Source organism: Camellia sinensis, chromosome 3 (genome assembly GCF_055761805.1).
Source record: "Camellia sinensis isolate YWXY chromosome 3, ASM5576180v1, whole genome shotgun sequence".
Classification (NCBI taxonomy): Eukaryota; Viridiplantae; Streptophyta; class Magnoliopsida; order Ericales; family Theaceae; genus Camellia; species Camellia sinensis.
The window spans coordinates 20,626,501-20,698,589 of NC_138963.1; the positions used below are offsets into that span (position 1 = coordinate 20,626,501).

The 72,089-nt window shown below is 41.0% G+C and overlaps 1 protein-coding gene and 1 long non-coding RNA gene across 2 annotated transcripts; both read right to left on the minus strand.

The window, feature by feature from the left end:
* Positions 1-36,198: 36,198 nt before the first annotated feature.
* Positions 36,199-40,401, minus strand: LOC114287433 (uncharacterized). Its single transcript, XR_003637885.2, has 3 exons — positions 40,268-40,401; positions 36,495-36,579; positions 36,199-36,278 (listed from the first exon to the last, which is right to left on the minus strand). It is a non-coding gene; the product is annotated as an uncharacterized LOC114287433 (long non-coding RNA).
* A 3,021-nt stretch (positions 40,402-43,422) lies between these two features.
* On the minus strand, positions 43,423-43,809 carry LOC114287387 (uncharacterized). The gene has a single exon (XM_028230716.1). The coding sequence runs from the start codon at positions 43,807-43,809 to the stop codon at positions 43,423-43,425; it is 387 nt and encodes a 128-aa protein (XP_028086517.1).
* Between the last annotated feature and the right edge of the window lie 28,280 nt (positions 43,810-72,089).

A 72,089-nucleotide genomic window follows, 5' to 3' on the forward strand; every position in this document is an offset into this window, starting at 1 on the left:
ATACCAGTTTGTAAATAAAACAACATCATTCATATGTAAGTCAACATTACAATTCTATTAATATGATCATTTCCAATGTTGTTTGTCATCTACTTTTAATACCAACCGCATTGGCCTCATCCTTGGATTTTTGCATCTGTGGTCTTTACTCAAATAAGCCTTCTTCTTATTGTTTTTTACAAAAATGTCTGTTTTTGTTAGTATTTGAAGAACTATGTGGAAAAGGTGATGTTTTGTTGTTGGCTCGAGCTATTTTGAACTTAGAAGTCACACCATTGTTTAAAGAGTCGTTGTAAGCTGTGGCAGCCGTCTCAAGGGTGAAGTGTAAAATTCTATCAATTGTAAGTCCATGTGATTGATAGGATTTGTTGAAAACATTTTGTTGGAGTCTTAAGGTAATTGAAAATATATGTAGCCTTTTGCTATATGGTAATTTCGCGAATGCACTTTATTTAGTACCGGCCATAACTCCTATTTCTCTAGCTGGTGCATCTCTGTGAAGCCGAAAGCATATCTTTTGTATATGAGGTTGCCAAGAAAAGTCTGTAACATTTGAGGTTTACGCATGATATGTCATTTTTTGCTTCCAAGTATGCATATTTTCGCATTTCAATGGACAATTTCTTGCATAAATCTCTAATTGTGCATCCTGTCGACACGCCACTTGCTCTCACAAGTTTTTTTAATCTAGTCCTTGGTGACCATGATAATCTCGAGGCTGTTTCCAATTTTGTCCCCCAAACGGCCCGTTTTCGCCTATTTCCTCACAATTTTTTGTTTAAATCTATAATCGTGCATCCTATTGATGCGCTGCTTGCTCTCAGAAGTTTCTTTAGTCTACGCTAAGGTGACCATTATGATCTCGGGGGTGTTTTGATGCTATTTCCAATTTTTGCCCCCAAACAGCCTGTTTTCGCCTTTTTCCGTAACATTTTGTTGTCTACATATCTAACTGTGCATTCAATCGGCACGCCGCTTGCTCTCACTAGTTTATTTAATGTACTCCTACGTGACCGTGATGATCTCGGGGTTGTTTCCAATTTTTTCCCTCAAAAGGCCCGTTTTCGCCTCTTTTCCTCATAATTTTTTTGTCTGAATCTCTAATCGTGCATCCTATTCGGGCCGCTTGCTCTCACAAGTTTCTTTAATCTAGGCCGAAGTGACAATTATGATCTCAGGGGTGTTTTGATGCTATTTTCAATTGTTGCCCCCAAACGGCCCGTTTTTGCCTTTTTCCATAACATTTTGTTGTTTACATATGAAGAGACCCACCTTTCATATCCCTTATCTTTGTATCTATATGCATCTCATGAAAGTTCCACATATACAGTTTGACCTATAACAAAAGATATATAATATGCAGAAAGACTCATAAAGTTGTACACTCATAACTCCTTCATGCGTGTATGAAGAGACCCACCTTTGTTTCTAAGAAAGTGTTTAGAGTCTTTACACATTTTGGGTTTACAAATTAAGGGTTAAACTAACTGTATAGCATGCATAACCTTTTCATACAAGACAAATTCATTAAAGATTTCCACCTTTAAAACACACTTATCTCTTTCTTGTACGCTTCCTCCTCCACAATTTGCTAAAGAATTTTATCCCTAGAATCATTAGTTGATTTAAAATTTATATTAAATTACAAGTGTTTAGTAATTTGTGAATGATAATGCAGCCTGTTACGAGGCAAAAACACAATAGGCTGTGTTGATGTTCTGTAATTAGCATTCTCAGTTTCAAGAGAGATTGATACAGGATTGATATTGGCTCTATTATCTCTAGGCTTGCTTGAACTTGTACTCTATTATTCCTCATTTGGCTTGAGAGGAATCATAGAGTCTTCAGCAAAGAGAACATTCCTGCAGCAGTTCTTGCTTTGAAAATCTTTAATATAATTTAGAGTGTTGTCACTTAAACATTTGAAGAGGAATCCAAATGCTGCATGGTTTTTACCTACTTGGAGGCAGCCATCATCTATCCTCAGTAAGGATCCTAATTGAAGTTTTAGTAGGTATATCTAACAGTTTTGCAGGTGGTCCTGCCCTCATTCTGGTTGTTGGTATACCTCATTATCGTGAATGAACCAGATGATTGGGGCAGTGAGTTGAGTGTGGTGTGTTACCTATAATCAAGGTTGACAGTATGTGAGCTACTATAACATCTTTTCTAACAGTTTGCTATGCAGGTTTTCATTCTGGCCTTTCTTAGGGATGGTTGGTTGAGTCTGTTGTGAGCATTTAGTCAGGTGTTGGGCAGTAGTGAGCTTGTGGGTTGAGTGATGTGAAATTTTGTAAGAGTGTTTCTAACTATTTTCTTGCTGGTTCAGATCTGTACTGCCACATTAGTAGGGAATTCTTTGGTGAGAGCCTAGTGATGAGAGGATACATGTTTGGTTTGATTTATATATAGTTTCTATAACCTGTTCATTTGATGAGTTATTATGCTATTGACTGTTGAGTTTGTCAGTACATATATCAGTGAGGTGTGGTTGCCCAGTTAACTTGTAACGCCCTTAAAATAAACCCATAAATCATACAATCTTGACATGCTTAGACATAAGAGAATAAAGCATAATTTCATTATCAGAGTATTCATTACAAAAGTATTACATGTTGACATCAAAAGTAAATGCCCTACGGGCTTACAACTTTCCAAGTCGACACTTGGTTACAAAAAAGAGAGTACTAACTCAAAAGAAAAAATAAGCCCTTGGCTTGATTTACATGTAATATACAAAAATAAACAAGAGCCTTCAACTCCCACAGCCATCCAAGCTAAGACCTGGGAGGCGGCATAATACCTGAACCTAAAAAATGATGTCCCATATAGGGTGAGCCAACGCCCAGTAGAGATATGCTAAACATAATATGAGCAATAACTAAAACATTAGCATTCGATAAATTTTTAACTCATATATACCAACTTATAACACATTTCAATTCCATGACAAATATGTCCATGTTTCATTCCATTTTCCATTACTTATCTAGTTCTCCATTTATGAATAAGGCTCAGAACCTAACTAATAATTTAATGAGACTATAACTCATATCAAAACACTTCTATAATTCACAATAGATACACATACTTGCTGTATCAATACCACATCAAAACACTTCCATACTTCATAAATGATACACAGATTCGCTGTATCAATAGCACATTAAAAACTTCCATACTTCATAAATGATACACAGATTTGCTGTATCAATGGAGTTCATCCCCTATCTCCTCTCAAATAAAATCTGATTTAGGAGTACATCCCCTATCTTTCCCTAAACCGTGGAGTGCATCCCCTATCTCCTTCCACACAACATAATGTATATAAACACATATCATAGACATGAGCAGTCAATACATAAATTTGATGTATTATTTCAACCGTCATATTTGATGACATAATCAATTGATTAGTTTTAATTCACCTAATCATCATGCATTGTCTACAACAATCAAGACTATCCTTCACCGATAGCCCAAAGCAATTTATTTCTAAACAGATAATTTGACAACAATTTCATAAGTGAGCGATTAATAAATTCAACTCCACCATTCCCTCTTATAATGAGCCAATTTCATTATTTCTGACTCAATTCCATATTTCCATAACATTCCCAAATTAATTATATAAATTAATTCATATAACAATTTAGGGCTTTCTCTTCATTTTTCTCTACAATGACCCAAAGGTCCCATATATCATCAACAACATCAATACTATCATTTTAAGACCCAAGATACACATTTATGAGTCAAAATAACCAAACCCTTCTTTGTTCATTTTGAAACCCTAACACCCAAAATTACCCAAATACAACATTACATCAAAATGACCAATAGTTTATGTCAAAGACCATAAAAATGAGTAGTTATCCCAATCTCAAATTCGGAGCTCAAAGGAGAAGATAAAGAAATTTGAAAGTGCTCCAAACCCCAATATTTTCAGATCAAAATGTAGCCCTCAACAAGCTCCACACTTTTTACAAAGGCCCAAGGATAGAAGACCACTCCTACTAGATCAAACCCTAGAGAGAAGTTGGAGTTTTAGAGTGAGGTGCTCTCCAATGGAGGTTTTAAAAAAGTAAGAGAGAGAAAGAAAGTCAAAAAGTGATCCAAAATGTCATTTTTCGGACTGATATAAAAGTCACCCCGCTCGAGCGTCAGACACAGACTCACGCTCGAGCGTGAAAGCGCCACTCGAGTGTCGATTGCACACTTCCAGAAGTTTTGCAAACCATGGTCCCCACTCGAGCGTTAGACTCCCCGCTCGAGTGGAGGAACAAAAACGAAAGGGCCCGCTCGAGCGTCAAAACTCCCGCTCGAACGTGCGATGACCTGTAGAGAAAAATACTGAGAGATGATAAATCACGCTCGAGCGTCAAAACTCTCGCTCGAGCGGAGAAACAAAAACAAAGGGCCCGCTCGAGCGTGAAGGCCAAAATCTGGGCAACATCCTTGGGTTTCTAAACACAACCAACCTGTTTCAAACTTGCTTAACACAACCTAAGACTCAAATACAAAGAGTAAATGATGAAAATGAGAATAAGACAACGTAACCACGGAACCAAGTTTGGAATACAATAAACAAAGGAAGGGAAAATCGAGATTGTTATATAACTAGGTTCCCTGATTCTTCTTTTACGCTCCATATTCAACTAGGTTTAATTCTAACGATTTTTTTTTTGTCTGTGTATTTTTCAATTTCAGAGTTGGATGACATGTCTGGGCTTGGCACCAAAGAAAACAGCATCCCCTATGTAAGAAAAGCAAGGGAAGCAACCTAGTCCTATACAGAATGGCACCAGTGATGGGGAAGTTTGCAGGTCAAGATATTGAAGTAAAGAAGTTTGTTGATGCTGATTCAAAGGAGGCATCTGAAAAAGCCAAAGCTACTGTAGGACCCCCTTCTACTATCGATGCCATTCTTGAACAAATAAGGAAAAAGCAAAAGCTCAGTGTGCTTGACAAAACAAAAAAGGATTGGGAGAACACAAGGAAGAAAGCAAGGGCCTGGAAAATGAGTTGGATGCTTACAAGAAAAGCTCAAATCAATACTTAGATAAAGTGTCTTCTTGCAGAGAACAGATTTTTGGGAATTCACACCAGCAATTGTTGTTGCCATGGTTAATAATTGTCTGCAGTTGAAAGTAATGGTGCTATTGTTGTGATGTTAGGAGAGTATGATGATATGAGAAGTAATATAATTGAGGGCCGTCATGCTTTGTGAACACACACTTCTTATCAAGTGACTGCCAACCATAAGCTTCCACATATACACTGTCTTAGAGATATTGCAGTCATGGCTGCAGCCTAAGCTGGAGTGTTAATGGCATTTGAGAAACTATGAGGCTCAATCAGAGCAGGATCAGGAGCAGTAGAACTAACAGTCACTAACTCAGTGATGATAGACTGATGTGTTAGGTCTGGTGACATGAGTAGTACCAGCAGAATCAACATACCAATTTATAGGAGGAGAAACAGACTGAGAAGCCGTATAAGCAGTCTAGGATGGAGAGGATGGTTGTGTAGAAGAATTATAAGAAGCATCGATACAAAACCAACAATCAAGAGCTGTATGGTTAGGCTTGCCACAGATCTGACAAAATAGAAATGAACCATAGGAAGAATATGAAGATTGAGATTGTCGGCTTGAGTTAGAGAATCAGATTTCCTCGAAATAGACCTCCTATTGAGGTATTATCTCCTCTACGAAACTGATTATGATTCCCTCGAGAGTTAGCAGATGATTGATTTTGAAACCAAGACTGAGTGTGAAATCTTGCAATGGAGAAAGCAATACTTAGATCAGAATTAGAAGACTTAGTATCTGAAGCAACATGCAAAGCCTCAGAACAGAGTAAAATTCTGCAGGAACTGTGGTCTTAAGTGACTGCAATTCTGCATGAAGTCCATTTAAGATGATGACAACCAAATATGCTTCATCAATTGGATATCCAGATAGAGATAATTGATCAGAATTTTTTTTTGATCTGGAGCAAATATGCATCCACTGGTGATATGGATTAGCCATAGTTTTTCTAGAAGAATCAAGAATGGTTGTATATGGAGGAATAACAGATCCATCAACATAGCTCAGAAGATTCGTGGCTCTGAGTATATTCTGGATCGGAACATCCACACAATGTAATTCCTAATTGGTTGGAGAGACATTTTGATGAAGAGAATATTAAATTGACAATTTATGAGTTTGAAACGAATAAGTTTCCAAAGTTTGATGACATGTTTTTTATGGTCATTGGTTGGATAGAACATTCAGTTAAGATTCACAAAGTTTAGATTGAAGACTCTAATACTAGAAATTGGGATATAGACATAGACTGGTTAGTGATTTAAATACCATATATGCTGACCTCATCCCGAAATCTTCTCCAATGCCAGCATATAGAACTCAGACGCAATTTTCGGTAGACAAGTTTACATTTTGAAGATTCAAGTGCTACATTAAGCTTTATGATGCTAAAAAGCACACAACAAACCAAGGGAGTATTATTGTATGATGATAATTGCATCGTCACAAATGAAAAATTAAACTATAACCAGAATTATTATACTAACAAGTACCACAAGCAACAAGTCATCAGCAACTATATTTACCAGATCAAAATTTCCATACATTTTATTTACAGAATCATGGAGATAATATAACAGTATCCTTTTCAAGCGTTCAAACCCAGAAATTTTTGCTGCAAATCATTACAGTAAAATCAAACCCATTTACGACATCAAACCCATAAAGCTCTAGAAATCAAGCCACTTAAACCAAACCCATTTAAGAAATCAACACGAAATTGAACTGAATAAATCATATAAAACCCTATAGCAAGAGTTGACAGTTGGGGAAATAGAGGAAAGGAGAGAGAGAGAGAGAGAGAGAGAGAGAGAGAGAGAGAGAGAGAGAGAGAGAGAGAGAAGTAGAGCCTCCTTCATCAATATTCAAGCTTGCTTTTTACTGTTGTGGGTTGTTGTTGTTTTCCTCATCCATTGCTACAGATTTGTTATACTCTTCCAATTCCATCTTGGCTCCTTGGCTCCTGTAGCTTTTTCATTCCAGGTTTGCTTGTCTTCTTCACTCAATTCCTACAAGTACAAAACCAAAATTTTCAGTACTTTTTTTTACATTTTCAAAAAAAGAATTACCCAAACAGACAGTTAAATTTCACACCTTCCATTTCATTGAAATGAGGGCATTAAGGGTAGAGTCATTAATTCCCGGCCTCTCTTCCAACAAGTTCTTCCTTGCCTCTTTGTTGTATTATCAACAAAAATAACATAGCATAAGAAAATATAAAGCAAATTTCATTACATTTTGTTACTGTTAATGTCTGCTAATTCTTTGATTCACCTCCATATGGCTAATTCGTGACTACTAGCAATTCCAGCATCATTGTGAATAAAAAAAAATGACCAAAATTTTAGGTATTTACTTTTAATCTTGTTAGGTATATATATAGGTGCTTATAACATATTTTAAAATGACTGACCTGAATAGAAGGAACGAGGATGTGGGCTTCTTCGGTTTGTTAGGATCAACAATCTTCTTCTTCTTCTGGCGATTCTCTTTCGTTTTCTGTAACAAGAGCAAACATAATTTAGCGGTCACAAAAGCCAAGCTTCACAAGAAGATATCGACATTTCATTGTTACAAGGCCAAACCTTGATTATGTTATCGGTTTTGTCCTTCTTCTTGTCTTACTTGTGAATTTTCATCATCTCATCCTCTTCTTTTTTGGGATTGGCTAACTCTTCCTCATTCCTCTGCTTGTAAGCTTCCATTTCTTCAAAATATTTTTCCATGTTTTGCTTTGCAATCTGCAAGTTCCCAAAATATGAAATTGTTGTTGCAGAAACAGAGAGAGAGATTGAGAGAGAGAAAGAGTTAATTGAACCTTTTCATAAGGTTCTTTTGTTTCTCTGTCATGCTATTCCATTCTTCAATTACCTCCCAACCACACTGGCTCTCTGCTCTTCGCTCATTTCTGAACATGAAAAACTCAGACATCGGTTGCTTCGGTTTCAACGGGTCCTTCTTTTTCCTGTAGAAATTCAATGAGACAAAGATTAGAGAGAGAATAAGAAGAAGGGGGGAGAGACAAATATAGAGAAAATTACTGAATTTACTTATCCAACTGAAGAAACTGCTCTTCCTCTAACAGCCTCATGGCTTCAGTAGTGAACGCCAAAGACGCAGACATTGGTTGATGAGGACTCAAACTTTGAAGATCAAAATGATGAAGATAAAAAATCTGAACTCCACTTTTTTCCTCCTTCTTGTTAATGTATATGTAGTATTCCTAAATATATTAGGTATTGATTTCCTAGATATATTTAGGAATAGCCATAGTTAGGTTTCTAGTATGATACTTTTTCTCATAATTAGGTTTCTAGTAGGGTACTCATTCTCAGCCTATATATATAGGCTTTCTATTGTATAGAATACATTTAACTCTACAATCATTCAATACAATACATATTATTTTCTCTCTCTACTATTCTAACATGGTATCAAAGCTAGGTTAAGAACCTAGTATTTTTGCTTCACCGGCGGGCGGCAGCCTCGCTTTGGCTGCCCGCTAGACCTCAACCTATTCCGCTGTCATATTTTCTTGTCAATATTGCTTCGTGGTGATCTCTTCTTTTATCCGTTGGTTTATTCCTACCCTAAATATCTCTATCATATTTTTTTTTTTGTGATTCTGCTCCACTCTGTCTTTCCCTTTGCTTCAACCTCAAATAGGTATCTGCTTTCACATCTATTTGAGTTTGAGGGGGGGTATTATACCTATATCATGGTGAGCATGGTGATATACCATGTGAACCACCTAAGCCCCAAACCACCACTAAGCTGTCTCATTGGCGCACTAGCTAAGCCGCTTCCTTGGTGCACTCTCTAAGCCACCTTTTTTGGCGCACTCTCTAAGCCGCCCCATTGGCGCATTGCCTAAGCCGTCTTCTTTTGCCGCACTCTTTAAACCGTCTTCTTGGCACACCACCAAAATCGCCCCCTGGCGCACTATCCAAGCCATCCCTTAGCGCACTCAGTTATCTATTGTCATCATCGTTCAACACCACGTCATTAGTTATGTGTGTGCCACGCTTGCTGGTTTAACATCCAGTTCTCTACATTGGTCCGCACGACCCTTTTAAACTGTCTCTACATCGGTCTGGCATGACCCCTTTAAACTGTTCCGACATTGATTCTAGTTAGCTACTACATCGGTCCGGCATGACCCCTTCAAACTGTCCCGACATTGATTCCGATTAGCTCCTACATCGGTCCGGCATGACCCCGTTAAACTGTCCTGGCATTAGTTTCAGCCAGTTTTTACAATGGTCCGACATGACCATAAATTGTTTCCCGGCTTTAGTTTTGACCTCTGATCTATTTCAAGCGCCCTTACACTCCCGTTAGGATTTTGCAATCTGTTTGCCTTTTAATTTATTTAGTTTTATTTCATATTTTAGTTTCTCTCTCCAAACTCAAGATGTTTATCCTCATTGAGTTTGAGGGGGGATGTTAATATATATGTGGTATTTCTAAATATATTAGGTATTGATTTCCTAGATATATTTAGGAATAGCCATAGTTAGGTTTCTAGTATGATATTTTTCTCATAATTAGGTTTCTAGTAGGGTACTCTTTTTCAGCCTATATATATATATGCTTTCTATTGTATAAAATACATTCAACTCTACAATTATTCAATACAATACATATTATTCTCTCTCTCTACTATTCTAACACTTCTGATCTTCCTTTCTGCTGTTGGTGCAGAAGAGACGGCCTATGATGGAGTACCAAAAGGCAGCTAAAACCTTATTCTGTGACTTGGCCATTTTGAGACACACACACACAGAGAGAGAGAGAGAGAGAGAGAGAGAGACTGTGTGGAATGGCTGAATTGAAAGTGATTAATATATATGGACAGATAGAGGGGACAGGGGATCCCTGAAGAAGGCAAGGGAAATTTTTTTTCAGACAGTGATGGCTGAGTGAGAGAGACACATTTGAACATGAATATACTCTCTCTCTCTCTCTCTCTCTCTCTCTCTCTCTCTCTCTCTCATCAGTAGTATATAGTATGTTTCTTACATTCCTTATTTTCTTCGAACACCCTTTCCCTCTCTTCTCTGGAAGTTTCATTCCTTTCTTCCTTCCTTCCTAATTTCCAAAAGGCAATATATGCTTATTCCATAATTTTCATAATTTGAATTATTTACAATATGAGTAATTTGAATAATATTTGAATAATTTGAATAATTTGAATTATTTACAATATGAATAATTTGAATAATGGGCACCCAGATCATGTGCTAGACAATTAGACAGCTATTAGAGTATCTCTAACGGTTACTCAAAAAAAAATTTAATATTAAATTTGAATAAAAAATTAATGAAAAGTTTCATATGATGCTATGTATTCCAATAGTAATTTTTTAATTTTTATCAAATAACTGGTTGACCAAGAGGTCATCCAACTGATGGTATTAAAAAAAAATTTCTCAAGGATTTCAAGAAAATATGATGGATATTTGGTGTTGATGTTGTGGGTCCATCTTAACTGAATCTTGACCATTAATAATAAATTCAAGAAAACCTCCAATTGGAAATGAATTTCTAACGTTCATTTTTTTTTTTGGGTTACACTGGAAATAAAATTTCTAACATTCACCTAATGCTTCTTATAGCAACATTAAAACCTCTACAACTAGCACATGATTCACAATGGTTATCAATATCTACAGAAAATTTTCGTACTAATTGTGGATAAACTGTAGTTTACCACGAGGTTAGGCCAAAAAGTAGTGTCCTCGGAAGTTTATTTTGTGACAATAAACCTCATATAATGATTACCAAAGTAAAGGAAAAATATAATTTCAGTATAATTTAGGAAAAATATTTACAAATTAATGAAAAAAAATTGTTCTATTAAAAGTCAAGCTTATAAAATTTTAATTTTGAAATGTAAAAAATGACCTTTTACATCTAAATTATTAGATGTAACGTACTAAAAACTAATTTTTGATTTAAAATAAAATTTTAAAAATTTTAAAAAGACATTTAAGCTCTTAGGTCTCGTTTGGAAACAAGTTTTTTTAGTAACTCTTTGACTTTTTGGTTAAAATATGATTTTAAAAAAATTAGTATGTTTGTGAAGACTTTTTGATTTTTTATGAAAAGATGTGTAAAAAATAGAGAGAAAAAGAGAATTTTTGACTTTTTTGTATAAGTTATTAGTTTTTAAATTTTTTTTAATAATTTTTTGACTTTTAAATTAAAAAATAATATTGTCAAACAAGGCCAACAACTGGATTAGGGAGGAGGAAGGGGTTGCAACAATAAAAGTAGTGAAGAGTGCTGTAACAAGAGGTGTTCAGTAATGATAGTAAATTCGAATACAAATATTATGATTGGAACACGAAATGTTTCATCCAGACAAGCCACTTCACTTTTTATTTTTTATAAATTTAGTTTGATGATTAAATGGTTTTCATTAATTTAATTAATACCCTTTTCATCATCCAATGATATCCTGTGTGGAAGAAATTAGAAATTGTTTAGCCAAAAGGCTGCAGTGATGCCACTGTTTTGCCTACCATTATGTCATTTCGTTAGCTCTAAGGTAATCTAATATTATATAAAAATGTCATGCCAATATAGAAGTTTAAAAATGTGTACTTTCTCTATGTAAAGTTTGAAGTGGTGGTGATTCCAAATGTAATCCAATTCAATTGGTGAATGAACTTAAAAGTTGAATTTTATGTCCCAATTGAAAAAGAAAGGAAGATTTTACGAAAACAATAAAAAAAATCTAGAGAGGTTTTGTGGAATCACTACTTCTATTGTAAATTCACAATCACCACGTGCTCATAGCACTCCGCTTTTAAAATTTCTCACATCAGAGCAATTTTAATGTTATTTAAGAAAATTTATTAGTTAAAGTATAAAAAAAAAACTTTATTTTGCTTAGTTATTTATTTTATTTTATTTTTGTCTATAATGTTGTAGGGATATTTTTTCTGCGTACCAACACGTAGTCAAGGTGACGCCGACGTGTCAGCCGAGGTGCCACGTGTCTTGATTGTTATGTCGAGGTCATCTCGAAGAGGCCGAGGTTACCTCCGAAGATATTGGAATCCGAGATAAACGGATGAGGGGCAAGAGTTCTAGAATGAGAGAAGATTTTAGTTTGTATTAAGATAAGACTCTTAGAGAGTTTATCCTAATCTTACTGAGAGTCCAAGATTAGCAGTAATCCTGAGTCTATAGAAGTTAGGCTTATATTGGGATTAGGCTTATGTTGGCTATAAAAGAGAGGCACCCCCATGGGTCTAAGGTATGCTTTTGATACTCAAGTTTGTGAGTTTAGCACTTGATTTATCTTTGAGAGATATACTGATTTGATCGTCGAAGTGCCCCCGGGTAGATGAACCACCGTCGGAATCTTCTCTTTCTGTTGCAGGTCAGCCAGGTGCCATCTATTCTGCCGATGCTCTCCAGCTGGTTACTAAGCGGGTAGTGTGGTCAAAAAATCACTTACACAATTTGGCGTCGTCTGTGGGAACGAAAAGAGAATAGATGGCCAACGACAGATCGAAAGAGAAGGATGGGAACGACACCCCTACTGAGAGTGGGAAACATATTGACCTTGGCGTCGAAGAAGACAACTACAACGAAGAAACTCGTGATAAGAATCACGGAGAAGAGGACGTCGGCCAGGAGGGTGACGTGCCGAAGAAATCAGACCGAAGCAAGTATTATAACGAGGACGACCTCCAGCCACTGTTCCCGTCACAAGATACGCTGATTCCAGCAGCCAAGAAAGATGCCCAAGCAGGGGGGCAGAAGACAACTCCTACGACTCCTCAGCATGATAGGACCAGGAACATTCTCACCGGCCGTCAAGAGAGGTCGGACGAAGAGAATCAAGAAGGGGAGATTCACAGAGGACACATCGCACCAAGGAAGCTGACTCTAAAGAACATCGACATGTTCAGGAGAAGGACCTCTGTTTCGACATGACCAATGGAGGGAGGTCCAAAAGGACTCGCAATGACACAGGAAGTAGTGCACCAAAGAGGCTGAAATCCGAAGATAGCCAAGCTCCTGGACGAACCAAGGAGGATCTGAGGGATTACCTCCAGAGAAAGCGACAAGATGCCGAGGTGACCTCACCTGTCAAGCCGAGATAACACTGGATATGAGAAGACAAGAGCTTAGCCCAAGTAAGTCGATCCCGGATTCCAGATCTCGGATCCGAGATCCCAGAAGACAAGATCTCGGCCTAAGATGATTAAGTTCGAGAAAAGAAGAGCTTGCTGAGATTATGTTTAACGCTTGTTGAAATTTGTGGACAATTTACAAGTTGAAGTTAAACCGAAATCACTGTTTAACACTTGTTGAAATTTGTGGATAATTTACAAGTTGAAGTTAAACCGAAATCATTGTTTAACACTTGTTGAAATTTGTAGACAATTTACAAGTTGAAGTTAAACCGAGATGACGTTTAACACTTGTTGAAATTTGTAGACAATTTACAAGTTGAAGTTAAACCGAAATCATTGTTTAACACTTGTTGAAATTTGTGGACAATTTACAAGTTGAAGTTAAACCGAAATCATTGTTTAAACACTTGTTGAAATTTGTGGACAATTTACAAGTTGAAGTTAAACCCAAATTATTGTTTAAACACTTGTTGAAATTTGTAGCAATTTACAAGTTGAGTTAAAACAATATGATAGTTTACAAGTTGAAGTTAAACCGAAGTCATTGTTTAACACTTGTTGAAATTATGTGTAAATTTACAAGTTGAAGTTAAACCGATGTGATATTTAACACTTGTTGAAATTCTGTATGAATTTACAAGTTGAAGTTAAACCGAGATGATGTTTAATACTTGTTGAAATTCTGTGTGAATTTACAAGTTGAAGTTAAACCGATGTGATATTTAACACTTGTTGAAATTCTGCGTGAATTTACAAGTTAAAGTTAAACCGAGATGATGCTTAACACTTGTTGAAATTCTGTGTGAATTTACAAGTTGAAGTTAAACCGAGATCGTACCGAAAGGAAGATGGTTTAACACTTTTTAAAATTTTGAGAAAAATTTACAAGGTGAAGTTAAGCCGAGGTTATGATAAAGGATGATGGTTAAAACACTTGTTGAAATTTTTGAGAAAAATTGCAAGTTAAAGTCAAGATCAAGCAATATCTGCGTACTTGCCGAGACTACTAGGTTGTCAAAACTTGAAATATGGAAAACTGAAGTCTTGATAGAAGACATTGAGAAAGTGACAAGTCCTAAGCAACACTTGTGAAAATATTTGTTACAATATTTTCAAGTATTAGGACAAGGCCGAGATGAGCAAGATTAGAAGTTGTGACAGAGGTATTTTATCCAAAGAGATTGCACAGTCAAGGTGTACTTTGAAGACATGCAAATTATTCTAAGTGTAGAATCATACAAGAGCAGAAAAAAGAAGACATTCATTAAAAGAAGAAATTAGAGAAATGCATTTAAAGAAGAAAGAAGGCACTTCGGCCTGAATATTGAAATATAAATTATTCAGACTACAAAAATGGCACGTCGATCGGATTAAAAGCATACAAAGAAGGACAAAGTACAAGGTATAAGGAGTAAAAGAAGGAAACAAAACTACTCGGCATCAATGGAAGGATATAGAAGACAGTTGGGAAGACTTCTCAGCAGCCTTCTCGGCCTCGAGCTCAGCATCAATCTACTGAAGAGTTTGATCAAAGCTCTTTTTGGCGATTGACACCTCGGAGTTTGAAGGCAATGATTGGAAGCAAGAATCTGGAAAAAGACACAGAAAACAGAAACAAGAATGTAATTCGTAATCAAGAATGGTGATAAAGCTATAATGAAATCAAGACAAAAACATTGCACAGGTGTGTCAAGCCAAGAACAGTGGCAGAAATCAACAGATGTGTGAACAGTGTGTATTCAAGAAGATGATTTGGAAACAACGGGTAAAACAACAATGGTGATTAACAATGAAGCAGAGCTTCTTGGAAAGCAACAAGAAATAAAACCAGGAGGAACAGTGGCTTACCAGAAAAAGGAAAACCGGAATGAGAATTGTCGAAGTCTGACGACGGATGCAAAAATGACAGAATGACGTAAGCTTCACTGGAGGAGAGGAACGAAAACAATTGCAGAGCTTGAAATCTTGGAATAATGACGGATTTAAGCAAAAGAGCTAGAAAGAGAAAAAGCCAGAGGATTGAATGAAAAAAGAGAAAAATCAGAGTCAAGAAGACGACAAAGTTCAAGAATAAAGCCAAGTGCACAGGCACTAAGTAAGTATGTGAAGAACAAGAAAGTAATGACCCAGACACGATGCTAGCAACAGAAAGCGGATATGGCAAGAACAGTGCCAGGCGTTCAAACAATTCAAAACTTGAAAACAAACAAAAATAGAAAACAACAGAGGGGAAGTAAACGGATTCAGAAGAGTTATGAAAGATTGAGCTTAATAAAAGAGTTTATGAACCTACCAAGAGAAATGAACGCCGATATGAAGATCGCCGGAGTCAAATAGATGACTGGAAGTCGGGAACCCACTGAAGAATATGAGTGGAGCAGTTGTAAAGCTCTTGGAGTTTACGAATTAATGGAACAAGAACCTCAGCTAGGAGGTGTGATCTCAAGCAGCTTGGAAAGCATGAAGCTTGATACTTGACAGAAGTGGACAGTAAAATCCAAGGAACTTTGAGGTCGGCGAGTTTGATCTCGGACAGAGTGGCACAAATGAACGAACAGTGTATGTTCCATCACCTCATAATACCGAGGTAATAGAACCTAAGGGGCAGTTGTGGGGATATATTTTCTGAGTACCAACACGTGGCCAAGGTGACGCCGACGTGTCAGCCGAGGTGCTACGTGTCCTGGTTATTATGCCGAGGTCATCTCGAATAGGCCGAGGTTACCTCCGAAGATATCGGAATCCGAGATAAACGGATGAGGGGAAAAAGTCCTAGAATGAAAGAAGACTTCAGTTTGTATTAAGATAAGACTCTTAGAGAGTTTATTCTAATCTTACTGAGAGTCCAAGATTAGCAGTAATCCTGAGTCCATAAAAGTTAGGCTTATATTGGGACTAGGTTTATATTGGCTATAAAAGAGAGGCACCCCCATGGGTCTAAGGTATGCTTTTGATACTCAAGCTTGTAAGTTTAACACTTGATTTATCTTTGAGAGATATACTGACTTGATCGTCGGAGTGCCCCCGGGTGGACGAACCACCGCCGAAATCTTCTCTTTCTGTTGCAGGTCAGCCAGGTGCCATCTATTCTGTCGGTGCTCTCCAGCTGGTTACTAAGCGGGCAGTGTGGTCAAAAAATCACTCACACAAATGTTAATCTTTATTTTACTTATCTATTTGCATAAACAGCTTAAAGAGCTCTAGAGTTTTCTAATGTAACTAACTTGAAAATTTTTTTGTTAAGAAAACTATTATAATAGTTAACTTGTTCAAGAAAGTAAACATGATGACATTAGTTATAATAATTGACAAACTTTTTAAAAGAGTCTATTAAAAATGCTATCGGATATTAGTATTGAGGTCAAGTGTGCTACATTATGGTGAACCAGTTATCCAATCATATACATTCTCTTTCTCTCTCTCTCTCTCTCTCTCCCTCTCTCCCTCTCTCTCATCAGTAGTATATAGTATGTTTCTTACCTTCCCTATTTTCTTTGAACACGCTTCCCCTCTCTTCTATGGAAGTTTCATTCCTTCTTTCCTAATTTCAAAAAGGCAATATATCCTAATATACTTATTTCCATAATTTCCTTATTCTGTGACTCGGTCTGTGTGTGTGTGTGTGTGTGAGAGAGAGAGAGAGAGAGAGAGAGAGAGAGAGAGAGAGAAGGAGAATGTATATGGCTGCAAAAACTGGTGTGTGTTTTAAAAGGTGGTAGTGGTAATATGCTTATTTCCATAATTTGAATTATTTACAATATGAATAATTTGAATAATATTTGAATAATTTCCATAATTTGAATTATTTACAATATGAATAATTTGAATAATTTGAATAATTATCCTAATAATTTGAATAATTTTCATAATTTGGATTGTTTACAATATGGAGGGAGGAGTGATCCGCGGAGTCTATCCTAATTTCCATAATTTGAATTATTTACAATATGAATAATTTGAATAATTTCCATAATTTGAATAATTATCCTAATAATTTTCATAATTTTCATAATGGGCACCCAGATCATGTGCTAGACAATTAGACAGATATTAGAGTATCTCTAATGCTTTCTCAAAAAAAAATTAATATTAAATTTGAATAAAAAATTAATGAAAGTTTCATATGATACTATGTGTTCCAATGCTAATTTTTTAATTTTTATCAAACAATTGGTTGACCAAGAGGTCGTCCGACTTATGTAAATTTTCATCAAACAATCAACTGATCGGGAGGACAATCGGCTGGTCATTCTGTGTACGGTGAAGTCTCTACAAAAGTAACGACTATCTATAAAAATGTGATGAACGATGAAGCCTCCCTCGATTTGATGAATTTTTTTATTTTCCTTTCATTTAATATGGGTTTGATGCCATGGTTGGGGCAACAGAAGTGTGCGTATTTTAACAAATTTGAATTTGATGGAAAATCTAAGTAAAAGTTTGAGACGCTCTTATCGGAGTAGAAAAAAATAAATATATGCATTTATACTTAGGGCTTGTTAAGGAAATAGTTTTTTAGTAATTTTGTTAAATTATGAGGTGAAAAAAATAAAGAGTTTGAGAATAATTTTTTGAATTTTAAAAAAAAGAAGTACAAAAAGAAATAAATGAATCTTTAACTTTTTTACATGATTTTTTAAAACTTTTTTAATGATTTTTTGATTTTTGATTTTTTATTTTTGATTTTATTTATTTTATCAGTTTCCCAAACAACCTCTTAAGCTTAATTTCATATCATTTGATAGGTAAACGAAACAAATATCACATGTTTCTTTTTTGTCTCTTTAAATTTTGTTAATTTATAAAATTATTCATGTCACAAAAATCATCATAAGAATCAAATAAGATTCAATAGGATAGAGAAAAGAAAAGAGGTAACAAGTAATGTAGATTCGTGTAAACTATCATGATGATTTACATTCATTTATATTGTCACGCCCTCAAAACTATACCCATTATATATATCATTGACATGCATTATTTAAGGAAACACTTTAATAATTCATTATAATATCCATCACAGTCTTATTAAACAAAAGCATTACATGTAACATCAAAGTAAATGCCCTACCGGCTTACATCTTTCCAAGCCAACACTTGAACACAAAGTATGAGTTCTAACTCAGATATAAATAAAGCCCTAGGCTTGAGTGTTTACATGTACTAACAATGAAAAACAAATAACTAAAAACAGTCTTCAAAATCCAAGTCCTTCCAAGCTAAGTCCTTGGAGGTAGCTTATCACCTGAACCTGAAAATGATGTTCCCTTAAAGGGTGAGCCACAGTCCAGTAGAAATATTCTAAACCACATATAAGCAATGAATAAAGCAATAGCATTCAACAGATGGTTAACCAAGATAATCAATTACTTCATTTTACAGTCTCATGACACTATTGTCTAACACACGTTTTACTTTCCAATTTTATCAACATGGCTCAGAACCTGGCCAAACTTACAACAGTGAATTACATATATCATATTCACGTCCTTCGAATATCAACAAACAAATGAGACTCAAGCTCAAATCAAACACTTCATACTTCCAGATTGATACACATTTTAGTGTTGTATCAATAAAACACTTCTATATATATAAGCACACATAAAAGTGATGCTAATGGAGTCCATCCCCTATCTCCTCCCAAACAAGATCCGGTTTAGAGGTCCATCCCCTATCTTCCCCTAAACCGTGGAGTACATCCCCTATTTCCTCCCACACAAAACAATGTATGCAAACACATAACATATACAACACACAATCAATACACATAATGTCTGTATTAATTCAGCAGTCAAAATTGATGACTTAATCAATGATTAGTTTCAGTTATCCCTAATCCACATGTAGTGTCTACAACAAGCACGACTATCCTCCACCGATAGCCCAAAACAATTATTTCTAGACTTGAAAATAAATATACCAACAATTCAATAGACGAGTGATTTAAATTAACCAACTACGCCATTTAATCAATGAATTCCCCAATTCCATGAGTTTAACCATATTTTCCCAATTCCATGAATTAATTATACAAATTAATTTATTAATACAACTAGGTTTTTCCCAAAATCACCAAAGTATCCCCAACATATCAAAATGCCAAAACTTAGAACAAAACCTATAAAATGGAGTAGGAAATCCCTATCTCGAAGAAATAGCCCCAAAAGAGAAGATGGAGATGAAGACCCAAACTCCAAAGTGCTCCGAACTACCAACAATTCAGATTAAATGAAAGCTCTCGACCCACTCTATCTTTTTAATAAAGGATCTAAGGTAGAAACTTACTCTAAGTAGATCAATCCTAAGAGAGAAGGTGTGTAGAGGGAGAGAGAACTCGTAACTAGGGTTTTGGAATATGAAAGTGCAAGAAAAACAGATCTGAAACACGCTGCTGCCTATTTAAACCTGACATGCTCGCTCGAGCGAAGACTTGGTCGCTCGAGCGACCAGACACAGAAAAACCACGCTCGAGCCAAGGAAGCCTTGCTCGAGCCAACAACCCAAAATCTCGCTCGAGCGAAAGAAATCTAGCTCGAGCGAGGGACTCAAACCCTCAGGTTTGTAACCAGACACACGCTCGAGCGAAGGAACTCTCGCTCGAGCAAAGAACGAACTAACTCGCTCGAGCGAAGAAAAGCTCGCTCGAGCCAAAAACCTCCGCTCTCAGATCTTACTACAAAACGCGATCCTCGCTCGATCGAAGAAACCCTGGCTCGAGCGACGGGCCAAAACAAAGAGCTCGCTCGAGCGAATAACTGCTCGCTCGAGCGAAGGGTCAAAATTCTGGGCAGCAACCCTTTGCTCCCAAGCTCAACCAACCTGCTACAAACCTGCCCATTGCATCCCCCAACTCAGAAATAGGAAAATAAAGGACGGTAACAATCATAATACCATGGCAGGAGCTACGAAACCTAAGTCCGGATACAATAATCAAATGGGAAAAGACCGGGGTCGCTATAACCTCCCCCCCTTCAAAGAATTTCGTCCCCGAAATTAAGCATAAGTTTTTTTTTTTTTTTGACAATTCACTAGTAAACATCTTGACCAATACTGGTCATTTCATCTCTTATCAAGAAGCATCTCATAATGTGTCTATAAAACAACATATATTTCAGCCTGCATCACTATTATGCATTATTCCTTTCAATGTTAGCAATTCCCATATCATATTCAAGTGCATGATATATATACAACTCATTCTACAATGTAATCAACATATGCAATGTTACACTAAACTTTTACAATGAAGCAAGTTTCAAGATACACCCATTTATCAAAACATACTCAATGTTTTACAACTTAAGACATATATAAGGCTCTTAAGTTCAGCAATATTACAAAATCTAAATACAAGATCATAAATCGATAAACATGTCCGGGTATTTTTCGCGAACTTCCAACTCACGTTCCCAAGTGGCTTCCTCCACTCCGTGATGTTTCCACAAAACTTTGACCAAAGGAATGGTTTTGCCTCGCAAGACTTGATCCCGCCTATCTAAGACCTGAACCGGTCTCTCCTCAAACGAGACATCCTCATCAACCACTAAATCGGTCCAATCCAACACATGTGATGGATCCGGCTCATACTTCCTAAGCATACTCACATGAAACACGTCATGTACTCCGGACAGCTGCGGCGGTAAAGCTAAACGATAAGCAGCCTCGCCAATCCTCTCAAGGATCTTAAACGGACCAATAAACCGAGGGGACAACTTCCCGCTCTTCCCAAATCTCATCAAACCCCGTCTAGGTGATATCTTTAGAAAGACATGATCGGCCACCTCAAACACCAAAGGTCTCCTCCTACGGTCGGCATAAGATTTCTGACGACTTTGTGCTGTAACAAGTCTCTTACGGATAAGCTCAACTTTCTCCGTCGTTTCCCTCACCAACTCCGGACCCAACAGAGGTGCATCACCCACCTCGGCCCAACAAACAGGAGATCTACACGGTCGGCCATACAAGGCCTCAAATGGTGCCATACCGATACTGGACTGGAAACTGTTGTTGTAGGCAAACTCCACCAGCAGCAAGTGCCTCTCCCATGACCCACTAAAGTCTAGAACACAACCCCGAAGCATATCCTCAAGGATCTGAATAGTACGCTCGGACTGCCCGTCAGTCTGAGGATGATAAGCCGTGCTAAAGGTCAACTTAGTGCCTAAGGCACTCTGCAAACTTTGCCACAACCTGGCAGTAAAACGAGGATCTCTATTTGAGACGATCGTCACTGGAACCCCGTGTAACCTCACTATGTCCCGAATATATAAATCGGCCAGATGATCGACTGAATCTCTAACACGCAAAGGAATAAAGTGCACCGACTTAGTCAACCGGTCCACAACTACCCAAATAGCATCACTACCCCTCTGAGTCCTCGGAAGACCCACAACGAAGTCCATAGTGACATGTTCCCACTTCCACTCGGCAATAGGCAAGGGTTGCAATAAACCCGCTGGCCTCTGATGTTCGGCCTTCACTTGCTGACAAGTAAGGCACTTAGACACAAAAGCTGCCACATCTCTCTTCATACCCCACCACCAAAACTGGTGACCCAAATCCCGATACATCTTAGTGCCTCCCGGATGCACCGCAAGGCGTGAATGATGAAACTCTCGGAGTACCTCCTCTCGGCAAGACTCTGGCACAAACAGACGATCTCGGTATCTCACACTCAGGTCGGGATACACCGTCAAACCCTTCTCAACCTTCCCACCGGAAATCTTCTCACGGAGGGTTTCTACCTCAAGGTCACCCCTCTGAGCCTCTAACACTCGAGTCACGAGTGTAGGCTGTACAACAACAGAAAACAAGGCCGCAGCCTCTACGGATTCGCCCAGAAGTAAGTCAAACTCCCCAAGTGTACCCAACATCTCCCATTCTCGGATGGCTATACTCGCTATGATACCAACAGGTTTTCTGCTACGGGCATCGGCCACCACGTTGGCCTTTCCCGGATGATAATGCAACTCAAAGTCATAATCCTCTATAAATTCCATCCACCTCCTCTGCCTCAAGTTCAAATCTTTCTGTGTAAACAAATATTTCAGACTCTTATGATCCGAGAACACCTCGAACCTCTCACCATAAAGATAATGCCTCCAAATCTTCAAGGCAAATATCACAGCTGCTAACTCTAGATCATGCGTAGGGTAATTCTGCTCGTGAATTTTCAACTGACGTGAGCCATAGGCAACTACTTTCCCTTCTTGCATTAACACACAACCCAGACCCTCTCGTGAGGCATCACAATAGACTGCATAACCCAACCCTCTCTCTGGAATAATCAATACTGGAGCGGTGGTTAGTCTAACTTTTAACTCCTGGAATGACTTTTCACAAGTCTCACTCCATACAAATTTGACTCCCTTCCGAGTCAACCTAGTTAAAGGCGAAGCTAATCTGGAGAAATCCCTCACAAACCGACGGTAATACCCAGCTAACCCCAGAAAACTGCGGATCTCAAACACACTCTTAGGCTGTGCCCAATCTTGTACTGCCTCAGTCTTGGATGTATCAACAGACACTCTTTCCCCAGAAACTACATGGCCTAAGAACTTGACCTCTTCTAGCCAGAACTCACACTTCCCAAACTTAGCATAAAGCTTATGGACTCTAAGTAACTCAAGCACCACTCTCAAGTGTTCCTTGTGCTTCTCTTCAGAAGGTGAATAGATAAGGATGTCGTCCACGAAAACGACTACAAAGCAATCTAAAAATTCCCGGGATATCCGGTTCATCAAATCCATAAAAACTGCTGGTGCATTGGTGAGCCCAAATGGCATTACCAGAAACTCATAGTGGCCATACCGCGCACGGAATGCCATTTTCGGAATATCCTCCTCCCTGACTCTTAACTGATGATAACCCGATCTCAAGTCTATCTTTGAGAAACAACGGGAACCCTTCAACTGATCGAACAGATCATCTATACGAGGCATAGGGTACTTATTCTTAACCGTAGCCCGATTCAATTTCCGGTAATCTATACAAAGTCTCAAAGCACCACTTTTCTTTTTAACAAAGAGGGCCAGTGCCCCCCACGGCGAAACACTAGGATGTATAAGACCCTTGTCTAATAACTCTTGGAGCTGAATCTTTAACTCAACTAACTCGGCTGGGGCAAAACGATAAGGTGCCATAGAAATCGGCGCCGTGCCAGGGACTAGGTCAATAGAGAATTCAATCTCTCCATGCGGTGGCAAACCAACAAGATCCTCGGGAAAGACGTCCGAGTACTCACAAACCACCCTTGGCAACACAATCTGAGTCTCATCATCCTCACTAATCGAAAGGTTAGCAAGTAGACCACTAAGCTCACTCCGTCCTCGCGGAACATACCCTGGTGGCAACACATTACCAACTCGGTCCCCCAGAAAATGAAAATACTCTCCGCTCACAGTACAACCCTCTGGCGGTAGCAATCAATAACTGCCCGGTATGACGATAACCAGTCCATACCCAAAATAACATCGAAACCCCTCATAGGCATAACTACAAATGAAAATGGGATTCTATGGTAATCAACCTCTATATCACAACCCCTAACACCTTGTTTCAAAATCAATTCACCCCCAAGAGGTGACACTACACAAATAGGAGATGCTAACTGTGCTAACTCCAACTCCAAAACAGATGCAAATGCAGCAGACACAAAGGAATGGGATGCACCCGTATCAATCAAAACATTAGCAACCGAGTTGCAAAACAAGAAGGTACCTCTCACAACTGATGGTGCTGGTACAAGATCCTGCGCGGTAACAGCGTACACGCGCCCAGACGACCTCTGATCAACCTGCTCACCCCTAGGAGCATAAGATTGCTGCACTGACTGGGACGATGAAGCCCCCTGATTGGCCCTCGAGGCCTGACCCGACTGAGCTGGCTGCTGACCCTGAATCTGCCTCAAACCAGATGCACCAGGTGTGCCACCAAACTGAGGGCAATACCTCTTCATATGCCCTGGCTGACCGCACTGATAACACGAGAGTAGCTGGCCTCTACCCTGACTCTGGCTCTGAGATCGAGCCGAAGATGATGCTGCTCTCTGCACTCCTCCCCTCTGAGGACAAACTGGAGACTTGTGGCCCAGCTGGCCACACTTGAAACAGGTAATGTCTCCCTGACTGCCTTTCCCCGAACTAGCACTCGGCACAGGAAACGTCGATCTAGAAAAGCTACCCTGAGACTGCTGGGGATTAAAACCCTTCTGTCTCCTACCATCACTCTGACCATCCTGACTCCTCTTGGAGCCCTTCTATCCTTCCTCCTCCTCCTGCATCATGATTTCCATGTGGGCTGCAGCATCAACCATACACCCATAATCCCGAATCATAGTTCCCCCAACTCTCAACTTGAGGCCACGCCTCAACTTCTTCTCAAACTCGATACAACGGCGTTCCTCAGACGCCACCAACTCAGGTGCAAACCTGGACAAACTAGTAAATGCAGCCTCAAACTCGGCCACTGAAGAACTCGACTGCTTAAGCTGATAAAACTGGTCTCGCAGCTTCTCCCTGACTGCTGGAGATAAGAACTTCTCCTGGAAAGCATTAACAAAAGCCTCCCATGTACCTCCTATACGACCCTTAGTAAACTTCCACCACTGACCCGCATCCCCCTTCAACTGGAAAGATGCCAAGGTCACTTTCAACCCTTCGTCTTCGATGCCAAGCATCTCAAACGTCTTCGTTGTCTGTTCGAGCCATTCATCTGCCTTAAGCGGCTTTTTAGGATCACCCACAAATTCCTCCGGATTAGACCGGAAGAACTCCCTCTTCAGAAAGGAAGATCCTACATCTGCAACAACATCCCGAGCTTGATTCTCAGCTCTGAGAATGCCTACTGACTCCCTGAATGCCCCTGCTATCTCTCGGGCTAAAGCGCCCATAGCCTGCTGGCCTACTGGCTCGGCCACATTGGCCTGGCCAACTCCCTCCTGAACTGCTGGAATCTCCTCTGGCACAGGCACCTCTTGCCTACTCGGCCTACCACGCCTACCGCGTCCTCGTCCTCGTCCTGACATCCTAATAAAGGAAATAAAGACGTTAGCACATTAATAAATGTGCCGAAGCTAAACACTCGAGTCCTAATGCATTGGACAACAATAATTCATTCGACGTAAGCACATAATCACATAAGCACCTACGAATTTCATTCCCGGATAATGATAGTCCCAATACGTTACTATAGTTCCGGTTGGAAGCAGCAGGGATCAAGTGCCTTTCCAACAAGACTACTAGAAACTCAAGGGTCCAATCAACATCCTAGAAACTACATTCCATACCCACATAATCACATAAACATATTATCACATAAGCATATAACTTTACACTAAGTCTCTATCAAACGAGATGAACCCATTGTGATACTAATCACTTCCCACGTACCCAAAGTATTCAAACCCGGTACGCTCTGATACCAAGTTGTCACGCCCTCAAAACTATACCCATTATATATATCATTGACATGCATTATTTAAGGAAACACTTTAATAATTCATTATAATATCCATCACAGTCTTATTAAACAAAAGCATTACATGTAACATCAAAGTAAATGCCCTACCGGCTTACATCTTTCCAAGCCAACACTTGAACACAAAGTATGAGTTCTAACTCAGATATAAATAAAGCCCTAGGCTTGAGTGTTTACATGTACTAACAATGAAAAACAAATAACTAAAAACAGTCTTCAAAATCCAAGTCCTTCCAAGCTAAGTCCTTGGAGGTAGCTTATCACCTGAACCTGAAAATGATGTTCCCTTAAAGGGTGAGCCACAGTCCAGTAGAAATATTCTAAACCACATATAAGCAATGAATAAAGCAATAGCATTCAACAGATGGTTAACCAAGATAATCAATTACTTCATTTTACAGTCTCATGACACTATTGTCTAACACACGTTTTACTTTCCAATTTTATCAACATGGCTCAGAACCTGGCCAAACTTACAACAGTGAATTACATATATCATATTCACGTCCTTCGAATATCAACAAACAAATGAGACTCAAGCTCAAATCAAACACTTCATACTTCCAGATTGATACACATTTTAGTGTTGTATCAATAAAACACTTCTATATATATAAGCACACATAAAAGTGATGCTAATGGAGTCCATCCCCTATCTCCTCCCAAACAAGATCCGGTTTAGAGGTCCATCCCCTATCTTCCCCTAAACCGTGGAGTACATCCCCTATTTCCTCCCACACAAAACAATGTATGCAAACACATAACATATACAACACACAATCAATACACATAATGTCTGTATTAATTCAGCAGTCAAAATTGATGACTTAATCAATGATTAGTTTCAGTTATCCCTAATCCACATGTAGTGTCTACAACAAGCACGACTATCCTCCACCGATAGCCCAAAACAATTATTTCTAGACTTGAAAATAAATATACCAACAATTCAATAGACGAGTGATTTAAATTAACCAACTACGCCATTTAATCAATGAATTCCCCAATTCCATGAGTTTAACCATATTTTCCCAATTCCATGAATTAATTATACAAATTAATTTATTAATACAACTAGGTTTTTCCCAAAATCACCAAAGTATCCCCAACATATCAAAATGCCAAAACTTAGAACAAAACCTATAAAATGGAGTAGGAAATCCCTATCTCGAAGAAATATCCCCAAAAGAGAAGATGGAGATGAAGACCCAAACTCCAAAGTGCTCCGAACTACCAACAATTCAGATTAAATGAAAGCTCTCGACCCACTCTATCTTTTTAATAAAGGATCTAAGGTAGAAACTTACTCTAAGTAGATCAATCCTAAGAGAGAAGGTGTGTAGAGGGAGAGAGAACTCGTAACTAGGGTTTTGGAATATGAAAGTGCAAGAAAAACAGATCTGAAACACGCTGCTGCCTATTTAAACCTGACATGCTCGCTCGAGCGAAGACTTGGTCGCTCGAGCGACCAGACACAGAAAAACCACGCTCGAGCCAAGGAAGCCTTGCTCGAGCCAACAACCCAAAATCTCGCTCGAGCGAAAGAAATCTAGCTCGAGCGAGGGACTCAAACCCTCAGGTCTGTAACTAGACACACGCTCGAGCGAAGGAACTCTCGCTCGAGCAAAGAACGAACTAACTCGCTCGAGCGAAGAAAAGCTCGCTCGAGCCAAAAACCTCCGCTCTCAGATCTTACTACAAAACGCGATCCTCGCTCGATCGAAGAAACCCTGGCTCGAGCGACGGGCCAAAACAAAGAGCTCGCTCGAGCGAATAACTGCTCGCTCGAGCGAAGGGTCAAAATTCTGGGCAGCAACCCTTTGCTCCCAAGCTCAACCAACCTGCTACAAACCTGCCCATTGCATCCCCCAACTCAGAAATAGGAAAATAAAGGACGGTAACAATCATAATACCATGGCAGGAGCTACGGAACCTAAGTCCGGATACAATAATCAAATGGGAAAAGACCGAGGTCGCTATATATATAATGCTACTTTTTCTTTTTATTTTTTAAAGAAGTGCTGAAATTTCAATCCTAACATATAGTTTGGTAGAAAAACCATGATCATAGGGTAATTATTTAGTAATTTTAAAACATTATGTAATATTATTTATGTGATATTCTAAATTAATCATGTAGTAAAATATTGTATGACTGAAATATGAAGATTTTATACCTTTATTAGATAATTAAAAGACAAATGATGACTGTGTGTTGTGATTTTTCTCGTTTGCCGAGATTAATTATCATATAGACAATGTCATATGACGATAAAAAAAAAATATAGACAATGTTATATGATAATCTGAAAATATTTAATAATTTTTATGATCATATTGTATACAAAAGACAAAAAACTGAAAATAAAAAATTAAGGGTGCTAGTTGTCAATTGGACGGGATAATAAAATTAGCATAGGTAGGGAGCGTGGATTTTGGGTGCCTTTGTAGTATCCCACCCCTACCTAGATTGTATCAAATCAGGGAGGGGCAAATTAGGACGGAACAACGGTAAGTTAATTTTATAGTTGTAAAAATGGGGATACTAATACAAAATCAGAGATAATATAATATATTATGAATAATGATTTATTATCAATAAGAGTTAAAGTATGTAAGATGAGAATTAAATGTATGAAAATGAATGTTAAGTCTCATTCTTTAATATTAGAAAAAAGTTTGGGAACTCCAAATTAAGAGTTTTAATAGCTTTAATTGGTGTGTGGGACCCATGTGATATGACGTTTTAGCTTTGATTTTTTTTTTCTTCTTTTTTTTCCACATCATTTGTACTCTTTTAGAGCTTTCAAATTAGAGAGATGTATAATTTTTGTTAATATTATTATATTAAAAAAATTAAATTATATACATAAATTTGTTTAATAAATATTATCGGGTGAGAGGAAACAAAATTTGTTTCTACCCCACTAACTTATTAGAGCAAAGGTGGGATGGAAAAAAATGACCATTTCTAGATACTGGGCATATTACAAGTGCATCACTGAAATTTGATCGGCCTGCCCATGATGTGTAAGAGAGGAACATGTAGCCCATTTAACAACATTAATTGACACAACCATTCAAAATTTTAACAACATTCACACAACCATTCAAAATTTCATCTCTGATGACACTTTTTTAATTAGGGAAAGTAATGGGGGAGGTTATTCTATAGATTTTGATATTGGAAATCAAATTTTTTATTCCATTTTGAGATAGTTGAAAAGGCACCATCTCATTGAAAGTGTCCAATGGCAGCAAGAATTTTTAGGAATGGAAGGTTAGAGTGGTACCTGACCCTGTTAGTCTTAACATTTGTTATTTGCATAGAGCATCAAATTCTTAGGCTGTGTTTAAATTATAAATTTAGACAAAAAAAAGAAAAAAAGAAAAAAAGAAAGGGAAATAGAGTGAAATATAAGCTCTTTTTTTGTGTGTGCCGTTTATCTTTTTATTTTCAAATTTCTATCTAAATTTATGATTCAAATACAATGTTAGAGTTCAAAATTCAAAACACAACAATATTTGATTAAAATAATCAACATTATCTAAAAGGCATATAAATATCACTCAAAAATTTTATATTTCACTATTTTTGACCAATTTGATATTGTGTTTTATTCACACATTTTCAAACTTCAAAAATGTTGTTTTGATTAGCAATATAGTTATGGAAAAAAGTATGTAAAAGAAAAAAATTCTTATATTTTTTTGTTGTTGTGTTTTTTATTTTAGCAATAAAGTTTCATACAATCCTCTTAAACTTTTAGATTTTGGTTTCCCACAAAATAAGGAGGGAACACTTGAAAGTGGAAAAAAATTGTCATTCCTTTGAGATTTGCTCATGATTCCGTTCACTTGTTTAAAATGAAAAAGATCATTAAGTAAAATATAAGAATTTTTTTACACCTTTCAAGCTTTTCAAATGATAAAGCTAAAATTTTCAATAATGTTCTTATAAGATTTTAATGCTAACCCTTCACTTTTTCATCATTTTCTTTTTAATCAAATAGATAACCAACACCTTAATATATGAATATCTTGTGTTTTCACGTCTTTCAAATTATTTTATTAACTTTTCCTTATATTCTATATATATATTTTTTAATTTTTATTAATTTATTATCAAATTTAACATTTAGACACAACCTTAATAGCTTATAATTTTTATGAGCATTTAATATTTCTATAATTTTTACATGAATAAATGAAGCTAATTTCAATCCTTCTTTCTTTCTATTGTTGTCTCGTATGGTCAATCCAAATTAGCTAACATATTGCATGCCAACTAGCTTTCTCGACGTTTACAGGTGATTTGGTTGCTTCTTCAGAAAGCTTGCTCCGTTCAGTTGTTAAAAATACTGTAAAAGAAAATATTTTTTCAAAAAAATTGAATTACAGAAAAGGAAAGGGGAAAAAAATTACAAATAATTTACTTTTCTTTTAGTCATCCACTTTACAAGAGAGTTCATATACAAAAATAATTTGAACGTATACCTAATTTTTCTCTTACAAATAACCCAATTCTGGACTCAGAGTTACTACTAAAATTAAAAGTGGATTTTTACCTTTTTGCCCCTCTGGCACAAATACTTTTTATCACCTCCATATTAGCTTCTCCCCCTTCTGCTGACTCATGATGATCTCTAGGGGCTTTTTGCAACTACTCTTGGCCAATGCAAATATTTTTTTATGATATTTCTAGTAATATTTGTGTATATGTTTCCAATTTTGATCATATATTCATTGATATGAGTTGCATATATGCAGAGTGTACTCGGTGCATCCGGGGTTGATAATGACATATCTCATGAGACATTGGCCCCGTTTGGTAGAACTGTGGAAGAGTGATTATAGATTATAACTTAACAGATTATAGCTTATAACTGTGAATATAAACGATTAACCTGTTTGGTGTAGTTGTGGAATTATAGTCTTAAGTAACAGAGTAGTATTTGGTTGATAAGCTGTAAAATAACTTTTTGCTATATAATTGTCCTTTTTACCCTTATATGATATAAAAATGATTATTTTGTAATTTTTTCAGTTTTAATTTTAAAAAAGTTATTTCATTAATAAAAGTTAATATAATTAGTATTACAAAAATTATTATTTTCATTAATAGTATCAATTAGTATAAAATTATTTCATTTTTTTAATTATAAATTAATTAGTGTCAATTAATGGCATAATTAGCATCAATGCTTCTTTTTTTTCTTTTTCTTTTTTCTTCTTTTTCTTCATTTCTTTTTTCTTTTTCTCCTTATTTTCTTTTCTCTTCTTTCTTTTTCTCCTTAGTATTAATGTTGTGATGTCATTACATTATTTTTCTTTATATTAATTTCAATTAGTTATTTAATAGAAGTTATAATATTCATTTTTTTTTTCATTTAATATAAGTTATTTCATTTTGTATTTCATTTTTGTTTCTTCAATCTTAATTTTTTTTAAAAATTGTGATTATGTTTTTATTAGTTTTTTTTTTAATTTAGTGATATAGCATTTTTTTCATTTTTTCTAGTGATATTTCATTTTTTCATTTTTAGTAATTCATTTATTCATTTGACAAATCCTTTCATTTTTTTTTCAATTTATATCATTTTTTTAGTGATATTTCATTTTTTCATTATAAATTAAATAGTGTCAATTAATGGCTTAAGTAGCATCAATTAATACTAAAATTTTTAATTAGTATCAATTAATATAAATTTTCTTTCATTAATGGCTAAAATGCTTAATTATTATTATGATTTTTTTTATTAAAAAAAACACTGAAAACCTCAACAAAAAAAAAACAATGAAATCCATCACTGGAGAAAGAGAACAGCAACGACGAACCGATGCTGGAGAGAGAGAGAGCAGCAGCGACAAACCAACGTCGAACGACGACGGATGGTTGATCGTCACCATCGATCATCACTCAGTCGATCGTGACTCTAAGGTTTCAGATCGCAATCATCACGCAGTCGATGGTTAGGATTTCGATCGCGAAGCTAGGATTTCGATCGCTAAGAGAGAGAAGAGATCTGGTTCGTGAGTGTGAGAGAAAGGGAATGCACTGGCGTGAGAGAGAGAGAGAGAGAGAGAGAGAGAGAGAGAGAGAGAGCATCGAAAATCACCCGCTGGATATAGTCTCTCACCGGAAATTGCCTCTCTTTCTCTCTCTCTGAGAATGAACAGTGATGCTTTTTGGTTTATATAATGGGCAATTTGGTAATATTTCAAATTAGTAAAGGGCATTTGAGTAATTTTGCCCTTCAATTTGTAGCTTCCCGCTTAAGCTAAATGAGTTAAGCACCCCGGAGGCCACTCAGCCAAAAAGCACTTTTTTCGCTTAATTTAAGCTACAAAAAGTGATTTTAAGTTTTACCAGACATACCAGAATAGCTTAAAATAATCTAAAAGCTAAGTTAAGCAGCTTTTAAGCTCTACCAAACACCCTCATTCTATTCTGCTCATGAGTATGTACTCACTTTAGTACTATTCTGTAGTTTGAAAAATGGGTGGGAAGAAGACTTGGATGATTAATTATTTCAGTAACTTTCTTTCTCTTTCTTTTTTTTTTTTCCAGAATTTTCGAAGATATTCTCTTGTTTCCTATGGAAGAACGTCCCACAGGTAATCGATCCCTCTCTATTAATAGCAAGTGAAAAGGAAAGGGGTAAAAACTAGGGCTGGGCAACAAACCCACCCGCCCGCACAAACCGCCCGACCCTACCCTACCCGCAGTGCTTTGGGCGGTTTCGATGTAGGTAGGCGGGCGGGTGCGGGTGAAGAAATTGGCAAAAGATCGGGTTCGGGTCGAACCCGACCCGCCCGCAACCCGCATCTTTTTTTTTTTTCTTTTTTTTTTTTTTTTTTTTTTTTTTTTAAAAAAAGAAAGAAAGAATAACTAGTTATTATTATTATTTTTTGCATTTTGGATGGATGGAGATAACTAATTATTATTTTTATTTTTACATTTTGGATGAAAGTAAAATTTATTATATGGGCACTTATATACATTATCATGATCTAATGATATTTAAATTAGTGTTGCTAGTTTGACTTTTATTTATATATATATAAAAAAAAATCATTATATTCCATTAGTCTAGTAGACATAGTTAAATATGATATTTTGAATTGTCATTCTATTATCACATTATTGCATATTAAAAACTAAACAGTGAAGATTAATCCACTATTAAAATTAGTGTTACTAGTTTGACTTTTAAGGGTTTGTTTTTGCATATTTAAATTAGTGTTACTAGTTTGACTTTAAGGGTTTGTTTTTGCAAGCTAAAGAGGAAGATTAATTACTATCCTCAAGCATAGTTCCATATCATCTTATCTAACATGTTTGTATATCTTGTAAATTAATTTATAACTCTTCTAAAAAAAAAAAAAAATGTTTAGAAAGTAACAAAAAATGTCAAATTTGCTTAAGTAAAAAAAAAAAAAAAAAAAAAAAAAAAAAAAAAAAAACTAAACCGCAAACCGAACCGCACCCGCCCGCACAAACCGCGAACCGCATCGCGGGCGGTTGCGGGTCCATTTTTCCCCAACCGCATAAGTGCGGGTCGGGTCGGGTTTGACCCGCACCCGGCCAAAACCGACCCGTGAGCAGCCCTAGTAAAAACTAATCATTAACCCAAGGGGCTGTGACACTCTGGTACGACTTTGGGGTATAAGCCCTGAGATCTTAGGTTTCACACCCCCTAGGGCCAGCTCCTAGGGATTTGGTGTAGTGGTCCTAGGATGGCCCTCTAAGTGCTAGACGACCCGCGTCCAGGGCTTAGTTGTGAGGTCGAATCCTGATCGTTGCTCCATTTGACTAAAATAGTGCGTGTGTTGCAGAGTTGGTGCACACACTTGATATTTGACCCTCGTTCTACTCCAGTTAATCGACATTAGGTAGTTCATTCCGAAATCAACGGATAACAAGCTTGGGAGTTTACTCAGTAACAAAAAATAAAAAAATAATCAATGTGTTTGGTTTCAGTTTTTTTAATTTAATTTTTTGAAAATTGAGTTTTTCGTTTTTTATGTTTTTTTGTTTTTAGTGAATATTTTTAAAATTTCCAACAATTTTTTTACTTTGTTAGATGCACCTTACTTAGATGTATCTAAATAGTAAAATATTTGTGAAAATTATTTTAAAAAAATAATAAATACACAAAAATACAAAAATTGTATTGAATTTTCTTTTCTTTTCTTTTTTGTGTTTTTGGTATTTAGTATTTTTTTTAAAGATTTTTTCACAAATATTATACTTTTTAACCGTATTTATGCTAGGTGTATCTAAAAATTACTTAAAATATTTAAAAAATTCAATAAAAACAAAAAAAAAATACGGAGAACAAAAAAGTAGAATTTTTTGAAAAATGAATTTTGAAAATTAAAACTAAATAGATTTGGTCACTCTGAACTTTGTTTCAACCACCACCAGTTTTTTTCCTTTTTTTCTTTTTTTTTTTTTTTTCATTTAAACCCTTCAAGATTTCTACTATTACTAGTTATGAAACGTTGTTGTCTTGATTATAAGCTGTGTATTATGAAGTTTTGTGATTGTCGGATTTGTGATGATTAGTTATAAGACTTTGTGGTGGTTGGCTTTGAATCAAAATAGCCTTGATTATGAGGCTTTCGTTTTGGTTATAAACCAAATTGGTGGTTGGTCTTTAGTGATTTTTTTCAAATGTATTAAGTCAAATTTTATTTTATTTTTTACTTTTCCATCAATTCATCTATTATAGAAGGATTGTTTTTTTTAATGAAAATTTTCAAAAAAAAGTTTACTAAAAAAAAAAGAGGGCGTAAAAGTGATTTTTTTAACTTTTTATTTTTTTAAAAATTTCTAATCCATCACTGCTGAAAAGCAGACTTTTAGTGGCGTTTAAAAAACACCGCTATAAGTGTCAAAAACGCCGCCAATTCTTTTTGCTACGCGTAGCACCAAACGCCGAGGACGCGGCCGTCGCTATAGCTTTGTGGCGTTTTAAAAACGTCGTGATATTGGTATAGGCGGCGGCCGCGAAATGGCCTACTAAACACATGCTGACGTCACTGACGATATTTAGCGACGTTTTGGAAAAACGCCGTCATATCTTTTTTAAAAAATATGGCCATTAGTGAGTAGTGTTTAAGAGGCGTTTGTAGAAACGCCTTCATATCCCTTTTTTCTTTTCTCTTTTTTGAAATTGTGCTAATTTTATTTGATTTAACTAAAAAAATACCTGTAATAGCAGTAATATAAAATAATAACTCCTATTCAAATACCTGTAATGAATCATTAATTCACTTTCTCATTCAATTAATATCTAATCACCATTACCCACCAAATTAACATATCCAAAATCCAAAAATCATTTTTAACATTAACCACAAACTAACATATATCCAAAAATCATGTCTTAGCATTAAAGTCGTATTCTTACTGGTCTACATGCCTGCATCAGAACATAAACTGCAATCAGATTCACCAAAATAAACACAAATTGAAGAATTTATACCCAATACTTATAAACAGTACTTAAAACTTGAAGAAGCACTAACAAGAAGATTTTATCACATACCAAGAAGCACTAAATACATATAAAGAAACGGGCATACCCAAAGACAATACAGGCACATGAGAATCATGTAAAATTAAAAAAATAATGCTTTCATAGCATAAACAAATTTAGAGGCCATTTGATTTAACTCGCATTCATCAAATTAGGCAAGACTTCTGAAGGGTCTTTAACATATTCTTTTCTTTTAGAATGTGTATAACCTTATCAAATTGAGATTTGCCATCACATACAAATTCAAATTTGAATCCAACCAAAAATCTGGGTCAATGTTGAACAGGTCTATGATGAACAAATCTACACCTTTAATTGACAATAAAAAAAAAAATTGATGGCACCATCTGATGCTCTCCAATCTGGCAAACACCATTTTTTCTAAAAAAATTGTCAGTGACATGTTTGTTGTGTAGGAACTTTTTTAGAATCATTTGCGGCCAACTATATATATTTTAAGTAACTCACAAGTATTCCTCCAAGATCCTCGGAAGAATATGCATGGACAAGTTTCCCTCTCTCTTTTCTTATACTTGGTGAATATTAAAGAAGGAAACAAAAATAAACAAGTAAATAAATTTCAAAAAAAAAAAAAAAAACTAGCATTGATGTGGGCAACCATATTGACCTTCCTTGGGGCCGAGTAGACTTGACAACTGTATTAGTCTCTGTGGTGGCATCAGTATCAATATCTTGAACATCATCCTTTTCAACAGATGCAAGATGCATACAAAGAGGATCCACATCAAACTATCATGATATTATTAAGTGCAATCTAAATTCATTTTCATCTAGATGTACCTTCATCCTTGATTTCTGCTACTTGCTGCAAAAATAAAAAGAAAGATTTACAGATAGAAAAACATAACAATTTTTTTTTAAAGCTTATTAAATCTAATTCGAAGATAAATGTGAGAATTACCACTTTCAATCTCTTTAGGATGTTGTCAAACTGTGATGTATCAAACGCCCAATTATTTTTGGGTTCATCTACACCAATACCTATTGTAATTTTTAAACTGTCAACTGCTCTATATGTCTTGAATTGTTCTTATTCTTCTAATAAATGAAAAACTCATCCCACAACAAGTTTTACCTTATTAGCTCCTTTGATTCATAACACAATTAAGAAAATAAAAGTAAAAGAACTCTCTGTTCTAGGCAACAAAATAGAGGATGAATTTGATAAATAAACAAAAATCAGAGCAAAAAAAGAACCTGCAGTGTCCTGTTTGTCCTTAACCCTGACATATCCTTTGATCCCTTGCTTCTCTTTCCCAAGCCCTTCGCCTTCTTCCCACCCCTACAACACAATTCCATCTCCACACCATCAAAATTCATCGAACACACACATTACACATACATACAGATTCAAACCTGAGCTGAAGCAACTGTGTTCTGAAATTTCAATTTTTTTTTAATTTTTTTTTGGTAATCTTATATTGGCTATATATATATATATATATATAGAGAGAGAGAGAGAGAAAGAGAGAGAGAAAGAGAACTAACCATGTAGGAACCCACATTTTATGTCTTCGTCATGTTCATGAGCATCTGTATGATTATGGCTTGTTAAGTTTGCATGTGTATGTTTGTGACTTGTTTCGCTTAAGCGAGTGTGATCCATGCCTTGTTTTGAGGCCTTGTGATTTGTCTAAGTGTAGTGTGCTTGTCTTGTTCCTTCCTTGATGAGAAACTTAGGTCACGCCTTGCCTGAGTTATGCTAGCCGATGTTGTTCCAAGCCTAGGTTACGTTACGCCTAGATCATTCCAAGCCGAGGTCATCCTCAGTCTAGAAGTATCTTGGAACCCCTTGTTGACCTCCGTCCTCGCCTTGACACATTAGTCGAGGTGTTACCTTGCACCCCAGTGATCTCGCCCTGGAGTGGTATGACCTAGACCGAGGTGTGGCGCATCTAGGCCAAGATGTGGCACAACTTAGTCAAGTGTTGTCCTTTCTAGCCGGGGTCATTGTCACCTTAGTTGCCGAAGTCCTTTTGTTAGCCGATGTCACCCCTTGCCGGAGTGCCATTCCGTATAGCTTGTTAAATACGCCTTGTTATTAGCCGATGTCATTGCCTCGTCAGAGAGCCCATACCGCTTTACTTGTTGAACACACTTCCACCATGCTTTGTCTGGTCTGTCAGCCACCTTTTCAGGGAAAGACCCAACCAGTTGCCGCCACGTGTCTCAGTAGAGGGTTAACCCCAGAACCGGGTAAAGAACACTATCATTTGGTATCATAACCTTGCCTTGTAGAGAGAGAAACTCTAGGAGGAAGAAGGAGTTTTAAAGTGAGGAAGTAGATCTTCAAGCTTGATTCCTAGAGATCGAACCGTTAGATCCGTGTTCTAAGGTTAGATTCTTGATCTGCTCATGATGTTCTTTATGTTCATGTTATTGCATTGCATGATCGGATATGATTTGTAAGCCATGCATTGTTTTGAAGTTCGGTTTTAGAAAGAGAAAATGACATTCATGTGTTCTTCAAGAAAGTATTGTTTTGATCCGAAAGCTTGCATAAAGAATCATGTTTTTGTGTTTATTTCCACAAGAATTCCAAGTACGGGTACCCAGGTCCATGTTTTCAAACTCATAGCATGAAAATCCCAGATTTGTGATGACAGATTGTGATTGAACATTCATATTTTTCATGTTTTCACACTCATGTTCTTCATGTTCATCAACAGAGGGAAACCCAGAGTTTCCCGACCTCTTTTCCTTGCATGTGGCCCTCGGGAACACACCTCGGCAAGGAGGTGTGGAGCCTCGGCCTAGACCTGGTTAGTGCCCAGCATGCTTTTCCGAGACCATTTGCATACATAAGAGACTTGTTTGAAAGTGCATTCAATAGGCTTTGCCCTGTGTTTGTAGGACTTGGGCTTGTCTCGACCCCGACGTGTGAAGAACTATGTGAGTGGTATTTTTAATAAAGCTATGTTACACTTGCTTTCATAAATCTCGTCTTGCCTTGTTTTGAAAAGTACTTGATCTAGCATGAATGACTATCCCTACTTGTATATTAAGCACTATCTTGTTTTGGTGACATTTCTTGAAAGTCCTTAGTTGGAGGGGACTATAATGCAACTGCACTCTTGTCTTGAAAGTCCTTAGTTGCAGGGGACTATAATGCAACTGCACTCTTGTCTTGAAAGTCCTTAGCTGCAGGGGACTATAATGCAACTGCACTCTTGTCTTGAAAGTCCTTAGCTGCAGGGGACTATAATGCAACTGCACTCTTGTATTGGAATGTCATCACCCCCTTGTATTAAGTAGATGTAATAACATCCAAGGAACTTGAAAGGCCGGCAATGAACTTGATTTCCCCCTTGATTGTAAAGTATGCTATGTGAAAAATCTAGAAATCCCCTAGATGTTGATTTGTGATTATGTATCAATTTTAAGTAGAATATAACAATCCCAATCAAACAATCAAGACAAAGAGACACAGCGATTTAACGTGGAAAAAACCACAATTGGACACCTCCAACTGTGATCAAAAAACCACGGGCAACAGCCACAAGAACAATCCACTAAGAAGAATTAAAGGAATTACACAGGTATACTCTCAATTACCTAGCGAATCCACAACGCCTAATTGAACCAACCTCTATGTGCCTCTTCCAACCCCATCTTCACCACGGAATTGTCTTTCTGATGAGCCACTCCGGATTCCACCAAAGCTTCAGGCTCGAATTCTTCAGAATCCACAACTGAAGAATAACTCTCTCTTTTGTGTATAGCAAACAAACCTTTGATGTACTCTCTTTAGATCATGAGTTGAAAACTCAATAAAAACATCAAAGAAAACTCCCAAAGTATCCCCAGATATAAACCCTAGAAACCAAAAATAAGATCTGGAGCAGTTATCCTAAAAATCTGACCCAACACGCGAATATATAGAATCTGTCCCGCGATCTCCGCTCGAGCTCAACACAGCCCGCTCGAGCGGACTGACCAAAAACTGCGTGCGAACAAACTGAGATGCGCTCGAGCGTAGGAGAATCCGCTCGAGCGTAAAATCACACATTCCAGTATTATTACAGGCGACTGCAGAGATGCTGAGAGCTTCCAATCCCCGCTCGAGCGTCACTTTCCCCGCTCGAGCGGGAAGGCCAAAAATGGAAAAACTGGAAAAATATAACATGATCGGATAGGCAACTTTGAATGCAGTTTTGCATTTTGCTTCGGGGGCTCTGCCCCTCGACCCCGCCGTGGCGCTGCCCCGGACCCGCCAAGGGGCGCTGCCCCCTGGACCCCCGCGAGCTGACCGGGCAGCTCGATCCCCGTCATAATCAGCGAAGTGGCAATCTTGAAAGCTTTATCATCACAAACTTCTCTGAAATGCTTGATTCGGGTTGGATTCGCATCTAAACACTCAAAGTCTCACTGAAATAAAAATGCGAATAAAATTACAACTCAAAGGAGTTTTGTCAAACGGGATTGCCAAGAAATAAAACCTAACACTATGTATTGTTTTGAAAGAAATCTTGGATATCAATCATGCAAAACCTTTATTTCTAATATCATTCACTGAGTACCCAAGCTCACCCTCTCTATATATATGTAGGTGATGAGCAAGAAGGCAATGAGGCCTAGACATGTAGCCGATGTGTTTTTGGGTGCATTGCCGACATGTTTTGGATTAGCATTTTGTACCATCTTGAAGATTATGCTTCTTAGCCTATATTTCATGTGTACTTGTATACGTCGGCTTGAGAAGCCTTTTGGTCAAGATGTATTTTGTATCTCATTCCCTTATTGTATCTAAGTTGTAAGACTTTGTAAAAATATATGTCATTCCATTGGACTTAAGCACGGCTCTCATGGACTATTTCGATTCTGTATATATATATGTTGCTTCCGCACTTGTAAGCCCCATATTTTATACTCTGATTGTGTGTGATTCTTGTAAGTCAGCCTTCGGTAATCTCGGATTACTGGCCATCACGGCACCAAACTACTAGGGGCGGTTTGGGGGCGTGACAAACCATTTGTTTCATGAGATGGAAAGCGGCAGACTTTCTCACGATTCTGACGTAGCAAATAGGAGCTTCATGTTCCGCCATTTTTCTCTCTTTCTCTCTCCCTCTCAAAACAGTGCAGAGAGAGAGGAGAGAGAGAGAGAGAGGAGATTGCGCAACTCAACAAGCTCAAGAAGCCCTAGAAACTCAAAATGTATGTATTCAACTCCACAGGACATCCAAATCAAACAGCAGTTTTAAGCTAGAGAGAAACTACAGGCAACTAATAGCATGTACAAATGCAGTCAAACGAAAGGACAATTTGTCTACATGAACAAACCGAGAAGAGAGAGAGAGAGAGAGAGAGAGAGAGAGAGAGTACTGGTTAAAGTTCAGAAACAAAGTAGACTATTCGCCGTCATTGGAGCTTGAAATGTGAGTAATCGAGGGGTCAGAGTTCAGATCTAAGCTTCTGGAAATCACTGAATCTCTGAATCTTTGCAAATGAGACGGTGGAGCTCGCTACCTTGCCGGTGCAGCTTCGAAATCGCTTCCATGAGGCTTCTATCTGAATCTTCGATGGAGCTTCAAAATCAATTCGATGGAACTTCGATCTGAATCTTCAATGGAGCTTCGAAATCGCTTCGATCTGAATCTTCGATGGAGCTTTGAAATCACTTCGATGGAGCTTAGAGAGGGTTGAGAGGGAGAAAGAGATGTGTGCGTATAAGGGTTGAGAGAGAGAGAGTTTTGAATCTTCGATCGAAATGCTTAGGGAGGGTTCTGATTCAAAATAAGGTTTCACAAAAGGACGCGCGTGTGGCTACCACATTTGGAGGCGTTTTCCCATTATAAAACGGTGCCGTTTTGTCTAATAGAATATGCGGCGTTTATAAAACGTCATTAAATACTAATAACAGTGACGTTTAAAAAAACGTTGTTAAAAAAACGCCACCATATCCCCTGTTTCCTGTAGTGCATCTAGTCAAGTAGAACTTAAACATATACTAAAACAGTCAGTTTCAAATCACGCCTAAAGTTTTGGTTGCAAAATATTACTGGTCTCAATACTAGTGCTTATTTTGATAACCTTTTTATAATATGTTTTAATTGTAATGGAAACAATTAGACCATATTATCTATAATTAAGTTTTTAATTTGTGGCCCAACTACCTAGTACTTTCACTAGTTTCTTGCTTAAGAATCACTTGTTCCACTTCCAATTTTTTTTTCATTTCCATTTTTTTATTTTTTTTCAGGGAGCAGCCATAACATGCTACGTGGCATTTCACCCCAAGTTGAAAGGTGTAACTGGAAAGTATTTTCTTGACTGCAATGAGGGGCCACCAAGCAAGTTTACCACGACAAGGTGTTAGCCAAGAAACTTTGGGATTTCAGCAACCAGTTGATTAATTCAGCTTAGAAAATTTAAACTATATGTGTGTCTGTGTGTCTCTGTGTGTTTCTCATTGTTTGATTTCAATAGTTGAGTTTTTTCACAAGGTACTGTTAGTTTTTGTTGATTATATGGTTTATGTTGAGCCATTTGCTTCATGATTGTAAGAGTTATATATGGATGTAATTAGGAGCATTCATAAAAAACTGGTAGAATTCAAATAAATAAATAAATAAATAATCAATTCAATTCAATCCAAGTGTTGGTATATTCCGGATTTTATTAGTTTTGGTTATGGTACCAATTTCGTAAAACAGTGGAATTTTTTTTTTTTGAACGCCAAATGATGGAACTGTTAAAATTAACTCAGTAAGTTCCATTTGCGATTTTAAGGTTTCAATTATAATTCTAAACCAATTTAAAGAGTGATGTGTTTATTTATTATTTTTAGATATTTCTGTATGTAAGAACAAAAATGCATTGGCCAGCAAGATTCAAATACCAATTTATGGAATTGAGTAGGTTTGATCAACTCAATTATGTCACTTGTTGATAGTTTATATTTTATAATAAGACATAGAAAAATATTTGAGACATATAATTTATTATTTTTAAAATTTATCCCTAAATTAATGATGTTCTGACAAGTGTCAAATTTTGATTTGTCAAATATTCCATCGTGTGGGGGTTTAACTTCAATGCCATATCATTAAGGATTATGTAGGAGTGATAAATTAAGAAATATAACATTATTGTAAAATATATATCATATCCAGTTATAAATTATTTTAAGAACTATAGACCAAACCAAACCAATGATTAGTTAGGAGTGATATATCGTATCTACTTATATATTAGTTGCGATTTTAATGAGGAATCATTCAATCTCTGATTTGTTTTGAAATCAGATAAATTTAATTTATGAACACCTATGAAATATGAATACTTTAAAAATGTTAACGTGCAAGTTTTAAATATTTATTGAATATGGATACATGTATATATTGGATACGTTATACATGATATGTACAAGCCTAGTCGCGACGGAGACGCAATGGGTACCCCTTATTTATGTGACTTGATCATTACGGTATTTTGAATGTACAAAAACACTTCACAACAAAAGTCTACCCAATTAAATTTAATATATATGTATATATATATTTTTAAGAATGTCCATATATACACATCCACCGGGATTGGGAGCACTTAAAAAATCTTTTTTTTTTTAAGTAATTTTTTTTAAAATTATGGTAATTTTTTTAAAAAAAAAAAATTCAGTCCGTAAAAAATTCTAAAAAAATTTAAAATACCAAAATAAATAAATAGATAAAATTTTAAAATTTTATTTATTTATTTTTGTCTTTTTCTAATTTTTTTAATTTTTTGATATGTCTTTTTTAATTTTTAATTTTTCGATACATCTCGTCGACTTAAATCTAGAGATCTAAATCTTTTAAAAGATTCATTAAAAGAAGAAAATAAATAAATTAAAAAAAAACAAATAAACATATTTTTCAATTTTCTTTTCTCAAACTGGATTTCATTTTGCTGACAAATATATATAATTAGGTAGATATTGCTCTGCGTAAACAAAACATATCTATAATATAATCAACTTCCACAAGTAATGCAAACATGAAGAAACTAATATATAACATGATTTGTGTTTCAATTCATACAAAATACAAATTCAAACCAAGGCTTTAGATTCCAATATTACACTGTGAATTAATGCAAAAGCGAGAAAATTGACCGTGATCGATTTAGTTGAGCTCCAAGGTCTTCAATGTGTCTCATCATCGTCATCAACCTCCCACAACCCCAAGGCTCGGACAACCAATGCCGAGGAGCCGACGACGACCGCAGCAAAAACCAGAGGAGCCATCGGAACCCTAACCAACCCCTCCCACTCACATGCCCGAGAGAATACAGACTTCCGAGAGATCGCCGATACGAACGCCGCCTCCGACCAGAACGACGCCACCGCCACAATCACCGTCAGAACCGCCGTCCATGCGGCAGCGTAGAGCAGTGGCGGCGGAGAAGGCCACCGGGAGGTGAGCCGGTGGAAGATTGAATTGAAGAGAGTGAGAGTCATTTCCAGGATCAAATCAAGCACAACAATGGCGAAGAATGATTCGAGCTCTTGTGTGGATATGCGTACTAACATAACAGGTGCCACATACGCAAGAAATAAAAATAAACAATAAAGAATAAGCAAGAAATAAAATTAAATAATAAAAAATTAATATCACAATATGTATGTTGTTTAATTGATAAGAGTGTTCTTAATGAAACTTATAATTTTAAATTCAAACATTACTTATGCCACATGGACACTAAAGTCTAGTGCTCACATATATAATAGTATAAATATATATAGGGTTTGGCTTTGGTCCAGTCCGCCATTGGACTGGATCGTGCTGTTGGGCCCGTGGGGGCTCACCACGGATTCCGTTTTGAAAATCTGAATCGTTTCAATGTGTAGAACTCGTCGAGTACGATATGCCTGCGAAAAATCTCGTTGATCGGATATCGATAGCTATGTGATCAAATCAGTTTTGTATAAAAAAAAATAGATGGTGAATAAATTAACGGTTGATAAAAAACTATTTTGATCACATAGCTATCGATATCCGATCAACGTGATTTTTCACAGGCATATAGTACTCGACGAGTTCTACACATTGAACGGTTCAAATTTTCAAAACGGGACCCGTGGTGGGCCCCCACCGGCCCAATAGCACGGTCCAGTCCGATGGTGGACTGGACCAAAGCCAGGCCCATATATATATATATATATATGATAGAAAATGATATACAAGTCTACGTTTTAAATTTATTTTTTATATATGTAAGTGATATGAATAGTTATGATTTAGAAAATATGAGAGAGAGTGTTACTTTAATATACTAATTAATTATTATATCATTGAACTTGAAAATTAGATCTAATTTTTAGACTTTTGCAGCAATGTCCATATATGATTACAATAACGATTCATACCGCTAAAAAAAAATCACTAATAGCATTAATGCATTGGGAATGACAAAAAAAAAAAAACAAGGCATATGCAGTGGGCGGGGCCCACTGCCACATCATTAGTGGTGCTATTAGAGCACGACTTTTAGTACTCTCAACCATTTTTCATATGATTATGTGGAGAAGAAGATGAATCTAAACTCAACGACTTTGGATTGGGAATTGCACGAAGTAGATTAACCCGAGTGTTGTTGATGATCTCATGAATGAATTGACCTCCTATTTGCTTGTTCGAGTTCGGTATGTTGGAATAGAATATCTTTCAGAGTGGTTATGTGGGTGACTGAGATTGTTGTTTTTGTTGTTGATACCAATGCTTTAAAAATCAGATCGGTGAACGAATTAAAAAATAGATTAGATGGATGGGTCATTGTTCAACTATCGAGTTGAACCGAAATTAAATCGTGACATTATAATTATTTTATCAATATTTTTATAATTTAAAAATAAATAAAATACGTTCATTTAAAATATTTTTATAATTTAATATATATATATATATATATATATTCATCAAACATATATGTTTATATATTTTTTCATATTAATATTGTTTGTAAAAATATTAATTATACACGTGTTTGAGGGAAATTAGTTTGAATACAATTAATGTTATATATTTTCTATATATTAACAAGGAATCATGGTGGCAATGTGGAAATTCATGCTCTAAGTTTAACTTAAAATGACTGATTTTCAAGAGAGAACAAATTAGAGAGTATATCCAAACTGGATTATAGATCGGTCGAGTCCGATGGTGGACTGGACCAATAGCACGGTCCAGTCCGATGGTGGACTGGACCAAAGTCAGGCCCATATATATATATATATATGATAGAAAATGATATACAAGTCTACGTTTTAAATTTATTTTTTATATATGTAAGTGATATGATTAGTTATGATTTAGAAAATATGAGAGAGAGTGTTACTTTAATATACTAATTAATTATTATATTATTGAAATTGAAAATTAGATCTAATTTTTAGACTTTTGCAGCAATGTCCATATATGATTACAATAATGATTCATACCACTAAAAAAAAATCACTAATAGCACTAATGCATTGGGCATGACAAAAAAAAAAAAAACAAGGCATATGCAATGGGCGGGGCCCACTGCCACATCATTAGTGGTGCTATTAGAGCACGACTTTTAGTACTCTCAACCATTTTTCATATGATTATGTGGAGAAGAAGATGAATCTAAACTCAACGACTTTGGATTGGGAATTGCATGAAGTAGATTAACCCGAGTGTTGTTGATGATCTCATGAATGAATTGACCTCCTATTTGCTTGTTCGAGTTCGATATGATGAAATAGAATATCTTTCAGAGTGGTTATGTGGGCGACTGAGACTGTTGTTTTTGTTGTTGATACCAATGCTTTAAAAATCAGATCGGTAGACGAATTAAAAAATAGATTAGATGGATAGGTCATTGTTCAACTATCGAGTTGAACCGGAATTAAATCGTGACATCATAATTATTTTATCAATATTTTTATAATTTAAAAATAAATAAAATACGTTCATTTAAAATATTTTTATAATTGAATATATATATATATATATATATATTCATCAAACATATATGTTTATATATATTTTTATATTAATATTGTTTGTAAAAATATTAATTATACACGTGTTTGAGGGAAATTAGTTTGAATACAATTAATATTATATATTTTCTATTTATTAACAAGGAATCATGGTGGCAATGTGGAAATTCATGCTCTAAGTTTAACTTAAAATGACTGATTTTCAAGAGAGAACGAATTAGAGACTATATTCAAACTGGATTATAGATCGGTCGACAATTCAACCGATCAAACCGGCCGGTTCAGTCCGATTTTCAAAACATTGGTTGAAACATAATTAAATCACATAATAAATATATTTTTTTTTAAAATAAATAAATAAATAAATATAAAGCCATTGTTATTAAAGTATTGATAATACAGTTTGCTCCAGTGAATGGATCAGACTGGTCCAAGCTCCTCAAGCCCACGTCCAAATGATCAAGCCCCCCGGATGACCTGCAAACAAGTTCAACGGGGAACTGGGTAGTCCCCCAGTGAACCCTCCAACGAGCAAGTTAGAGAGAGAAGTAGAGTGTAGAGAGAGAGAGATTAGAGATAGAAAAGCTTAACCTTCTTCTTATCTTCAACGTTTGCTTATATCCTTTGGTAATCATTTCACTGTCCCTTCCGACCTGCCCTTCTCGCCGAAAGTCTATGCTGTAGCTTACCTTGTTCAGGGTAAGGGGGTCCTGTTCCGACGGAGAGGTGTTGTCGTAATAAATGCTGTGATGGGCTGCATTGATAGTGATGTGTAGTGGCAATAACTTGGCAGATCTTTGTCTGCTGATGTGGCCCGTCATTTACCTGCCGTGTGTCTAAATGTCATTGGCTCTTTATGCCATGTTGGACTCCAGCTGTCCTGAACCTCACCAGCTGGGTTATGCATTGGGCTCAAAGTGATGGGCTTGGATTGTTCATAGTGATTCGTGGCCTTTATGGGCTTATACACGTCAGTAGTCCCCCATTCTCGAGTGCAGTTTTAGTCCAACGAATGGAATATTAATGAAGTAGATGAGGGTGTTAGGGATTGGTAGGATGGAGGTCGACCGGCAAGGGTGACCGAGGAGGTGAACGACTGGGAGGTGGTCCGACCGTGCAGGGCGACCGAATGGAAGGGCCGATCACGGGGAGGACCGACCGCAAAGGTTGGCCGAGTGGGAGGGTCGACCACGAGGAGGGCTGACCGCGAAGGGGGCCGACCGCAGAGGTTGGCCGAGTGGGAGGGTTGACCGCGAGGAAGGCTAACCACGAAGGGTGAAGTGGAGGGGCGTGGGGCTCAAAGGGCGACGTGTCACGTGGTGATTTGAAGTGGAAAAGACAGGGTAAGGGGAGGAGACAGTAGATCGTGGTCGTACACGTGGCAACATCCCACCGGGGAGGAGATTAGGCGCCAGATCAGAGATGAAATGATAGGTCATTATGGGTGTTGAACAGACAGTTTTGGCGGATGATTTGAAAAGTTTTCAAACTGGCGAAAATTAATTAGGATCCTTGGAATACGGGCAAACCGTGGGCTTTTGGCATCATTCGATTCACCTACTTGTTTACAAAAAATCAAAACATTCCAAGTGTTAATTCCTTTGTTGCTCACGATACACTTCTGCAACACTTTTTCAATTTCCTTGCACCTGCATCCGAAGCGATTCGCAGACATACTATAGAGATGGCCCAAGAAGAAACTACGAATGTCAGGGTGGATCCACTTGGTGATGATGATGCAGTGGAGTTGGCACAGCAGTACCGGACGGAGAGGGTGGGGGAGTTGGTGGGACGATCCCAAGGTTCCACCATGATAGCAGCTCCAAGGCCAATCAGTCAGGCAGAACCAGATCACTGGCACACAAAGGCAGACATATCTACTCTTACACCGGTGGATTGGAGGGAATAAGGGGGAAGTACCAGATTCCTTTGGAAATAGGGTTGAGGCTGCCGACATCTACCGAGAGGGTGTCGGATGCACGGACGGGGGAATTTAGCTTGTACGAGGAGGCATTGAGGGGAGGTGTGAGGCTACCGCTGCCTCAAGTTGTGGTTGATGTGTTGAATAAAGTAGATGCGGTGCCAGATGCCAAACGCTTGGAAAATATTGATGGCGTGCGCGAGTTCCTGGCCGCAAGCAACGGGAGGGTTAGCCTTGACGGTAGATGAGTTCTTCTCGTGCTATAAGGCCTTCGGCCTACAGGACACTTGGGTTACATTGCAGGCGGTGGCTGGACGAGGTCTGGTGGCGGGTCTGCCATCTTCGGTAAAAGACTGGAGGCCAAGGTGGTTCTTTGTGACGGCAAACAGCGGGGCGGGAGGTCGCACAACTTGGAAGGTGCCCACCAAATCGGTCGAGCCCAAGCTGGACAAGGCGACTGAGGACCGAGTGAAGAGGGTGAGGGATTGGAGGGAGGAAAATGGAGTAAGGTGAGACGAGCTTGTCCTACCGTCGGTTCTGTTTGCCTTAAACTTGGGACCGCAGCCGTTGAGAGGGGTTCCAGAAAGGGAGGAGTTGAAGGTGCAGAGGAAAGTGGAGGAGGAGGAGGAAAGGAGGTTGTTCGCTGTAGACGCGCCCGTGGGCCTCATGCTACAGTTCAGACTCGATTTATGTCACGGTTCTTAATCTGAACCAAAGAGTCCAAATCTGGCAAATCGTTTTGAGAAACAGATTTTTGAAAAAGTAGTGCCAAACATGGACTGCTTTGCCAGATACAGAGTCGCCACCTAAATATTTTTTTTAAATGGGGAAATTTAGGAAACCCTGACTCGGTGCCGAAGGCCACATGTCCGTCATCACCGGAGTTGTCTCGGCTCGGGAGCTTGGGTACGATCGGGGAAGGTCAGCTATGAGCACCCCCTTTCGCCCGGTCCGAAGACCGGCCTCTACTAACCATGATATCCGATTTTGAAAACGCTATGTGTTCTTATTCCATTTATTAGCCTAGAATTACTATGTTATGCGCGCAGCAAACAAGTATAGACTAGATTGCCTAATTTGGAAATAAACATTGCATATCCGTTCGGTTTGAAAATGCTTTGGAATTTGCTACTCGCAAGTAGGCTAAAATACGGATTTCAACGAGTTTTTCCAACTCAAACAATCCAACCTTCACCCACAGGCATTCAAAACAGTTTAACACATAAGCATCTAGCCACATGTTAAGCATGCTGTCATGGCAACATTCACACTCATGCGATATGCTAAAGCGGAAATACTTACATCGTACTCCGGGCCAAAACAAAGAACTTGTTAGCAAACATGCATGATCCAAGTCCATGTTAAGTGCCTAATGCATCGCATACAAAGTGTTGCTAGAATAGGCTCGGCTATCCTCAACATGGCATGTGAGAATGCACAACTATCACATATTCAGTTTAGAATTTGAAGTACGAATGCAGTTAGCGTGATGTACCGAGCCTAATGCATGTAATACAAATGCATGGATGCACACATGCGTAGCATAAGGTATGCTAAATTAAACGTGCCCTAATCTACCATCGTAAGCAGGTAAATAAAAGGGAAGAAAGAAGTGAGGTTGGAAAACATACACACCACCCACACACACTTATTACAGATTTGCCCTCGCTCGGAGGGACCGAATAAATATTACAAATTAATTAACTACGCAAGCTAATTAATATTACAAATTGCCTAATTTAATTAACAAATTAAATAGACTAAGAAAAACAGTAAAACGCCTCGAGAAGCGCGCCGCCATGCGCAAGCTGCCTCTGTTTTCTTCCCTCTGCTCCTCTGGAGGCTGTCAAAACCTCAGGATTACATCCCTGGACACTGGGGAGTACCACCGGCTGAATGGAATCACCACCGGCACTGGTGTGTGGCCATCGGCACAAAACGAAGCTGTCGGCAGAGAAAAGGTTGCCGGCCGGCACCTTACACTGCCGGTCGGCAAAGAAAGCCTGCAGGACCTGCAACTCACAGCAACAGAGGGCAAAACAAGGCATGGCAGCACAATTCAAGGCATGTATGCACCAACCATGTCCCTTATCATGATAATGACTCAAAGGGGCATGTGCCTCGATTCTCGGACCACCAATCACGCATTTCCATGCATGATGGCCCGAAGAACCAAGTATGCAACTTTGATTTCAAATGTATGCAAACCAATCAAACAAAACTCCCAATCCCTATCACCCAAGTCAAGGGACAAGGAATGCATGCAAGATGCAATGCAACCTAGGCATACAAGCTAAGGATGCAACATGGCATAGCAATGAACTTATGCAAGCATGCAAGCATACGTATGACAATGCAAACTAATGCTAAGATGGTCTTATACATGAATTAGGCAGCTCTAATAAGGCCTAAAACAGTGGCCATTAATGCCCAAAATGGATGCTAAGCACACATGCACACACACACACGTTAAGACCCAACACTTAGGCACAAAGCAAGCAACATTCAAGCACACTTGGAAGAGACATTCATGGACTAAAAGCATGCAACATAAGCTCTGAAAATCATGCTAATACATGGTGCCAAACCAAGCAACAAATCAAGCTAAACATGCAACAAATAGTCTAAGTGTTCAAAGCAAATCCAAGGAGCATTGAAATACACTTACAAGACTAAACATGGTATGAGCTTATCAACCAAAAACAGAGTTTTGGGGCATCAATACAAGGCCTAAGGACCACTTAGATGGCATCTAACTGACTCAAAATCAAAGGCATGCATAAACACCAAAACATGGAGCATTGCAACACATACTTTCAAAGCATCAAAGAGGCATGCAAGACAATCAAGCAAGCATGAAAATGGGACTGAAATGACATGTAGGATGATCCCAAATCACCAATTCGATGCAAAGATGTCATGCTACACATGCACATACTCAAGGCTAACAAGCCCAAATACAAAGGAGCTATATCAAGCATGCCAAAATCGACCCAAACACTTATGGATAGATCTAAAACATGTCAAAATAAGCACAAAATCTTCACAAGACCAAGCCTAAAACATGCTCCAACTAAGGCTAACAACCTAAGACATGTTAAGGCATAAACAAGGCATTACATGGCAACTATGCTAAGCATGCATGGAGTTCCAAAACCAACTTAAAATCATGTTATATTATGGATATATAAGCATGAAAAACAGACCAAACATGCTCAACACACACTCAAGCATAATGCTCTCTCAAGAGGCCAAAATATGCCCTTTTCAAGGACAACAAGGAGAAGGGGTGGCCCTCTCCTTCTTGGGACTTCAAGGCATCATCTTCACCACTGAAATCCCTCAAGATTTCAGTGGTGAAGAGACCCCAACACCAAAATCCCGGAGCTAGCACAAAATGGCTCAAAATGAGGCCTTTTAAGGCCTAAGGGTGGTCAACAACCCTCAAGCAACAAAACACTCTTAATAAACAATAAAGAGGGCCTAAAAAAAGAACTTTTTTATGTTATACAATAAGCACAAAAACAGCTCTAAGACAAGTAGAAAATCAATGCAAAAATGGGGAAAAAAAGAGACTAGGTTCTCACCCTTGTAGACCTCTTCACAAATGGTGCTCCAATGGCCTCCTTTAGCTTGAATCCAGCACCAAAACTTCAAAACAAACCCTTTAGAACCTCAGCTCCAAGAGGAAGGTGAAACACTAGGTGTTTGTGTGCAATAGTAAGACACAAAACACCTAGTGAACAAAAGAGAGGGAGAGAGAGATAGAAAATGTATCTAACTCAAAACCCTAGAACTAGAGCTCAACAATGGCTGTTTTGCTCTCAAAATATCCTAAGTCTCCAACCTAAGTCTCTCTCTCTTTTTTGTCCAAGAGAGAGCCTCTCTCTTTTTTGTCCAAGAGAGAGCCTCTCTCTATATGTCTTGTAAAGCTTACAAGACAAGCTTTACAAGAGGGAGATCCTTCCATACACGTGTATGGAGGGGAGCAAAAGCAAGACAGCTGTCTAAAAATATCTGCAAAAGCAGATGAACAGCAATCGGCCGGCCAAAAATGCCATCTTGGCCAAAAAGAGTGCCGACCGGCACAACAAAGTGCTGACCGGCAACAAATAGTGCCGGCCGGCAAACTACATTGCCGGTGGCAGCAAACACCAGCCGGTGGCCTCTAGCCACTGCCGGTGGTGGGTAGGGATGGTCTACAAGCCCTACCCTGCCTCTCAAAGGCAAGATGCAAGTGTTTGGTGCAAAACCAGACACTAAACGGTCAAGTTCGGAGATTCTGAGGCAAGGCGCGCGAGCCGAGGCCTCCGGGAACTCCAAACGAACACAAACATAGATAATCACCGAGTGTTCAAACGGTGACGTCCAAGTCTTGAGGACGGTCAAAAATGGGGTGTCTACATTCGCGCGGGTAGACAAGTACAAGGAGTCCCAACTGGGGCTTGCCCCAAAGCCGGTCGCGAGAGAGCGGATCCGACCGCGCCCCAAGCTGTTGAGGGAGAAAGACTTAGGCAGTTTTGTGCCCCGACCGCCCCCAGTGGATCCTGTGAAGGAACGGGCGAACAAGGAGAGGGATGCTTTGAAGAAGAAGAAGAAGAAGAGGGTGAGGAGGAGTCAAGAAGAGCCTGCCTTAAAGAGGAGGAGGGAAGTGGTGGGTGAAGAGACCAGCATGGCGAAGAGGGCAGAGGGGGGGAAGTAAAGGAGACCCTAGGGAGAGTAATTGCCCCAGAAGTGGTGGACATTGCCTCAGAGGGCATGGAAGTAGTTCCAGTAGTGGTAGCAATCGCCGCGAGGGTCGCCCCTAAAGTGCAAGTAGAAGGTGGGGCGACCGGCCCTGAGCCAAGGGGGGAAGAATAACCCCAGGGGGCTCCTGCACCCCATGGAGGGGGGGTCAGTCTAACTACTGCGATCTACTATGCTCGTGCGGTGGCTGGGTGGCTGGAGGGAGAAGAAGGCCCAGCCAGGGCAGGGGCAGACCACCTTGTGGGGATTGTAGAAGAGGCAACCTTGCGCTCAGCAGCCAGATTCAATGAGGCTGAACTGCTGAGGGGGTTATGCTCCGCTCAAATGGAGGTAACCACCTTAGCAGGGGCTCTGCTGAGGAAGGTTGGGGCTGCAAAGCTCAAGGCAGATGAGGCCAAGACTCAGCTTGCCAAGTTGAAGGAGAAGAGTGCAAGTTGGGAGAGTGCCCACGCTGATCTGTAAACGCTCAAGGTGGAGCTGGAGAACACACGCCGCCAGGTTGTGTCGCTCGAGTTCCAACTGGCTGGCGAGCAGAAGAGGTTGGATGAGACCCGAAAAGCCTGCGCGGTCGCGGTCGAATGATATAAAGAGGCAATGATTAATAATGAAGAGCTGGTCAGGCAAAAGGATGAGGCAGATGTGAATATTAGCGGTCTGCAGAAGGAGTTGGAGGGCGAGCGTGCAAAGGCACTGGAAGAGAGGGAGAGCCTTCAGAAGGAGTTGGAGGCAGAGAGAGTGAAGGCGACTGCTGAGAGGGAGACCTTGAAGAAGGAGTTGGAGGCAGAGAAGGCCAAGGCGACTGCTGAAAGGGCGTCCCTAAAGAAGGAGTGGGATGAAGAGAGGGCTAAGGCAACCTCTGAAACGACGACCCTGCAGAAGGAGTTGGAGGAAAAGAGGGCGAAGACAGCCTCTGAAAGGGCGGCTTACCCCGATCTGTATGTGGCAGCAGCGAATCAATTCAAGGGGTCTGCTGAGTTTCAGATAGCAGTGGATGCCGCGGTCGCCAGCAGCTTGGTGAGGGAGGAGTCTGGAAGGACGGGCCCATCGAGGATGACTGCTAGGGGCAGAACTGAAGCGGAAGTGATTGAGAGCTTCCAGCAGTCAGACTTCTATAAACACGAAATGGTTGAGTTCTGGGACAGTGACTGGAAAATGTTCAAACGTAGGGCTGAAGAACTGTTCCCAGACTTAGACCTCAGTAGTGTAACAATTGGTGAAGATGATGTGGCCCAAACCCCCCTGGATGAGGGTATTGAAGAAAAAGACCTTGTCTCCAGTGAGGAGGAATGAGGGAAGCGAAGAAAGTTTGTACTTAAGAGAGTTTTTTTTTTTTGAATGGCTGTAATGAACTCATGTACAAATTTCTGAATAAATAAAATTACAATTATGTTTTCGTTTGATTGTCTGTTCTTGTACAGTTGAAATGAATAACGTGTGGGCGAAGCGGGTGTAGAACTCATTGTGAAGTGCAAAGTGAAGTGAAACTTGTAATAAGAACTAAATGTAAGAACTCCTCACTGTAAAGTGAAGTTAAAGTTGTAATAAAAACTCAATGCAGAGTGAAGTTAAGAACTCCTCAATGCAGAGTAAAATTGAACTTGTAATAAAGACTCAATGCAGAGTAAAGTTAAGAATTCCTCAATGCAGAGTGAAATTGAACTTGTAATAAAATTATAAGTTTGTGTTTGCCACACTGCTGAAGTAGATTACTGGTTTATTGGAGTGAGGCTTGTCTTGTAAGGAAACAGGTTGACTTGTAATAGTTTGATTGAGAAGAAGATAACATGACTTGTAAAGAAAACGTGTAAGAACGTCTTTGGAATTTGACTAAACAAAGAGTGGTGTAAAGACTTGGACCTGGAATTGTGACCAAGTGTGTCTACTAATTCCACAAGCATGAAGTTTGCATAGATGGTGTACGGGGAGCAAATATTCCGGCGAGCCCGTACTCCTTTCTTCCGAGCTCCGTCGATGTCCGATCACCTGCGAGCAAGTAACGGTGAGCTACCCGGCGGTGTGTGGCCGGAAAAACCCTCCGACGATCAAATTAGCACACACCTTAGGATGGATAGAGAGAAGGGAGAGAGTGTTTGAGTGTAAGAATTCCTTACAGAGATGTTCGTGTGTCCCGTATGGGGGGCGCAGACATGCTTATATACCTTCTGAGCCCCATATCCACTCCCAGTCATCTCCTGACACGTGGCTCTGCTATCCCATCTGTCAGCATAGATCTTGCTGAACATCACCTAATCTCAACTGCCTGACTTCACAGCTGGAGCTCGGCAGCCGAGCTGCTCTACCACGGCCATGCCATGCCTCATACCCAAGCATTTCCCTGGAAAAGTCCAAGGGGGAACCGGGCTAGGCGGCATCTCGGCAAAGCCTAGCCCGAAGCACCCCGTGGCCAGCTTTCATGCCGGTCAAACGGTAACCTCGGCCGACCGCGCCTTTCCGGGCACCGGTCACTCGGCTTGTCTGGCATCGGCTAACCTCGGACCGAGCATCCTGGTCCGACTGAGCACTGCCTTACCGAGCTGCTTCTTTACGGTCTGGGGCGGGACGCACTCGGCCCAAGTTCTGCCCGGCCCAAGTTCTGGCGGCCCTTCTCTGGGCGAACAGTCGATCATCTCGGCCCAATGCACTGCTGGGCTCTCAACCTGTTCGGTCGCTACCTCGGCCCAACTCCTGATCATAAATCACCCTCTCAATTGCCCCTTAATTCCGTCCGCGAAAGTGTGACTGGGATTACTCACTTCGACCGAGATAACATTTCTCCGGTCTTCAAGACGCCGAACCTCGACCAGACTAGTTAACATAATTGTCTGCAACCTTGCCCGGTTATATTCCTCGGCTGACATCCTCTTCGTCGAAAGTAGCTCGGTTAGCTCTTCGTATTTGCAACCCGTCGCTTCAGTCCTGTCGTAGCCATAAATGGGGACACGTGGCGGGCTGCCATTGGTCATCGGGTAGCCAACCCGCCGTTTTTGCCAGAATTTGAATTTGGGCGGTCTCCTTTGTCTATACATACATGCCCTTCTCAAACTCCAAATCTTCCTACTGCCACTTCGATATTCGACCTCAGAGCTCTTGCATCTTCATCCAGACTTGCTGCCACTCTTCGTGCTTGAAGGATTAGGTCCTGCCCTTCACTGGTAAGTCATTCCACCCTCACTTTGTTGCTATTCTCTTTCATATTGCACACATTAGGGCACAAAAACATAGCTATTAGGGCATAGGTCGTAGAATCCGCACTTAACCTTCCATTGTTCTTGGTGTTCTTCATCTTCATGAAGAACACTGAAAAACTGGGGTGAACCGGGCTCCTGGTCCTCTTTTGATCCGAAAAACCAACCTGACCGAGCAAATAACATGTTTGTCTCAAACCCAGCAAAAACCGAGATAATCGAAAGGACTTGGTCGCTCAACCGGGCTAACATCTGGTCTGCTTGGGCGACCGGGCTCCTTAGATAGAATAGAAACCTAGGTGGTTTGGCACCCTTAATGACCGAGCTAAAATCCAGCTCCTTTTGCGCGACCGCGCTAACACTTAACACTTGCCATCCTTTTCCTGCAGAGTCCAAGGGGACCACTGTCATTCCTGAGGCTCTCAGGACCGAGCAGCATCCAATAACCAGTGCCAAACCCCTCAGCTGGGATACACTAAGCCGGCCACAAATGGGGAAATTCCGCTTCCTAGTGGATACTCCGGCCGCACTAGCTGCTTTCAGAGAGGATTACGGCATTCCGGCCGATGTTCATCTCGAACTGGCTGAAGAGGAGACCACTCCCTGGGGAAGAGTTGACCAATGCCCCTTCACCGTGCTCTCAATTGTTGAAGGGGGCCTCCGTTTCCCGCTCAACCCTCTTATAACCGAGTTTCTTCGCCGCACCGTGCTGGCACCCACCCAAATGTCCACCAATACCTATAGAATTATCAACGGTGTTCACGAATTGAACAATCGGCTAGGCACCCACTTAGGTCTAGCCGAGATATTAAGGTAATACACAATGGGCCACACCAGGGACGGTTTGGCTTATTACTTGAAGATCAGACCGGGCAAGGAAAAAATTGTGACCGGCACCCCGGATAAAGATCTTCACGACGATGATTTTTTCTGGGTGTCGGGCAATTACGAAACAGCCGAGGTGCCGGGCTGGTTCATAAACAAGGACTTCGGTTCTTCATGTAAGCCACTCACACTTGCTCGGTTATCTTAACTCTTTACTTTGTAACTAACCGGTTTTCCTGTTTCTTTTGCAGCAATCCAAGCCTTGCAAGCCAACTATCAATTTCCCAACGTCGAAGCAATTCGGACTGTGCTTAGGTACCGTCACCGAGTTTGCAACGATTTACTTGGCTACACACCGACCTACAGATATTCTGCTCCGCGCCGGAGTAGAGTAACCGACTTCCTCGGCGCTCCTTCGCCGCCTCCAGATCCTTCCCTTCCTGACGTTCCCCTCATTCGCTTGACCGAGGAACAAGAAATGGCCAAGCGCAGCAGAATCAAGAACCTGCTCACCGCCACATCCGCCGAGGTGCCGAGCGTAGTAACTCGGTCGCCAGCCACCGGTCAATCCAGTGGCGCCGTGGTCGCCCTAGCCACTCAATCCGCCGGGCAATCCAGCCGAGAACCCTCTGCACGACGTGCCGGTAAAAGAGCTCGGACAGACCCATCCGCCGAGCTAGTCACCGAGCTTACCACCGAGCATCCAACAGACTCCCCCGCCCCAGTGCCGGCCTGGCGCCCACATTTGAAGCACCGGGGTCAAGACATCCCGGCGACGGCTTCGATCAAGGCTGATAAAGAGCATCTGCTCGCCTTTGATCTGTCAAAAGCTCTGCTCCTACCGAGCGACGTGGTCGGCAGCGACCACGTCCCTGACACTCGGTTGGTCAAGTCGTCAGTGAAGTCTATGGCCAGGGTAAGTTGATGTTCCTTTTAAAAATTTCACAAGTGTTTGCTCGGTTCCCTTTCTGCTCGGTCCCTTTTCTGATCAACTTTGCTTCTTTGTGCAGGCCATTCAAAAACAACACTTGGTTTTGGAGTGCATCCACCGGCTTAGGCAGAAAGCCAACGACACAGCCAGCCAGGTTGAAAGCCTTCAAGCCGAGCTCGGCCGGGCTAAGTCTTCGCTTGAAATGGCCAACTCCGACAATAACAGACTGCTCGGCCAGCTGGATGCAGCCGAGAAAAAGCAAAATGAGCTCCAAGCCGAGGTGGACACTCTAAAGAAGTCGAAGAAGAAAGCTTGCCGGGCTGCAAACACCGCCGGCTTTAACGAGGCCGAGGAGAGCTACAAGAAGCAGGTCTTTGCAACGCAAGACATCTACTTCAAAGCAGGCTGGAAGTTTGCCTGCGAACACCTCGGCCAAGGCTCCGACACCGACGTATTTGCCAACCCTCCTCCAGCTTTGCTACCGGTCTACCTTGTGCCTTACGCAAACGACGTGTTCAGCGCTCTGCAAGCGGAGGCCGAGGAAGGACTTGAAGATGGAGAGAATGGCACAGATTCTGAGGCAGAGGAGGCCGAGGTGCAAGAGCAGCCCGGTAGTGCTGAGCCCGGTGCCCAAGACGTCAGTCCTACCATCAACCTTGATGTTGGCGAGGACGAGTTCACCAATCTCTCCCCCCTAGTTTAGTTTTCTTTTTCCTTGTTCTTGTATTTTTGCTTCCAACTCTTTTGATGTAACCGGGCTCTGTCCCCACCTTTTGTAATGATTTTCTTTTCAATGAGAAACTCACATTTTTCTAAGTGTTTGCACGGTAGTAATCAATTCCATCTTCAGCAAAATATCTCGGTATAACTCATCGTTTGAACACTTTGTCGACCGGAATCCATAACACGGTCGAAGCATTTCAGCATAACAAAACAAATTCATGAACCGAAATACCCATCTTTGTTGTAACAAAGTTGAACAAATCAACACTTCCAGCCGGAGTACATCATCTCGGTTGGGAATCCTAAGTTGGACAAGACCCCAACTCTTCCAACCGGAGTACATCATCTCGGTTGGGAATCCTAAGTTGGACAAGACACCAACTCTTCCAATCGGAGTACATCATCTCGGTTGAGAATGCAAAGTTGGACAAGACACCAACTCTTCCAACCGGAGTACATCATCTCGGTTGAGAATCCGAAGTTGGACAAAACACCAACTCTTTCAACCGGAGTACATCATCTCGGTTGAGAATCCGAAGTTGGACAAAACACCAACTCTTTCAACCGGAGTACATCATCTCGGTTGGGAATCCTAAGTTGGACAAAACACCAACTCTTCCAACCGGAGTACATCATCTCGGTTCGTAACATTAAAATAACAGTCCAAGTGCTAAAGAAAAATTACTTCTATAAATTGACAAAAAGAATTACATGCTGTGGTGCAAGCCAAAAAATTTCTTTGCACAAGAAAAGAAAGCAGAAGCTTAAAAATAATACAGTTTCAAGTTGGCCGCATTCCATGGCCGGGGTATTGCTCTTCCCTCTAAATCCTCCAAGTGGTAAGCCCCCTTGCCCGCCAGACCAGTGATCATGTAGGGACCTTCCCAATTTGCCCCTAGTTTGCCTTCTCCTAGCACCAGGGTGTTGCCCATAATCTTCCTCAAAACCCAATCACCAACTTTGAACGGTCTGGGGTGCACCGTCTTGTTATACTTCTTTGAGAGCTCCTGTTGGTAGGCGGCCACATGGATGGGGGCCTTCTCCCGACGCTCGTCCACTAGGTCCAGCTCCAAGGCAATAGCCTCGGTGTTCAGCTCGGGATCAAAACTCTCGCTTCTGAGGGTGGGCATTTCAACTTCCAAGGGTATGACCGCCTCCATGCCGTAAGCCAAAGCAAATGGAGTTTCCCCGGTAGAACGTCGCGGGGTTGTTCGATATGCCTAAAGGACGCTAGGTAATTCCTCAGCCCATTTGCCCTTGGCCTTTTCCAGCCGTTTCTTCAACCCATCCAGTATAGTCTTGTTCGATGCTTCGGCTTGACCATTGGACTGCGGGTAGGCCGGGGTGGAGTTGTAGAATTCTATCTTCAAATCTTCACAAAATCCTCTGAATAGGCGACCGTCAAACTGGGTGCCGTTGTCAGAGATCAAAATCTTGGGGACGCCAAACCGCGTGACCACGTTCTGCCAGACAAATCGCTTCACGTCTTTCTCTTTGATGGTTGCCAAGGGCTCAGCTTCAACCCATTTTGTGAAGTAATCTGTGGCCGCGATGAAGAATTTCCGGTTGCCCGGTGCTGTTGGCAGTGGTCCCACTATATCTAGCCCCCACATGGCGAAAGACCAAGGACTGGTGAGGGGAAGAAGTTCCCTAGCAGGCTGGTGGATCTGATGGGAGAATTTCTGGCATTTTTCGCACTTGCGGACATATTTTTGTGCGTCGGCCTGCATGCACGGCCACCAGTATCCCTGCGAAATAGCACGGTAGGCCAAGGACCTGCCTCCTATGTGGCTGCCACAAATGCCTTCATGAATTTCGTACAAGAAGGCCTCCACACTATTCGGGTGCACGCATTTTAAATAAGGACCAGTGAAGGACTTCTTATATAACGCGCCAGATGAAGAGAGCCAAAACTGCTCTGCCTTCACCCGGATTTTGTGTGCTTCTTTCTTGTCAGTTGGAAGAGTCCGGTCTCTGAGGAACAAAATCAAGGGGTCCATCCAAGAGGGACCAAGCGCGGCGCAGAGTACATCTGTCTGCCCGGCGAGTTCAATGCTTGGCCGCGGAAGAAAGTCAATCAAAAGAGGGTTTGGAAAAGTATTATCCACCATAGAAGCGAGACCGGCCAGTTCATCAGCTCGGCTGTTGTCTTCCCGGCCAATTTGTTGGACTCTAATTGCCTCAAACTGCTTGATATGCTCCCTGACCAGAGCTTGGTACTTCGCCATCCTTTCGTCCTTTGCTTCATAAATCCCAGAAACTTGGTTAACCACAAGTTGGGAATCACTGTACACCAGGAGCTCGGCAGCCTTCATTTGAATTGCGCTCTTGAGCCCGGCGAGGAGTGCCTCGTACTCAGCCTCGTTGTTAGACGCCGGGAAGCCAAGCGTGATAGAATGTTCAATGGTTAGGCCATCCGGGGATATAAGAACAATACCTAGGCCGGCACCATGGCGGTTGGACACTCCATCAACAAAAAGCTTCCACATGTGTAGACACCCCATTTTTGACCGACCTTAAGACTCAGACGTCACCGATTGAGTGCTTGGTGATGTTCCATAATGTGCTTGTTCAGAAGTTTCAGAGTCGCGGCCGTGAGCCCTGCCTCCGAACTTCCGAACCCTTTTCTGTGCCTTGTCTCGATTTGCGAACCAGACTCGGTTTTCTCTGTTTCTTTTCCTGAGGGGAGGGAGAGGTCCCGTAGACCGTCTCTCAAATGTCCGTAGGCTACATTTGGTGGCCGTAGGCCATTTTGCCCATTTCGGAGTCCGGTTTCCGGTTTTCGGAGCCGTCAGGCCGTGTGCCTCGGTTCGGGACCGCTTAACCATCTCCTATTGCTCTGATTTTTGGCATACATCTTATTTCATCCCTTTTGAGGGACACTGGGGGTTGAGAAACCCACTTCGAGGTCGAATACCATTTTCGGTGCTTAACAGCCCATTTTCGGGACCCCGAACTGCGTGTTTTGGCCCCGGAACATTCGTTTTGCAACGGTTTTCGTTCATTTTTGGCAGGTACCTCTGTTTTATCACAAGGAAGGTCACTGAAGGGTGGGAGGCCAGCAATTGTTGCAACAACCAGTTATCTCTCTTCCGGAGCCTCCCGGCGCCCGTTTTTCGCACTTCCGGGCTAATGTTGAATACCTTGGAGCTAATGTTGTCAACTTTCAACCACATATCTGTGATGTACACACCTGAGAGGCCCCTAAAAGTTGGTGGCCGGCCATTAAGGTCACCTGACCCTTTTGACCCCTTTCTTCCGGGCTAATGTTGAACCCCTTGGACCTTTTTTCTTGAACTTTCAACCACATATCTGTGATGTACACATCTGAGAGGCCCCTAAAAGTTCATGGCCGGCCAGTAAGTCAACTTGACCCTTTTGACCCCCTCTTTCCGAGCCATTGTTGAACCCCTTGGGCCCACTTTCTTGGAATTTCAACCACATGGTTGTGTTGTACACACATAGGACTACCTCCCCAGTAGCTGGCCGGCCAGAAAATCACATTGACCCTTTTGACCCCTAGCCGGCCGGCTAGGGGGTGTGGCCGGCCGGCCACCTCCAGCAAAAGTAATGGGCCGGCCGTGTTCTTTGCACTGTGCACTTTACAGCTGTGGGGCAATGTCCCCCAGATATTTTCTGTATCCGGGGGATATTTTGTGGGGGAGTTTTGCCCTCCTTCTCCCCCACCTTTACACCCCATTTTGAACCCTTATAACCAGCTGGTGGCCTTCGTTGTAAGGGTTAGAAAATTTACTCTTCAAAGCTCCATAGCCAACACTATCTTCTTCCTTCTCAATTCTTCAAAAAACCCTAAGTCACTAACCATCATTCCTTCTACACCACCAAGCTCTACCACCACCATCTCATTTCCAGCAACAAGGAAGGATTCTTGAAGGCTAAAGAAGCTGCAAATCCATCCAAGAAGCAACAAAAGTTTGAATCTTCAAGGGTAAGTAACAATTTTACCCTTTTGAACCTTTTTCTTGATCTATTTCTAAGCCCCACTTGTTTTTGGTTTCAAGCTCCGGCCCTAACTGAAAAAGGCCATATTTTGAGCTCATCTTCACTTCTCATTAAGGGCTCAACCTTGTTTGAGCCCTCCAAAATATACTTGCTTCATTGATCATCTTGTATGTCATAGTTTTGCATGCTATTTTTGACCCATGAGCAATTTATTTTCGAGCATGTTGTAAACTGATATTAGGCTTATTTTGAGCCCCTCTCCAACATTGAGGAAGGGCTCAACCTTGTTTGGTGTCTCCATGTGTCACTTGCAGTTCAATCCCTTATTTGGCCCCATTTTTGCATAAATTGGTAGCCCTCTTTGCTTCTGTTTTTGGACCTTTGTCCGAACTGAAAGTGGTCTTATTTTGGCCTATACTTCATGTTTCATTCACACTTTTTTTCTGTTTGGTGACTATTTTATATACTTCATGTTATAGCACCTTTTGAGCCTTGTTTTGCATCACATTTTTAGCATGTTTTTATACTGATTTGAGGTCTGACATATACTGTAAATGTTCATATTTTTGGTCCATCTTCAGTGTTATAGAAGGAAATTTTTCAGTTTGAGTTTTTCTTATACCACTTGCTTCATTACCCCTCTTTTGGCCCATATTCTTGCATGCTATTTTTCCCTTACTTATACTTGCTGTTTGGCCATGTTTATAACTGTGAAAGTGCATCTTTTGGGACTGTATAGCTTCTGTCTTTGCATTGCATGTCCATGTTGTGCATGTTTGGCATAGCTATAGGCCATTTCGGGTGCCTAATGTTGCATTTCGGGACATTTCCTTGCATTTCATGTCATTTTGCTTCATTTCGGGACTATTTTCCCCCATATTTTAGTGCTGAAATTCCATTAGTATGCTTGCATATCATTTTTGCCATATTTCATCACATTTTAGCATTGCCTCGGTTTGCGTGCCAGTGTGCACGCATTTTGAGGCACTTCATTTTCTGCCATCGGCATCCGATGTGAGTGTGGCTGAGGCTCTCTCATGTTGGTATAAGCCCATTTGTCATTTCCATGTCATTTTCATATCATTTTAACATCGCCTCGGTTTGCGTGCCCGTGTGCACGCATTTCGAGGCACTTCATTTTCTGCCATCGGCATCCGATGTGAGTGTGGCTGAGGCTCTCTCATGTTGGTATAAGCCCATTTGTCATTTCCATGTCATTTTCATATCATTTTAACATCGCCTCGGTTTGCGTGCCCGTGTGCACGTATTTCGAGGCACTTCATTTTCTGCCATCAGCATCCCATGTGAGTGTGGCTGAGGCTCTCTCGTGTTGGTATAAGCCCATTTGTCATTTCCATGCCATTTCATCACCTTTTTTGCATCGCCTCGGTTTGCGTGCCCGTGTGTACGCATTTCGAGGCACTCCGTTTTTATCCGCTGGCATCCCATGTGAGTGTGGCTGAGGCTCACTCATGTTGGTATAAGCCCATTTGTCATTTCCATGCCATTTCATCACTTTTTTTGCATCGCCTCGGTTTGCGTGCCCGTGTGCACGCATTTCGAGGCACTCCCTTTTTTATCCGCCGGCATCCTATGTGAGTGTGGCTGAGGCTCACTCATGTTGGTATAAGCCCATTCGTCATTTCCATGTCATTTCATCATATCTTGCCATTGCCTCGGTTTGCGTGCCCGTGTGCACGCATTTCGAGGCACCTTCTTTTTATCCGCCGGCATCCTATGTGAGTGTGGCTGAGGCTCACTCATATTGGTATAAGCCCATATCATGTTTCCATGTCATATGCATTGCGTATGCCATCGCCTCGGTTTGCGTGCCCGTGTGCACGCATTTCGAGGCACTTCATTTTCATCAACCAGCTTCTTATGTGAGTCTGGCTGAGGCTCTCTCATGTTAGTTTAAGTCCATGTTACATTTTCCATGCCATTTTAGCTATATTGCATTGCGTATATCATCGCCTCGGTTTGCGTGCCCGTGTGCACGCACTTCGAGGCATCTCATTTTCATTGCACTTATCGTCGCCTCGGTTTGCGTGCCCGTGTGCACGCACTTCGAGGCACCTCATTTTCATTGTTTCTGTCATCACCTCGGTTTGCGTGCCCGTGTGCACGCACTTCGAGGCACCTCATTTTCATAGCATTCTGCCATTTTCTCGGTTTGCGTGCCCGCGTGCACGCATTTCAAGGCATCTCATTTCATAGCATTCTGTATGTTAGGATTATATCTTAGTTGCATTTCATGCATATCATGCATATTGCATCGTGTCCGGAATAGGAGTTTGCCCGGGCACGGGAAACGAGGTACATTTGACGGAATGTGTCTCAATTCCCCAGTCACCGACACTCCGGATTATCCATGATGGAGTTAGGTTTTAGCTGTAGTTTCATGTGCATTCATCCTATATTGAGTTGTGCATTTCGACTCCTCTGCCATCATGCCTCGGTATGCGTGATTAGTGGCACGAAGGTCGAGACATGCATATATCTGTGCAAATACATTGCTATGCCCCTTTCCTGCTCTCTGTTGCAGCAAAACGAAGAATCAGCAACCTTTTGGGGCTTGGCACGCATTTCAAGAACAGGTGTAAACAGAGGCTAATTGGGGCATTCCGGTGGATTTCCGCGCAAGACAATCCGGACGTGCATCATCCACTAGAAGCAAGACAGTCCCTGGCTTGCACGCCAGTTTTATTTGCTTTTTAGTTAATTCTTTAATTAATTAGAATTCTGTAATATTTTGGAATGTAATATTCTTTTATTCGGGACTGTAATATTTGGACTGTATTATTTATTCGGACCCTCCGAGTGAGGCCACAACTGTAATAAGTGTGGGTGAGTGTGATGTATGTCTTCCAATCCCACGTCTTTCTCCCTTTTATTTATCCGCTTTTGATGGTTAGATTAGGGCATTTTTAAATTAGCATACAGTATGACAGCATGTTTTGCATTCATTCATCTGTATTGCATGCACCGGGCTCGGCGCACCATACTAACTGCATCGTACTTTCAACTCCAAATTGAATATATGGTAGTTGTAACATTTCGTATACCATCTTAGAATAGCCGAGCCTGTTATAGTTGCATTTTGCATGTGTTGCATTAGGCATTTCTGTATACTTAGGATCATGTATGATTTCTAATACAGTTTTTGTTTTGGCTTGGAGTACTCGGTGAGTTTTATGCTTTAGCATCCTTGCATGCGTGTGAGTGACTGCCATGAATAGCGTGCTTACCATGAGGCTATGTGCTTATCTGATATAACTGCCTGAATGCCTGTGGGTGAAGGTTGGGTTATCTGAATTGGAGTGAATCATCAAATGTTTCAAGCCTACCTGCGGGTAGCAAAACCTCTTTAAAAAACAAACAAAAAGTGTTTTGTTCCAATCCAGGCGACCCGGTCTATACTTATATGCTGTGTGCATCACATAGTAACCTAGGCTAATAACCGGAATAAGAACTCACAATGTTTTCAAAAATTGATATCATGGTTAGTAGAGGCCGGTCTATGACCGGGCGAGCGGGGGTGCTCACGAAGTGACCTTCCCCAATCGTACCCAAGTTCCCGAGCCGAGGCAACTTTGGTGATGACGGACACGTGGCCTTTTGGCACCGAGTCAGGGTTTCCTAAATTTCCCAAAATAAAATATTTAGGTGGCGACTCTGTATCTGGCAAAGCAGTCCATGTTTGGCACTTCTTTCAAAAATCTGTTTTTCTCAAAACGATTTGCCGGATTTGGACTCTTTGGTTCAGACTTAGAACCGTGACTACAAAGTCGAGTCCGAGCTGTAGCGAGGTCTCCCGCGGGCTTGTTACAACATGTCCCCCACAAAAAGCTTCCAGCAGTCAGATGGGTCCTGAGAGTTGCGAAGGGCAATGGGATCACAACTGCTCGGCTGTGCGGTGTCAAGTTCGGTGTTGACCGGTTCAAATTCAGTGCCCCTTGGTGATTCGACACTGGACTCAGCAAGTTGTTCTGTAATGCTCAAGTCCATGGGCGAATCAGCAGGTTGCGGTGTGAAGTCGGTCGTAGGTTCTGAGCTGTGTGGAACCATTCCTTCCCCCCTTGATGATTCGGCACCGGACTCAGTAAGTCGGTTCGGAATGCCCAAGTCCGTAGGCGAATCATCAAGTTCTGAGCGGTGTGGTTCAACTTCTTTCCCCCTTGGTGATGCGGTACCGGACAGAGTGGATGGGTTGGTGATACACAACTCCGTCATCGCATCACCGGGTGGTATGACCGTGCAAACTGAGGGAACTTCGATGGTGCGCGCTAACTCCGCGGCGCTACCTCCTTCAACTGGTTGTTCCTTGGTTGGCATTGCGTGCATCTCATCATCTGCCTCGGCAATGTCGACCGGGCATACCGGATGAGTGCCAGGTGAGAACTCGGCGACAAAATCTGCCAAGGTTTGGGCTTTGATTGCGGTGCGCGGCTGGAACTTCACATCAAACTGTCCCAGCTCGACCGCCCACTTTAGAATTCGGCCTGAAAAGTCCGCGCGTTCAAACAAAGCCTTGAGGGGAAACTCGGTCAGTACGATGATGGTATGGGCGTGAAAATAGTGCGCCAATTTTCTTGAAGCCATCATCAAGGCCAGGGCAAACTTCTCCAACGGCAAGTACCTTGATTCTGCTGGTAACAAAGTTTTGCTAACATAAAAAATTGGTAGGTGCTTGATTCCCTCAGCCCGGACTAACACCGCACTTACTGCATGCTGGGAGACGGCAAGGTAAAGGTAGAGTTCCTCACCCGGCTCTGGTGTAACCAACAGCGGCGGAGAAGACAAATAATCCTTGAGCTTGGCCAAAGCTCGGTCACATTCGTCATCCCATGAGAACTTTGACTTCAATGCTTGAAAGAAAGGGCGGCAGCGATCTGATGACCGGCTTATAAATCGATTAAGCGTGGCGGCCATCCCGGCCAGATGCTGCACGTCCTTAGCCGAGCTGGGCTGCTTCAACTCTTACACGGCTCTGATCTGAGTAGGGTCTGCTTCGATGCCTCAGTTCGTGACTAAGAATCCCAAAAATTTTCCGGATCCCACGCCAAAGGCACACTTTGAGGCGTTCAAGCGCAGCTTGTGCTTCTTCAGAATGGCAAACATCTCGGCTAAGTCGGACAAATGGTTTGCCTCACGTCGGCTCTTTACCACCATATCATCGATGTAAGCCTCCATTGTCCGGCCGAGCAAAGGAGCAAACATTTTGGTCACCATCCTCTGAAAGGTTGCCCCGGCGTTTTTCAAACCAAAGGGCATAACTCGATAGCAGAAGAGCCCCCTTGGAGTCGTGAAAGAGGTGATTTCTCAGTCAGGCCCATGCATGGCGATCTGGTGATAGCCGCGGTACGCATCCAAGAAACTGAGCCTATTGTGTCCAGCCGTCAAATCCACTAGCTGGTCAATGCGCGGCAAAGGGAAGCTGTCTTTGGGACAAGCTCGGTTGACTGTCTTGTAGTCGACACAAACTCGTCACTTCCCATTCTTCTTAGGCACCACTACTGTGTTGGAAATCCACCGAGGATAGTGCACTTCCTGAATTGCTCGTGCCTCAAGCAGGTTCTTTACCTCCTCAGCAACTACCTCGGCGTGATGCAACGCCGATCTCCTTGTTCGCTGGATGACTGGCTTTGCTCCAGGGAAGACATTGAGGTGATGGCAGATAAAACTTGGGTCAAGGCCAGGCATGTCGTAAGGCGACCATGCAAAGACTTCGATATTCACCATCAAAAACTCAATCATCTCGGTCCTCTCTATGGCCGTGAGACTTGAACCGAGCAAGAAGAACTTGTCCGGCTGCCCGGTATCAATCCGCACTTCAACCAATTCCTCAACAGCCTTATCCTCGGCCTCGGTGCCCACATCATCCAAGACACCCTGGTCCTCCGGTCCCTCAATCATTTGAACGAATCCTTTGGCAGCCCGGCTTCCGTTGACTGCCACGAAGCACTGCTTGGACATGACCTGATCGCCCCAAATCTCCTCGATCACCCCCATAGCCGAGGGGAATCTCATTACTTGGTGATAAGTCGATGCTACAGCTTGCATGGCGTGTAACCGTTCCCTTCCAAGGATAAGGTTGTACGTCGAAGGCACCTGTAGCACCCAAAACTCAACCTGTCTAACAACGGATCCCGCTTTGACCGGCAGGATAATCTTTCCCAAAGGCCACTCTGGTTGCGAGTTGAATCCAACCAGTGGCGAAGTTGCCGGGGCCAAATCTGTCTCCCGGAGTTTAAGTTGCTTGAACGCATCATAGTACATGATCTCGACCGAGCTTCCCTGATCGATCAAGATCCGCTTAACATCAAAGTCTTTGACGCGTAGAGTTATCACTAGGGCATCGTTGTGCGGCGTCTGGATGCACTCTAGATCTCTTAAGGTAAAACTAATCACGTCTTTTTCTTCAGTCTTTCCCCTTTTGATGGCAGGTTGCACCGACAAAACTTCCCTCATATGTTCTGCCTTTTTTATCATGCCCCGAAGTTCGCAAACTCGCTCCGGTTCCACGATGCCGTGGATGACATTAACAACTCCTTGTGGTGGTGCGTCTCGGTCATCCTGTCCCCTGGGATCGACCGGAGCCTGACTCGGCTTTACTCCGCCATCAATGTAAAGGTCTAGATGCCCGGCCGCAACCAGCTCTTCCAAGTGCTGGCGCAATGGAAAGCAATCCTCTGTTCGGTGGCCCCTCTCCCGATGGAATGTGCAGCGATACCGCGGATTGTAGCCTTTCTGCCCATCGCCCAACTTAGCAGGAAATCGGACATACTCCTCGTCTTGGATTTCACTAAGTATGCGATAAATTGGAATTTTGAAGACCGTGGTGATGCCGGTCCTCGCCTTCATCCTTCGGTTTGCGTCTGCTATGTCATCTCGGGGGTAATCATCCCGGTCATTCCGACGTCCTCTGCCCCGGTTTTTTCGGTTCGAACCACGGTCCGATTCCTCTGCTCGGTCACTTGAGCGGCTAGACTCTTGCCCGACTGCGTGCACTTTGCCTGCTGTCTTCTTGTCTGTTGCAACCGGAGTGACCTTCATGGTAGAAGCGGATGCGTCATCCTCTACTCGGATGTGCTCATTGATGCGCTGCATGAGCTGGCCCATGGAGGTCGGCTGGTGCATGGTAAGCGAGTCCCGCAGTCTATGTCCGACCAGGAGACCACGCTTATACTGCGGGATTGCAAGGTTGACCGGGCAGTCCAAGATCTCGTTGAAGGTTTCCCAGTACCTTGAGTTGTATACCTTCAGTGTGTCGCTCGGTTCCATCTTGACACTTAGCAAATGATCGACTTCCTTTGGTGTCTTTGTGTTGGTTTTGAAGCGTGTAACAAATGTCTCGGCCAACTGATGCCACCGTTGTATGCTCCCTTCCGGCAACCTCTTGAACCACTTTAAGCCCAGCTCGCCTAAACTGGACGGGAAGATAAGGTACATAAGCCCGTCATTGCGCCTATGTCCGGCCATGACCTGTCGGAAGTGGCTCACATGCATGTACGGATCGGTCTTTTCGTCGTAAAGTGTGAACTTAGGCTGGTGGAAGCCTGCCGGAAGTGGTGTTGTTTCTACATCCAGGGAGAAGGGGGTGGCACTCAGCCTGGCCAGGTCCGTATCTTCAAAGAGTGGCACTGCTTGGCGGGGTGGAGGCATTCCGTCCTCCTCGCTGGCATGAACCCCATAAGATAACCGTTGGAACGCCGGTATCCTCTGAGCTTCGCGCCGGCGAGCCCGCTCCTTTAGGACTGCCCGCAAATCCTCCGAATGAGCGGAGAAAGAATACCTCGACGTCGTCTCCGGACGTGAGGGTTTGTAGGTGCTGTCCTGCGCGCTTGACTTCTCTGCACCTGCGTCGGAATCACCAACATGGTAACTTCTGGTAATAGATATGGACTGAGTACGTCGCTGACTCTGTCCACCTGAACGGTGGGAGGGGGTGCGCTCACTGTGGTCTCTCGCTCCAGCTACACCTTTCCCTTTGACATGCCGCTTGAGATCTTCCATCTCCGCCGCCATTCGCCGGATGACAGCATCTTGATCCCTCAACCTGCTTTCCAATCGCCTGGCGTGCGAGTCTCTCCTCCGCCGGTGACCGTCTGGACTCCGTGAATGTCCGTGACTTCGTCCGCGCTTGTCCCGCGCGTCTCCAGACTGTCCGCCAGTGGGCGTTCTCAATTCAGCCATTGGGTGGACAGCAGGAGGTCCCTCTCTCCTTTGGGTATACTCAGGGGTGGCTCCGTCGATGGCGGACAACGGAAACTCGTCGTTGTTCGCCATGGATGGCGATCAGATGAACCTGGAAGACAAGGTTTTGTCTGTCAAGATTCCCACAGACGGCGCCAATTGTACGGGGAGCAAATATTCCGGCGAGCCCGTACTCCTTTCTTCCGAGCTCCGTCGATGTCCGATCACCTGCGAGCAAGTAACGGTGAGCTACTCGGCGGTGTGTGGCCGGAAAAACCCTCCGACGATCAAATTAGCACACACCTTAGGATGGATAGAGAGAAGGGAGAGAGTGTTTGAGTGTAAGAATTCCTTATAAAGATATTCGTGTGTCCCGTATGGGGGGCGCAGACATGCTTATATACCTTCTGAGCCCTATATCCACTCCCAGTCATCTCTTGAGACGTGGCTCTACTATCCCATCTGTCAGCATAGATCTTGCTGAACATCACCTAATCTCAACTGCCTGACTTCACAGCTGGAGCTCGGTAGCCGAGCTGCTCTACCACGGCCATGCCATGCCTCACACCCAAGCATTTCCCTGGCAAAGTCCAAGGGGGGACCGGGCTAGGCGGCATCTCGGCAAAGCCTAGCCCAAAGCACCCCGTGGCCAGCTTTCATGCCGGTCAAACGGTAACCTCGGCCGACCGCGCCTTTCCGGGCACCGGTCACTCGGCTTGTCTGGCATCGGCTAACCTCAGACCGAGCATCCTGGTCCGACCAAGCACTGCCTTACCGAGCTGCTTCTTTACGGTCTGGGGCGGGACGCACTCGGCCCATGTTCTGCCCGGCCCAAGTTCTAGCAGCCCTTCTTTGGGCGAACAGTCGATCATCTCGGCCCAATGCACTGTTGGGCTCTCAACCTGCTCGGTCGCTACCTTGGCCCAACTCCTGATCATAAATCACCCTCTCAGATGGCTTTGACCGAGCCTTGCACACGTGCTCAGTTGGGGCTAAGCAATGATTCACTGACGTCGTAAGGAACTCAGTCTGAACCTGAAATTGTGGCGTTCGGTCCGGCTGAGACTTGTTATGCTTAGGCTGGCTGAGGCTTGGTCTGGAAGAGTGCTTCATGCTTAGTCTGGTTGAGGCTTTATGATGCTCAGTCTGGTTGAGGCTTTTTGATGCTCAGTCTGGCTGAGGCTTTATGATGCTCAGTCTGGCTGAGGTTTTTTAGTGCTCAGCCTGGTTGAGGCTTTATGATGCTCAGTTTGGCTGAGGCTTTTTGATGCTCAGTCTGGCTGAGGCTTTTTAGTGCTCGGTCTGGAGGAAGCTTTTTAATGCTCGTTCTGGCTGAGGCTTTATGATGCTT

Coding starts and splice junctions, on each gene's coding strand:
- LOC114287387 (XM_028230716.1), bottom strand. CDS start 43,809: ATGTTAGTACGCATATCCACACAAGAGCTCGAATCATTCTTCGCCATT.